We start from the raw sequence: 72,089 nt of genomic DNA, 5'->3' as shown, positions 1-72,089 counted from the left end.
TGAATTGACATAACAGAGAGTGAACATTTCTTCACTAGCCTTCTTGGCTCAGCCAGAAGGAACTACATCTTTTCTTCCTATCAAGTCAGTCTGAAAAGCCCAGGGGGGAACACTTAACTGACCAGGCAGAAAAAAGGTATCAGAAACAATTGGATTCCTTGTCACACTGGGTTCTTTGTGTTTGGTGCTCTTTTCAGAAGATATTTTTGGAGGAAGCAGGGAAAGTGATTTTTCAAAAAAAATTACATTTTATTTTTCCTTACTTGAAACTTAAAAATACCAAATAAAAAGAGCATTTCCATATACATTGTGAAACAGAAGAGGACTGTAAATGAAACCATCAATCTACATTATAGACAGCTTGCTATTCTTTTTAAGTACATAATAAATTCAAAATGTAACTTTCAAACTTACTTGTCGATGATTCCTTCTGACCCTCCTTCTGTTCTCTTCTCATGGGTGGTAAAGGAGTAGGGGGAAGAGATCCTTAACCCTAAACCCCCTCTCCCTCCCACACTTGAATTGAAAAACAAAACAAGACCCTAGTAACAAATATGCATGGTCAAAACAAATTCCCACAATACTATGTCTCATTCTACATCTTGAAAAGGAACACAGTTCTTTAAGGGACCACTGCTGTAAATTATTCTAGCTGTAAATTATACGATCCCAAACAATGAAAATAAACAAAAATCCAATTGAGTAATTTTTCAGTGACTCTTCCTATGCTTCAATATTTCCAAATCTAACTAACAAACAACTGAACATTTTTTAATGAGGGTGAGGAAAAAAGAGAATCTAGAAAGAGCAGAAGAAGAGTTATGATTTACTACAGTGGGTCCAGGTCTGTATCAAGAGATTTATAACCACAGGACACTGGGAACATTGGATGCTGAAAGGACTTTGCTATTGCCGTTTGAAAGATATAGGACTACGGGGAAGCGCAAGACATAACTCTAGGAAGAAAAACCTCACTTCTGACCATCTCCACAAATCTGATCTGTACATTTTATTACCACCATAGACACCGGCCAAAGCACTGTGAGCAGATACTGGTGTTGAACAAGAAAAATCAGACCATACCACAAAACATATTCCTTCTATCAACTAGTATGTTGCTACATCTGGGCCATCTCCAGTTGTCCTAGTGAATATCTGCTCACTGGACCCAGATGGCTCTGGAGGATAAAGTGAGGCTGGTGACCTTACAGAGCCCTCCACCACTGCAAGTCATGTCATCATTTCCCTGATGGCACGGTCTGCTTCAAGAAGGAAGGACAAACACAACCTGTGAGTAGCCTCTCCTCTCCTCGCACATTTCGATGGCTGAAGGCGGCCTCCTTAACGTTGGGTTTACTGGCTAGATTTTTTTTTCTCAAAAATCAAGTCTTAAACCCACCTCACTCTGGAGTTCATAGATGGAACACTAGGTCCCTGCCCTCCTAGCACAGAGTGAATGTAAATACTAAATAGTAACTATTTCTCTTTTGGCCACGAACCCTGAGGGTCTTCCCCTCCCAGTTTGATTTTTGTTTTTTAAGTTTTTGATTAAAGGGGCCATCCCTTCATTAACTTCTTAAAGAGGCCTATTCACTGAATGGGCATCACTTCACTCACAGTCATCACCTGAAAAGATCTTAGCCTAAAAGGGCCAGGGTCCCTCAGTGCATCCTGGGCCATCTCCAGTCATCCTGGTAAATATCTGGTCACTGGATCTAGATGGCTCTGGAGGAGAAAGTGAAACTGGTGACCTTACACAGCCCTCCCTTACTCAAATCAAAGTCAAATGCAAGCCATGTCATCATTTCCCTGATGTCTTGGTCCTCTTCCACAACAAAGGACAAACACAACAACAACCTTGCTACATAGTTGCACTGGGGGTGGAAGAAGCCAGATACAGCAGGTATTGTTGACTATGTGTAATTAAGTTGGCTCTTAGGAAAGTGAACTAATCAGTTTTGGGGGTTCTATCATCATCGTCGTCTTCATCATCATCGCTGTCATTTATCTAGTGCTTTAAGTTTTGCAAAGTGCTTTTCATGTTACCTCGTTTTATCCTCACAACTCTGAGAGGTGGGTGCTACTGTCCCCATTTTATGGATGGAAAACTGAGGCAGAGAGGTTACATGACCTGCCCAGGGTCAAACACATCATAAGTATATGAGGCTAGCTTTGCTGATTCCAATATATTGCTCTATGCACTATCCATACTATCTATCTACTTCAGTCTTTGTCTTTGTATTGGGCAGGGTTAAGAGTTCTGGGCTTGGAGTTAAGAGAAATCTCTGAGACCTGGAAGCACATCACCTAACTTCTCAGAGCCTCAGTTTCCTTATCTCGAAAATGAGATTAAAACAGGAGTTCTTAATCTGGGGTCTGTGAACTTACTTTTTAAAATATCTTGATAATTGTATTTCAGTATAATTTGTTTTCTGTGTAATAGTCTATATTTTATTTCATATATTTAGAAACATGATTCCAAGAAAGGGTCCAGAGGCTTCACCAGACTGCCAAAGGCATCCATGACACAAAAAAGGTTAACAGCCCTGGGTTAGTACTACCTTAGTAGGGCTGCTGTGAGTCACCGGTGAGAAAACATATGAAACATACTTTGCAAACCATCAAGCTCTATAGAAATGTCAGAGTAAAGACTTGTTAAAAATGTATGAAGTAAACCAATAGCTAAAGCCCCCTTCCCAGCATCTCTAAAAAATGAACTTCTATAATTGTGATTCTGACCAAACAAATGTGCTATTGAGTACTCACCTGAAGGTAAAATTCCAGAGGAAAGGCCAGCTACATCTTCTTGGTTCTCTGGCATTCCTTCAGCAGCTCAAACAGCTCCCATCCCCTGCGAAGGCTCACTCAGGCAGCCTTTTTGGGGAAGGGGTCTGCTTACTTCTGGATGGATGTTTCTCTGGGACTGTCCCCTGTAGATCATCTCAAGTTGAAGGCTCCTTTGGCTCTTGGATCTTTCATTTAGTGGCTCACAGGAAAAAAGGGACCTGAAACAAAGTGAGCCAAGTCATGTTAAGGCAAAGCCATTCTCCTGGCTTCCTTTCTAGACACATTATATTAATGAGATGCAGTTAAGTGGTTTCTGAATGCAAATTATAGATAACACAATAGCAAACAGCTAGGCTTTTAAGAAAAATTTTAAAATTGACTTAGGCAGCATTCAAGGTTAGTTCAGGGAAAGTGCCAGAGTGGGGCATATTGAAAATGATTTTTAAAACACTGTAGAGCTGAATATAACATAAATGCTAAGTCCTTAGAGGATCTAGCTGAAAGAAAACTGCCCAGTAGAAACCCAGGAAACCCTTGTTTACTCATGACGGGCTTATTCAGTTTATTTAATTATCACATCCTGTTACTGCCTCTCCTCCCAGACATGCACCCTTTGTATACTCCGGTCCTCCCCTTAACCCCCAACAAAAGAGAGGGAGGGAATGGTAAACAAGGTGAAATGCAAACACATCTTGCTCCACCTGGCCAAGAGTTGGGTTAAAAATAATGCTTAAAGGGATCAGCAATGAATTTCAACTTTCCCCAATTATTGCAGATACCAGAACCATCCATATTCTGGACTTTAATTTCACTGATGCATTTTTTTTGTTCTGTTATCTGAAGGATAAAGTACAAAATCAACTTCTAATTAAAGCAGCAGATTCTATCTAATTCAACAAGTCATTAGAGCTTAATGATAGGACACTTTTGCTGAGGTTGATATTATCAAAGTAGCATATACATACACATACTAGCTGTTTATTTGTTGAAGGTAAGATCCTTAAGGACAGGTGCTGTTGAATATTTTGACTTTGTATCCCCCAGGACCACACAGAGAGGCAGCACTTACTACAGCCTTGTTGGTTAGATTGGTTGATATGACAATAGGATATAAATACTGGATTGAGGTAGAGACAAAAAATCCCTTACTTCACCAAGTAGTTCTTTGTACAACTTAGTACATTAGGAAAATTAAGGCAGATCCTTGAAAGCACACAAACCAATGATATCTCATATAGGCTATTTGTGTGGAGAGGCAACATGGCATAGTAGTAAGAACTGCTGAACCTGAAGTCAGGAGGCATGGGATTCAGTTGTCTTCTGGCACTTCCTAGCTGTGTGACCATGGAGAAGTCACTTAACCTTTCTGCGTCTATTTCCTAAATTCGTAAAACAAGGAGGATGGACTCTAAGGTCTTCCAGCTCTAAATATAAAACATTATACTGACCTTTGAAAAAGTTAATTTAATATTAACAAAGAATAAATTATTTAAACACAATGGTTCGGAGTGAAGGGATGTTTGGTAATTTGTAGAGTTTGGTTTCATTCTACGGCACTCCTAACTTGAACGGAGGTCTTCCTGGCTCCAAGGCCAGCTTTTTATAGACTAGGCCTCTCAAGTTTGTGATTAAAAAAAGAAAAATTAATTTAAAAATAATAACCCTGTTAGTGTGAGTAAACCAAAATTCAAAAAGAAAAGTGTTTTTTTTTTCCTGCCAAACTTAGTACTACACATAAAATAAACAGACCAATGGAATAAATTGGATATATGAAGCTTCTTAACAAATAGACTAGCTGAGTGTCTGACAAAACTTTAGAAAAAAAATAAAAGCTAATGAAAGTATTTGTAATTTAACAAATACACTTGGGAAAACTGGTTGGCAATTTGGCAAGAAATCGCTCTAGATCCACATCTTAAACCACATGCCCCAGTGAATGCTACCAGTATAAGAGATTTAAATATAAAAATCTAGAAAAGCCAGAAGAATACCTAGAGAAAGAATGAAAAAGCAGTAATGAAAGGAGTTTGTCATTACCAGATGTCAAACTATATTACAAAACAGTAATCAAAGCCACCTGGTGATATATTAAAAAATGGGACAGAATAGATAAACAGTATTTCAAAGCAAACATATAGCAATCTAGTCTTTGATGTACCTAAGAAAACAACACTGGGAAAAGAACTCTATTAAAAAAAATAAACTGCTGAAGGTCATATGAACCTAACAAATGTGGAAAAGCCTCCAAGCATAGTTTGTCGCCTCTCAGATACCAGAGGCATTATACTGGGAAGTAATCTATAGAAGGTAATAAATGCAGGGCAACATGAACTCCCCAGTAAAATGGCAGATCCTTGAGAACAGTGGCTGTTGGTTTTTATCTTCATCTCTACTGTATATGGTAGTGCCAAACTTACCTAGAGCGCCTATAGAATGCTCGTAGAATTTAACCAATCAATTAGTCAATGGAAGCCTTTATTTATGCTTACCCTTAGCTATGTTTTTTTTACCATACCACCTGGCCACTGCTACTGCTGCACTTTTCTAAACTGGACCTCCAAATACCATGACCTAGAGGAGTTAAACCCATCACCAGGGCCATGTTGGGGGGGGGGCGTTAATTGAGTTGTTGTTAAGTAATTTTCCAGTCGTGTGGAACTCTTTGTGACCCCATTTGGAGTTTTCTTGGCAAATATACTGGAATGGTTTACCATTCCAATCTCTAGCTCATTTTATAGTTGAGGAAACTGAGGTAAACAAGGTTAAGTGATTTGCCCACTAAGTGCTTGAGGCCAGATTTTAACTCAGGAAGATGAATCTCCTTGACTCCAGGCCCACGACTCTGTCCACTGCACCACCTAGTTGCCCCAAACTGCTGAGTATGTGAGCATAAATTCACAGAGTACACTATACCTGCAACTATCTTCCCGCAATTCTGCCCTGATAATGTTCTCCCTCCATCCACCAAACCAGACCTCCAGAGACTGTGCTCTGGAATAGATGAAGTAATTAAAATCAGTAATAATCAGAGAAGTTAAAATAAAAACATTTATACTGATCAAAGTGGGAAAGATGGGAAAATGACATGCAAAATGACAAACTATTCACTCACTCTTCAATCCTAAAAAATAAAGTGCAGAGAGGATTCTGGGAAGATGGTGGAGTAGGTCAGAAAATTCCAAGCTTTCAAGATTTTCCCCCACAAAAGAGTTAAAATAGCCCCTTAGGGCAAACAAAGTGTGAGTGGAGACAAAGAAAAATAGGGGCACAACCAGATAGTTTGAGAAGATCCGAAGAAAAACCCCAGGACTAGGTTTGGTCCCAGGGAGGAGTAAACACCTCCAGGTTAGGTTCCATTTAAACAACCAGCGGCAAGCCGCGGGGTTAGTTGGTCTGAGAGGCTGCCTCACCCCCAACCACTGCACTTTTCACCCCAGGATAGTGAGGGGAGTTGTGGTTTGAGCCCAGGAAAACTGTGGAAACCTCTGCTGACGAGGAATGCCAGACTCAGCTGTGTTGCAAGGAGTGGTGGGGGCGAGGAGGAACCAGCACATGCCCTGTGAGAAAGCCCCTGGCTGTGGGCACTTACAGAAGGTTGGAGGTTTGGCTTTGGTTCCAGGCTAGAGGAGAGAACTAAAGATCTGGGGCAAAAGGCACCAGTTACCATACCCAAGGGCTAGAGGTATTGCTACCAAAAAAAATGCACAGGCAAAGGAGAAAGAATCCAACCATAGAAACCTATTATGGGAATGGAGATGACCCTGGTTCATCTTCAGAGGAGGATACTGAAGTAAAGAAACCCCCAAAGAGCAACGTCAAATGGTCACTTGCCCAAAAAGAATTTATAGATCTTAAAGAAGACGTTATAAATCAAATGACAGAGATGGAGGAAAAACTAAAACTAAAAATAATCCAAGAAAAAACAAGAAGGTTATGAAAGGAAAATCAACCAATTAGAAAAGGAGATCCAGAATCTCAAGGAGGAAAATGACACCTCAAAAATTAGAATTGGGAAAGTGAAGCCAGTGAAATTATAAGAGATAAAGAAATAATTAAACAAAACATGAATAATGAAAAAAATAGAAGAGAAAGTGAAACATCTTATAAGAAAAACAACAGATTGGAGAATAGATCAAGAAGAAAAAATATAAAAATAATTGGAGTTACTGAAAGTCATGATCAAAAAAAGAATCTTGATACAATAATACAAGAAATAATTAAAGAAAATTGTCCTGCAGCATTAGAACAAGGCAGGGAAGTAGAAATAGAAAAAAAAAAAAACATCACACACCACTTAAAAGAGATCCTATGACGAAAACTCATAGGAATATCATAGTCAAATTCTGGAACCTCCAGCTCAAGGATAAAATATTAAAAGCATCAAGATTAAAACAATTTAAATATGATGGCACCACAATTAGAATTACAGAAGACCTAGCAGCAGAGGACCAAAATATAGCAAAGAGCAAAAGACCTGGGGCTCCGGCTGAAAATATCATACCCTTCAAATTTCAGTATTATCTTGAAGGAAAAAAATGGACATTTGACAAATCCTCAGACTTTCAAGACTTTGTTTAAAAAATCCTCAACTTAATAGAAGATTCAACATACAAGAACCAAGAGAAACATAAGGTACACACCAAAGACTGACTATAAGGGATTCATAAGAACAGACTGCTTACTTTTTATATAACATAAAACGTAAAATGTATGTCTAACATTCTTATTAATAATTGTTGAGCTCATAAGAAAGAGGGGGATAAACCTGACTATGATATGAATTTAAAAAGTAAAACCATTTAGAAACAACTAAAAACAATAATTATTTCATACAAAAGAGGGGCAAGAAGAAGAAAGGATACAGAGGATTTAGATGGGGGAGGAGGGCTGGTAGTTCTGGTAACCTACTTTCATCGGGAATGGGTTTAAGAGGGAACAATACATATATATTTAGAAGAGTATAAAAGTCTTCTAAATTTAGAAGAAATAAAATGGTAGGGGTTTAGTGTGGGGGGAGAGGACAAGGGAGGGATTTTTACAGGGGAGAATGAGGGAACAGGTAATGGGTATTTAGATTAATGGGAATGGGAGGATGGGGGAGGGATCCTTGGAGGGGGGAAGGCAAGTAATAGGAGGGCAGGGTGGTTGGTGGAGGAGGGGGGTAGGCAAGTAATAGGAAGGTGATGTAGCGGGTAGAATAAAGTAGAGGCGACAGGAAGAATAAGAAACAAAAGATATGTACAAACATAAAAACAAAGATCAGGAGTAGAGTATGTGTGGGAAAGTATATGTCTATATACACGTGTATATATGTATAAGTGTATGTATATATCTGCATGTGTATGTATATATCGAGAAACATATCTAAACTATATTGTAGCCTTCTGGGGGGTGGGGGAAGGGAAAAAAGAACAAAGTTTAAAAAGTACACAACAGAGAACAAAAGAAAACACAAGGAAGCAAAGAAGGATGGATAATTCTCAACACAAGGTGTATTATTTATCATACAGGCTTTCTTGAAATAAAAATTTATAGTTACATATTTTGAATCCTCTCCTATGTTCAACTATGCACATGTCATGCTTTTTTTTCTTTCTTACTTTATATTTAAGTTCAATATTTAAGTTTATGATATGTTTTGTTTCTTTTCTCTATTTTGTATATACCAAATGTACAGCAATTACTACTTACTCCACAGGAAAAAGAAAAGAAAATACCAAATATGATAAAATCCTTATGAATTAACAATGGAGAATGTAATCCTTAAAGCACTCATTCAGTATCCCTTTCCATCTCCATGTTCAAAGCAGGGACACAAACTACCTCATAGGCTTATGCCTGGGGTCCACTGAGGGACTCCCTCCCCTGCCCCACCCCATACATAGACTTTGCTGGCATCCCAAACTCCTTTCCTTCCCATAATAAGCATCAAACACTGACTCTGCCCAGGTGTAAGAGAATGTTAAAAAAATTTCTGAAACAAACATTACTGAATAGAAATAGAAAATTACTGAACAACAAACACAACTCAACTAAACCCCCCAACACAGCGCCAGTTGATGGGTTTAACTCCTCTAGGTCATGGTATTTGGAAGTCCAGTTTAGTAAGGTACAGCAGTAGCAATATTAAGAGAAAGTGGGGGCTGAAAACTTGTTTCTTTTTTACTGGAGCTTGGTCAGAAAGCTACACAGATTCCGCCTGAAAAACCCTTCCTACTTTACCTCCACCATGAAAAAAGTGGCAGATACTGATTCGGCCTAGTTACAAAAAGAAAGGAGGGTGAAAGGAGAGCAAAAGTAGAAGGGTCAACATGTGTGACAATACTGGGCCAGAAGTAAAGGGAGCTGAAAAACAGCTGGGCCAATTCTGTGCTCCCACAGAGTTCTGAGGGGAAAATACAGGCTGGAAAACTCTCTCTATATTCCAGCAGGCAAAGTGGTTGAGGCAGTCTTGCAACACAGCCTCAGGGTTGTAGCAACATGTAAAGGCCGGTCACAAAAAGTGGCTGAGGGGGGAATTTTTTAAAAAAAGGCTAAACCACTCAAAATTCAAGAGAAAAAGCCCTCAATAAAAGCCCAGGCACACAGAGATAAGTCAATGGAGAGGAACCTAAAAATAGAAGGAAGTTGTATAATAAGTCTTCAGAAAGAATATGAAGCTCCCAAAAATAAGACAAAGGAAACTAAAGCAATAACTGATGATGTTTTGAATAATGGAGACTCTAAAGACCATATGGAACAAGAAGAAAAAACAGCAGACTGGTTCAAAAGATGAATGAAATTCATAAAAGAAGGTATTAGGAAACATGCCAGAATTTATAGCCATGAATGGAGAATTTTAATATCCAATTTGATTAGGAAAAAAAGTGAATCCACAATGGAGAGTCTCTGTAAGGAAGTAAAAAAAAAAAGTAATAGATATGGAACACAAAAATACTGATGTAGAAGAAAATCTGGCAGAAGAGAAACAAAAGAAAGAAGAGGTGATTTTAACACAAGCCAAAGTGACTGAACTTAAATAAAGAATATACAGACATAATTTTAGTACCAGTGGTCTACAAAAATATGACAAAACAAAAACATTAAATATCATATTGCAAGAAATAATACAAGAAATGTTCCCCAAAGTTCTAAAAATAAACAAAAACAAACTCTTGATGTTCAAATTCTAAGAAACAGAGTAGTTAAATTGAACTATTTTAATGACAATCAACAAAATCTGTAAGCAACCAAGAGAAAAACTTTCATATATAAAGAAAAGGAAACTTGAATACCACCAGATTATTCTGTAATAACCATATATCCTTTTGTAAAGCAAAAGTCATCCAAAATGCAAGCCCAAATGACATCCTGAAAGCTAGATCTTAATCATAAAATTTAAAACTGGGCATTCAACCAAAGATTGGCATGAAGCATTTCTCAAAAAAATTGTGACCAGTAAAATGTTAAATAAAATATTCACAAGTTCTTAAGTAGTGGAGATGAAATTCAGACCCAACTCCTATGACTCCATGTCCAACATTTTTTCCTCACTGGAGTTAATGTAAGTATAGGGATAGGTATTGAACCATTGATTTCATTGATAAACAAAACTCCAAGACTAGCAAACTCCCTTGACTCACTGAGGTCTGCAATGTATAATTTCAGAGAGTGGCTTAGAACACTGAGAGATTAAATATATTTTTTTTACATGCTGATCAGGTTCCTTCTGTCAGTGCTCTTATGGAATTAACTGAACAGTTTCTATTTTTAATTTATTTTTTTTATTTAATATTTTTAGTTTTCAACATTGATTTCCACGAGATTTTAAGTTACAAATTTTCTCCCCATTCATGCCCTTCCCCCCTCCCCAAGATGGCATATATTCTGATTGCCCCTTTCCCCAGTCTGCCCTCCCTTCTGTTATCCCACTCCCCCCCACCTTATCCCCTTACTTTCTTGTAGAGCAAGATAGATTTCTATACCCCATTGCCTGTATATCTTATTTCCCAGTTGCATGTAAAAACAACTTTTTTGAACATCTGTTTTTAGAACTTTGAGTTCCAAATTCTCTCCCTTGTTCCCTCACCCACCCTCCTTGAGAAGGCAAGCAATTCATCATATGCCACATATGTATCATTATGCAAAACATTTCCATAACAGTCATGTTGTGAAAGACTAACTATATTTCCCTGCATCCTATCCTGTCCCCCTTTATTCAGTTTTCTCCCTTGATCCTGCCCTTTTCAAAAGTGTTTGAGTGTGATTACCTCCGCCCCTATCTACCTTCCCTTCTATCATCCCCCCTCTCTTATATCCCCTTAATGTGGAAGCTGCTAGATCTTGTACTATCCTGATTGTGTTTCCACAATACTCAAATTGTTTCTTTCTGGCTGCTTGCAATATTTTCTCCTTGACCTGGGAACTCTGGGATTTGGTGACAATATTCCTAGGAGTTTTCTTTTTGGAATGTTTTTAAAGAGGCTATTGGTGGATTATTTGAATTTCTATTTTACCATCTGGCTCTAGAATATCAGGGCAGTTCTCCTTGATAATTTCTTGAAAGAGGATGTCTAGGCTCTATTTTTGATCATGGCTTTCAGGTAGTCCAATAATTTTTAAATTATCTCTCCTGGATCTATTCTCCAGGTCAGTGGTTTTTCCAATGAGATATTTCACATTGTCTTCCATTTTTTCATTCTTCTGGTGCTATTTTATAATTTCCTGATTTCTCATAACGTCCCTAGCTTCCACTTGCTATAGTCTAATTTTTAAAGTAGTATTTTCTTCAGTGGTCTTTTGGACCTCCTTTTCCATTTGGCTAATTCTGCCTTTTAAGGCATTATTTTCCTCACTGGCTTTTTGGAGCTCTTTTGCCATTTGGGTTAGTCTATTTTTTAAGGTGTTATTTTTTTCAGTATTTTTTGGGTCTCCTTTAGCAAGTCACTGACTTGTTTTTCATGATTTTCTTGCATCACTCTCTTTTCTCTTTCCAATTTTTCCTCTACTTCTCTTACTTGCTTTTCCAAATCCTTTTTGAGATCTTCCATGGCCTGAGACCAATTCATAGTTTTCTTGGAGGCTTTTGATGTAGGCTCTTTGACTTTGTTGACTTCTTCTGCCTGTATGTTTTGATCTTCTTTGTCACCAAAAATGCTTGTATAGTCTGAGTCTGAGCCATTTTACACTGCTTTCTCATCTTCCCAGACAGTTACTTGACCCTTGAGCTTTTGTCAGGGTGTGACTGCCTTTTGTCCAAAGCTTCAGGGGTTTTGTGCTGCTGTTTCCAGAGCTACTTCTATTCTGTGGGGGTATGATACTCCTCTCCTGGCCTGTGCTCTGGTCTGTGAGTGCGAGTACTCCTTTCTGCCCTGTAACTACCCAGAGGACTCCCTCTCCACAGTCACCACAAGCTGTGCCACACCAGCGCTCCTCCTCCCCCAAGAACCGCCAACCAGGACTGTGACCCAGATCCAAGCAGGGCAAAGCAAAAGAACCTTGCCTCAGTGCCAGCAAAGCTCTCCCTGCACTCCTGCTCTGATCAGCCGCTTGATTCCTCCTCGAGAGATTAGATATTTTAACCAGGATCATAGAGCTAGTATGTGTCAGTGGTGGGATTTAAACCCTAGTCTTCAGGGTTTCAAAGGGAACCCTCTATCCACCATACCATGATATTAGTGATTATTAGTGATTTTTTTCCTCTTCATTGATCCCTATACAATATAGGCATTAGTTCTTCCTAAGGAACATAGGTACACTATATTTTCCATTAATTACATACTACCTTGTGCCATTAAGAGAGCCACTCAGAAAAGTTACTATTATTTCTCATAGGACTCATTAAAATAAAATTAACTAATTTTAAGAAGGCAGATCAATAATTGAATTAGGAAAATGAGCCGTATAATTTATAAACCATGGTTGAAGAAATGAAGTGCTAGAAGAAAAAAAATCAAAAACTTTCAGTGTTCAAATACCCAGAAAAGCCAATTAGCTTGAGCTGATATTCTGATATGAATATATCTTATTGGCTCTTTGCTGCCAATGAAAAATATATCTCAACATAATTATTTTGTAATTGATTTAAGAATACTGAAAGAAAAATAATGAAAAGTACCTAACACGGCCATCATACTGTTTACTTTTAAATTTGCTATCAGTTATTCTTAATTTTATAGACTGAAAAAAATTCATAGATGTGCTCTTTGCAAAATACTAATGTTCTTCATTTATAAAGAGTGAAAGGGCAGAGGGGATGATCTGCATGGAAAGGGGAGTCTAGGAAGTGAAGTTCAAGTTACCCCTAATTCTGAGGATGGGCTGATAGTGCAAACTGAAGGACTATGAATCAGCTATAACTACAGTACCTTAAATTTGTATCACGTCTTCCAAGCTGATTCATATTCTTAGACATACGAGTCTATAACTTTGTCATTCTGGCTATTCCCTTCCCTGGTGCCTTCTGTCTCACTCTATGTGATTCTTATCCATGTCTTTTGATGAATCCTCCATAGTAGATATAGCAAATGTACCAGAGGACCTTCCTGCATTTTGTTTTCTTTTAACATTTTGTACATACTAGTCACTGCAACACTTGGGTTTATCAAATTAATTCAATTTAGCAAACACTTATTAAGCACCTACTATGTGCAAAGCACTGTAGTAGGTGCTATGGATATATAGACAAAAAGGAAAAGAAGTTTTGTTTTCTTTTCTTTACAGTTCCTCCAGAAGCTCACATTCCATTGCACTTTTTTATTCCACACTCTTGCTATATATAACTGAATCATGTCTTTTTGTGGTCAAACATATTTTCAATGGTGCTACTTTCTCACAGTCAAGTAATTATTGGTAATATGCTTTAGACTATTTCCATACACCAACAGTCTTTCCATTGCCCTGTGGGTCACCTCAAATTCTTATTGTTACTAAAGAGATGAATGTTTACAGTATTCTTGTAGCTCTGGAGTGTGTTTTGAGAGGGAATTGAGCATGAGGGTAGTTTTAGTGGCTGTACATGGAAATCTGAGAGTGAGGGTGTACTTCAGGGCAAGTGAGGAGACTGGAAGTCCATTCATTCAACAAGCATTTACTAAGTGTCTATCACATGGTAGGTACTATGCTAGGTACTGGAGAAACAAAGGACAAAAACAAACTATTTCCTTTTCTCAAGAAGCTTAGAGTCTGTATGAAGGGTACAAGAGAGAAACAGATAAATCAATAGAAATAGGGACCAGATCTGGGATTTCATGGGATATAAGCAAGCCCTGGGTAAGGGAACTCCTAATAATGCAGGTCACCAACTCTATGGAATTACAGTCTCAGAAACTTGCTTGGAGCATTGCTAAGTTAAATGACTTGCTAAGGGTCACATAGCCAGGATGGGTCAGAGGCAAGACTTGAATCCAAGTCTTTCTTATTTCAAAGACAACTCTCTACAAACAATGCTGAGCTGCCTCTCCAGACAGAAAATATAGGCCAAGTGAATAGAAAGTCCCCAAGGCATAGGGGACTACCAGCCAGTGGTGGAGACGGTTGATCAGAACAGGCTTCAGAATGAACGTGGCATCGGACCTAAGCCTCCAAAGAATTGAACAATTCTATGGGGAGATAAGGAGAAAGCACACTCTAGGCACGGGGCTACAAAGGCAGGGAGGAGGGAGATGGAATGTCCTCTGTGGAAACAGCAAACAGGCATCTGGCTAGAATGCAGGGTATGCAAAGATATGCAATAAGCCTGGAAAGGGAAGCTGGAATCAGACTGCAAAGGGCTTTAAATGCCATACACAAGAGGCTGAATTTGATCATAGAGGCTCCCTCTTTGAGTGACTTGCGTGAGGGAGCTACTCAGGCAGACCCGGGATTTATAAATATAAACGTGGAAGTTGTCTAGAAGATGAATGCAAGAGGAGGAGAAGTGGGAAGAACAATTAAGGAACTGCTGTAATAGTCCATGCAAGAGGTGATGGGGCTTGAACCAGAGTAGAGACACAGGGACAGATGAGAGAGAAGTCATAAAGGTAGAAATCAACAAAATGTGGAAATTCATTGGATCATAGATTTTAGAGTTTGAAGCTCTTTTAGAGGCCACTGAGTCTAACCCTCTCCTTTTACAGATAAAGTAACTGAGACTGAGAGAGCTTAAGTGGCCTGCATAAGGTCACAAAGTTAGTTAAGTGTCGGAGGCAGGATTTGAACTCAGGATGACTCTGAAGTTGCCATCTGTTTACTGGGACTTGGTGACAAAAAGCCAAAGTCTGAGAAACAGAGCTATGCTGCTAATGATCCCTACCCACCCCTTCCGTAGCATATACTGAGCAAGATGTGAATAATAAAAAAGGGTTATAAGAGCAGGTTCTGTCCCACAAGGATCGTATGAATGATTGACTTCTGTGCTCCTCTTGGTTTATGTGAAGGTTGGCAGCAGGCACAGGATGACTTGGGGAAGAGTCACACAACAACTGGAAGCTGGGGAGTAAGGGAGCAGGGAAAGAGAAGGTAGACACAGAACTGTGACATAAAAACAAACTTCTAGAGTCTGCCGTTCATACTATAACATACATAATGGCCTAAATCATCTACACTGACTCATTAGAAACAGGAGAAGAACCTCTATAACATCTGCCTTTTATCTTATCAGTACATCATAAAGGGGCAAAACAATTTTTAAGTCATTCATTTTGGAAAATATTTATCACCTCCTTTCTCTCAACTGACCTTTTGTAATTAATTTTAAAATATTCTTTTCCAATTCACCTTTAATAGTGAGCAATGAGTTATTCAGTTGAAGATAATTCTTTTTAATTTCATATTCTATTAGAATAATGAAAGTAATTATACAACCCTCTTCATCTATCTAGCAGTTCTCAGCTAAATTGGAGAAAAGCAAACCCATTTCTGCTCAAAAATGATGTTTCTGATTAAATGAACTCTGCAACAAACTCTCACAAGAATTTTGAACAAGCCACAGATACGTGAATCAGTGATATTTTGGCATTACATGTGTGATGTGAGATTTGGAAATGGGTTATAAAAAGGTAGCATCCTGTTAAATTAGGAGAGAAAGTCATTTTTCCTGTCCTTCCAAACCACCTCCAAGATAGCTGTAATTTTAATTTATTGAGGAAAATTGGTATTATAAAGTCACTGACCTGTCTTTCAAGTAGAAGATTAATACGATTACATCAAAGCTTCATGTATGTCTATAATTTGAAAACTATGGGCTTTAAAAATGCCTCTTCCTTAAGTCCATAGAAGTCCATCTTTATTTGGTGGGGGAGGGGGTGGGGCTTCTGCCAGGTCATTTATTAGTATATACCAATACTAACAAACTTTTTAAAATAACTCTGTGATTTCATCAGCCTTATTTGGCAGAAGTCATGAATTAATTACATTTCTTTCACATTTTATGGTATATAACAGGGCAGGCATTTGTCAAAGGAAATACATTGATTTTCATACATAAATATATAAAATACAAATGGCGGAGCTTGATAAAGTAAAAACAACTGTGTGTCATTTACATATAACCATAACCAAGTGGTTCAGTACAAAATGCCCTTAAAAGGAATACAACATAAATGTGCTTTGGTCTCTAATCCAAATCTAACCTGACTTTCAATTAATCTGGTCCTCTCTAATTGGCTAGCTTAATAATGAAGTTACTAAATTCAGAAAATCAAAGTGTTTTAGTTCTCTTTGCTCAATTGCTTTCAAATTGATTTTTACAATCTTGGAACATTTTGACAATGTTTAGATATTTCGTTTTAAAAATAGTGATAAGGTAAAGAACATTTTAAAAGATTGTGACATCAAATCATTGGAAACATGAAGCATATAGTATTTCAGTTTGTGAAATTTATTAACATTGTAGGGATATAAGCAACAGATACAGATTTTGAGTTACAATTTTCACGTATATGTGTGTAAATGTGTGTGTGTAGGTATATGTATGTAGTGGAAATGGAAGGTAATTCCAGAGGGAAGGCATTAGCAGCATGGGAGACTGGTAAAAGCATCCTAAAGAAGATGAAATATGAGCTCAGTATTGAAGGAAGCCAGGGGGGCCTTATCCAAACTCTCAGGATCACTGACACGTCAGGTACCCTAGAGTAAGGTTAACTATGTTGTCCTGTCAAGGTTCTAGAGGTACCTTAAAAGGTTTTTGAGGTACCCTTCTCTAATACTAAGAGCTTGAGCCCCCATTCTGGTGTGTTCTCCTCCAATGTAGCCAGCTATAGTTAGTACCTTATATGATTGTTACCCTCTAGTGATTTGCACTGCAATTTCCTTTACCCAATTAACATAATTAGCTTTTCCCAGGAGATGTTTATTGAAGTTACAAAACATGTCTCTGCACGCTCTCCCCTATATCACCTTAGACCCTGGGGAAACTGGGAGCAACCTTAAAGCAATCTTTAATACAACACTTGCCTCACCAAGTTCAGTTGTGACAGATGAGTCACTCCGTCTTATATTGGCATCTTATATCCCTGGCATATTGTCCGTAGGGTCAATCCACTTCTGGGCTGAGTTCTGATCACACCTTGAGGCTGTGCGGCCAGACTAAACTCAGTTGTTCACAAACTCCATCATGGACTCCCATCATTGGCCCTCTGCCAGTTTACTCCCCCCCACCCTTTGAAGCTCACAAGGCTGAAGCCTAGTTATTCCATCTCCAATACTTCTATACTTCAGGTAGGAAAAAAGAGATATTATACAACAGGAACAGACCCATGGGTAGGGCCACGTGTTCATGACTTCATGTCAACCTATGTTCAGAGAGCAGAGCACTGGTGCTACACCCTGGCAGGAAAAAGAGAGAGGCTCACTGACTGGTCAATGCCTTTCAGATGCACACCCTGTTCAGGTTCAGCAGCCAAACAAAAGGGTTTTTTTCCATCACTATGTAAGGAGCAGATTAGAAACTGTTATAGAATGACTGCACATGCGTTGAAGCCTACGCAGGGATTGCATTGGTGGAATGTACTGCACATACTTTTAAGGGGTAAGCGTGGCCAGGCCCCCTTTCCACACAGCGTTGGGAGATCAGCTCCCTTTTGCACACCGACTGTTGCAAGGAAAGCAGTATAGCTGAATTGTAGAGTATGATGAGGGGATTAAAGCATAAGAAGACTGAAAAATTAGGAAGGGGTGAGGTTGTAAAGGGCTTTAAATGCCAAACTGAGAATTTTATATTTTACCCTGGAGTTAACAGAGAGTTAAGGGGGGTGGTGCATTAAAACTATCGGAAAATCATTTTGGCAGCTGAGTGGAAGATGGATTTCAGTAAGGAGAGCCTTGATGAACAGAAACCAATTAGAAGGCTATTACAGTAGTCTAGACAACAGGTGAAGAAGACCTATATATACCACAATGGTGGCTATGTCATGGCAGTGAGTATCTCTACATGAAGGCTCCACCATGGCTTCCTTCCCCACGAACTCCATCACTGAGAAATCTCATTACCCTCTCCCAGGGTGACTCTGCCTGTTCCTCACATTTCCTCTGACAAGAGGGCAGGGCCACAGGGTCTTGGGCCTCTATTTAAGGAGGGGCTCAGTACATTTTCCCCCCTTTTCCACCACCTCTACTGCTTTTGGACTTCTTTGGATCTCTCTATCATGCCCTTGCAACAAGTACCTTCTTCTCTCACCCCTCCTCATTTTTCTGCTTCCTTTTGTGTGTTGTCTTCTCTCATTAGATTGTAAACTACTGTCTTTATTTTTGTTTATATGTGTGCCCTCTGTGCTTAGCGCAATACCTGGCACATAGTAGGTGCTTTATAAATGTTTTTGACTAACCAACTGATCTTTGAATTCACCAGTGATATTCCTGAAGCACAAATGTAACCATGTCACTCACCTACTCAATAAACTCCTGTGGCTATCTATTACCTTTCTGATAAAATAAAAACTCCTGTTTGACATTTAAAATCTCTTATTATATGGCTCCAACCTGTATTTCCAGCCTGATTATATATTATTTCCCTTCATATACTCTTTTTCCAGTCAAAATTGCCCTTTTGCTGTTCTTCTCAGAATACTTACCTTTATCTCCTGTTTCCCAGCCTTCACATAAGCTGTCCCCCATGCCAGGAATGCACTCTATCCTCAAATACACAACTTAGAATCCCAGGTTCCCTTCAAAGCTCAACCTAAAGATGACTGTTGTTTGATTCCTGCCCACCCCAAGTTGCTGTCCCCTTAAAATGACCTTGTATTTATTTTATATAGACTTAGGCTGTCCTCACCTATGGAATAGAAGCTTCTTGAGGGAAGAGACTATTGCCTTTTTGTCCTTATCCCCAAATACCTAAGAGCACAGCACCTAACACCTAATACAGGCTTAATAAATGTCTTGTGAATGACTGATACAGTAGAGGTTTGAGATCTAAGGTTTAGGAACTCCAAAAACTGGACTGGGGTTTCACTTTCTTCTTCTAGAAATCAAGAAGTGGGGCAAGGCTGAGGCTCTCTCACGTCCCTTCCACATCCAACAGTCTATGATTCTATTAGAGAGGGAGAATGTTCATCAGTAGGGCCACCCAACTTTTGCACCATCATTGCCAAGCAATAACTTCTACTGGCTTAATTCTGCAGTCACAATAAAAATTATGAATTGCAATTGTCTGCAGAAAGTTCTTCTGGGAATATTTCATAATTAAACCTTGGCCAGAAGGCATTTCATACTTAATCTTCTTCTTGGGAGAAAAAAGAGTATTTTTTTAAGGTAGCTCACCCAGCAACATAAAACAACTTGGTTCAATATAGGCCTGGAAGAGAATAGCTTAAAATGGTGTCAACAAATTTGCCCATAAAAGCATATACTAATAAAGAGGTTAAAATTGCTAAAGAAGTTAACAATGTGATTACAATGATTAAGATGCATCTAGCACTGCCTCTTAGGCTACAGAAGCCATTCTCCCTGTCAGCGTATAGTCTGACAGCAAGAATGCCAAAAACCAGCTGTGAAGCAAAGGGAATGATCCAGAGTCAGGTCAGGTAGGCAGGTGGTGGTTAGAAGCACCTCAATTAAGATCTTGAGCAAAACAGCAGTAATGAAGAACAAGTGAGGTCAGGACCAGAGGAGGGCAAAATCGTATTAAGAAACCAAAGGCAGGGATCCACAAGAGCGGGAAACCCTAGGATTCAGGCTCAGAAATAGGGCAATGTCAGAAAGGCAGATAGATAGACAGCAGAGAACACTGTCAAGATCTGCCTATACCTGCTGATATCTCCCTGTGCCTGACACCTTACTTACAAACACAGCTCTTCACTCCCAAACTACCAATTGTCCCCTTAGGTTAACATGGACAATATAACCATTTACAATACCATTTAGCTCATTATTATACATAGAGTACTGCAGATGTCAGAAAAACTTGTATCTGCTACTCACTGATCAGGACACAAAAATCAATTAGAATCATTAAGCACCTACTATGTGCCAGGGCCTATGCTAAGCCTGGGGGATATGAGTACAAAGAATGAAACAAACCACACCTAAAAGGATTTGACATTCTAATGAGGGAGTCAGCAACCACATATAAAATCTACATCCTGCATCAATATAAAATAAATGAATGACAACTTCTACAAAATAGTTAAATCAAAGGTAGTTTGGGAGGGACTGGGATTAGAGAAGGCTTCTGGCAGAAGATGCTGCTTGAGAAGATAGAGTAGGGCCCTATGAGGAAGAAGTGAGGAGAGGGCGTATTGCTGGCATGTGGGATATACTGTGAAAAGCAGAGCCAAGAGGTAGAGCGCTATGAATGAGGAGCAGAAAGGAGGCCAGCTGGGCTGGATCACAGAGTATAGGAAGGAGAGTAATGTCCAATGAAGTGGGAAAGATAGGTTGGGGCCAGGCTGTACAAAGGTATAAAGTCTAAAAAGAAGAATTTATATTTTATCCTAGATGTAACAGGGAACCACTGTAGTTGATCAAATTAGGGGAGTGACTTGGTCAGATCTGTACTTAAAGAAAATGATGTTGGAAGCAGTGTGGAGGATGGAGTGGAGTGGGGAAAGACAAGGTGCAGGAGACCAATTAGAGGACAATGAAATAATATAAAATGTTGCTTGTGCAAAACCTTTATAATTTAATATAATCCAAATTATCTATTTTACATCTCGTAATGTTATCTCTGGTTCGGTCATAAATTCTTCCCTTATCCTGAGAGCTGAGAGGTAAAATATTCCATGCTTCCATCATTTGCCCATGGTATCACTTTTATGTCTAAATCATGTACCCATTTGACTTCATCTTGGTATATAGTGGGAGATGTTGGTTCATACTTAGTTTCTGCCTTACTGTTTTCCAGTTTTCCCAGCAGTTTTTGTTAAATAGTGAGTTCTTGTTCCAAAGGCGTGGGACAAAATCTTTGTGTTGATCAAACACTAGATTACTATGATCATTTACTATTGTGTACTTAATCCATTTCATTGATCAACCACTTTATTTCTTAGCCAGTACCAGGCTGTTTTGATGATTACCACTTTATAATGCAGTTTGAGATCTGGTATGGCTAGGCCACCTTCCTTCACATTCTTTTCATGAATTCACTTGAAATCCTTGACTTTTTAGTCTTTCAGATGAACTTTGTCATGTTTTCTAGCTCTATAAAAAGTCAGTTTATAGTTGGTATTTGTCAATATTCTTCCTTATATTTCCATCAATGGAGGAAACCCCTCTTAACAAATGCATTTCTTTGGCAACAAATAGACACCTCTAAAGGAAGCAATAAAAATGCTCTTCACTTAACACTTCTCTGAAGTCGCTGATAGTAAAGACTGTATGATTAGCCTATTCCCACTGTTCTCCATTATACAAGAAGTGCCACCTGGTGAAAGGTGACAAGCTAACATTAAGAGCTAAAGTTCAAGCTCTGTTTGGGAGTAAGGAGACCTAGCCTGTCTCTAGTCCCAGCCTGAATAGGTTAGTGCCCCTCTATGGCTCTCAGTTTCCACCTCTGTAAAACGATTCAGTTGCTTAGGTGATCTCAAAGTTCCTTTCCAGCTCTAATGTTCTATGGCTCTACCTGATGAGTGTCTCATTCCCACCCCGTGCCTCCAGCACTTTCCCCATCTCCCCACAGACACAAAAAGGTGCTTAAGTTTAATCAGGCATTAAGGTTTGAGTCCCCTCTCAAATAAAAGACATAGTTTAACCAACGTCACTGCATCTGTCTCCCTGGCCCAACTCCTTTCCCCCTGCTTTCCTGTCTCCTTTTGTATATCCTCTCCCCACCCTTCCACTAGATTGTGAGCTCCTTGAGGGCAGGGACTGTCTTTCTTTTTATTATTGAAACTTCAGTGCTTAGTACAATGCATGGCACACAGTAGGAGCTTAATAAATGTTTACTGGACTGGATAGGTGTAATAGTAATTAAGGTGGGACTTTTTTGCTGTTTTCCTCTTCAGTGCCTTTAATGATTCTGGCCTTTGTTTGAATGGGTCAGATAAAGTGGGATCTTTTTGTCTTGGAGTATTTTTCACCACTGAGACAACTGGGAGTCATTGATTTGTATATGATGTGATACTGGGGATGGGGAACTTTCCCACACCCAGCCTGGAGGAGGTCAGAGCCCTGAGGGCTCTGAACAGGATATAACTGAGGAGAGTTTGGCATTTGACTTTTGGGGCACACTCATGGAAGGAGTGTTGAGACTCTGGGCAAGCTGCAAACTGCCCCCCAGCTTCGCAACCCAGAAGTTGGCACTGGTAACTATGTACTGTGATTTTAATCAGACAAGGTCTGTCTGTTGATGTTTGTTATTTCTGTCTGTATCTATGTTGAAGTTCAGGGGGCTGATTTTTTTCCCCCTGAACTGTGAATGATATTTGTATGTTTGATTAAACTGAGATTGTTAACCCCTTAAAGTTACTTTCCTTAGTAAAGCAGATCAAAGAACCTGTGTTGGCAGCTTTCTGGGTGCTGGTTGTTGGTGGATCTTACACCCCCACAGCAGCTGCTAGCAAGATTGTTACTACAATAGGCTACTATGGAGGGGATCATGAATATGGCAAATACAGAGCACCATATAATCCACTTTAGATTTCCTTAATGAGGTACTTAGAGAAGTGAGCCGTCAGTTAGGTAAACTTGGATTCCAAGAGAGTACCATTAGGGATATGCAGTCTCCTTTTGCTGCTACCATGTGGGTGTACATGTTCTTTAGTGTTCAGTGATTAATCAATCAACAAGTATTTATCAAGTGCCTACTCCATGGCCTGGTGCTAGGCCCTGAGCAGTAGTAAACTCTTCCCAATGCCTTCCTTTGTCTATTCCAGAACCTGGACTTTCTGGCTCACTCCACTCTGTATCTGTTTCAATTCCATGGAACAAGATGCCTCCCACCACACCCCCATCCCCTGCCCCCTGTTTTCCTCCCTCCTTTTGTGTGTCCTCCTCCACCCCTCCACTAGATTGTAAGCTCCTTGAGCACAGGGATTGTCTTTCTTAGCACTTAGCCTGATAAACGTTTGAATTGGATTCCTTTCCAGAGCAATGCTCTGCATATTAAATATGTCTGTCTTTCCTACAAATCTGTTGTCTATGCTTTATGAAATTTCATTTGAATTGCAAATATTTTATTACTCATGTAACCTGATAAGTGTAATAAGAATTTTAAAACTAGAGATTTAATTTTTTTTTTAAAAAATTGGATTTGAAGAATTAGTAACATGTTAAATGTATCCCAGTTAGTGTATCATGATAAAAATGTCACTCATTTGAATATAATTTTCAGGTAACATATTAGTCCTAGCCTTCCTTGAAAAGAACACATTATTTATGCTTTATACAAATAGAAAAAAGTAGTTTGGTTTTGTTAAAGTCCTAGACTCTGAACAGGAGAAAGAAATGTAAGCGTTTTTCATTTGTAGTTGACTACTTTCTGAAAGCCCAGATCTTCCCTAATAAGCCTGTCTCCCACAGTTCACCTCCCCAGAGCCTGGCTATGGAGAAAACATGTGTCCGTTCATTTACCACATCAGTACCCTCCTATCACCGCCTTGTGCCTAGGTTACTGCAGCAGCCTCTCAGTTGGGTCTCCCTGTCTCAAATACCTCTCTGCTCTAGTCCATCACAGACACTATTGACAGTCTTTTTAAGTCCAGATCTAACCTTCTCACTCCCCACCTAAGTCAGCTCAAGCATAAAGCGCTTCCTGATCCTCTAGCTGCTAGTATTTTCTCTCCCAGACTAACAGGTATTTAACTAATATACACATACAGATATACTGTTGTATATAATTACATATGTACTTGTCTCCTCCATTAAAATGTAAGCTGATTGCAAACAGGGATTGTTTCCTTCTTTGTCCCTATATCCTCAGGGTCTAGTGAAGGGCACAGAGTAGGCACTTACTAAACACTTGGTGATTAAGTACTGAACACTAGTGATCACAGACACCCAGATCCCAGGGGCAAAAGGAGACTGCATTCCTCCCCAGTGGTATTGGGTCTTGGAATCCAAGTTTACCTAACTGATAGCTCTCACTGCTCTGAGTACTTCATCTAGGAAGTCTAAAGTGGATTATCTGTTGCTCTGCATTCACCACACTCATGATCCCTCCGACATTATCCAGTCCAATCTAGTAAACATTTATTAAGCTCCTACTGTGTTCCAGGCACTGTGCGAAACATAGGGCTTTTATTAATTAACAACATAGTTCCTGCCTTCGAGGAGCTTGCAATCTTAAGGGGGAGGCAGGACAGAGAGGTAGAGATCACAAGGGGGTACCCACTTATGGGGGCATCTTGTTTCTTGGAGTTGAAACCAGAAAGGGCAGCAGATGCAAAGTGGAGTGGGCTGAGAAGCAAGTTTCCACCCTCCATAAAGGAAGACATTGAGAGGAGCTTGGCACTCTGTCCTCCAACCCTCCAGTCAGAGGATAGAGGAGGCTGGGGGAGGTGGTATCAATCAAAGCTTGAGCTAGCAGCATGGCAGTGAGTTTAGAAGTGATGAGCTTATCCTAGAAGGAGACTCTTGTGCTGTGGACCTGAAACCAGGCAACATAGCAGATGCCAAATGGAAAAACAATTGGCAAATTAGAAATTAGAAAAATTAGAAATTAGAAAATCTGCTGCAAGAAAATAATCATCAAGAACTTGCCTCCAAAATGGTTTATACTACTTAACTATTTTATAAGGTATTCTATTTGTAATGACTTCTTGCTGTTGAGTCATTTTCAGTCCTGTCTGACTCTCTGTGACCCCGTTTGAGGTTTTCATGGCAAAGATCCTACAGTGGTTTGCCATTTCCTTCTCCAGCTCACTTTACAGTTGAGGAAAATGAGGCAGACAGGATTAAGTGACTTGGACAGGGTCACATGGCCAGCGTCTGAAGTCACATTTGTACTCAGGTTTTCCTGACTTCAGGCCAGGTGTTCTATGCACTATGGTGCCACCCAGCTGCCCCTGTGGTGGAATACCCTTGCTCAATAAGCCAATTATCTGTTCTCTACACGAAACTTCCCATTGTGCCCATCTCTGCAGTCATGCTATATTTATAGAGGGCCTATCATCCTAAAAGATTCAATAATGCTTTCCATGTTACAGACCCTGGCCCTGCTGACCCCTCCCTGCGTCTGAAATCTATCCATCTGCAAAGCTGGCTGTAGCACTTAATTAACAGCCAAGATCAATACTACCCAGCACTTTAAGGCAAAAAGTGAAGAACAGTATAAATAATTTGACTGAAGCTACAGGGAGTAGAGAGGGAAGCAGAATGCAGTGACAAAATGACAGATTGTGATGTGACTGCTGGGTCCCTCTATCTATGCCATATTTTTCAATCTGTGGCCCACATTAGGTCAGATAACCCTAATTTAGACCTAAGGAATCTGCCAGATATTCACATGTTCGAAAATCCTTTCTAGGAAATGGAAATGCATACTTGGATACACGCACAAATATGTTGTAGTTTAATAAATATTGCTTATAAAATATACTTTAACATATATAAAATACATTTATATAATATATAAAAATAATATAATAACTGCTCTAAGTTGTGCATTTTTAGTTTTCTCTAGATTTGATCTGAGGACAGGCACCTGTTGGTAGGTGTTTAGAAAGAGAGAAATAGGCCATCAGTCTGAAACAACTCTAACTGGGAACTAGGTGGTTAATTTCAATTATTTATTTTTAATGACAGATCTGGGTTGCCATGCAACTGCTTCTAAAAACTACTAATGTGGCAAAGAAACCAAACAGCAATCCTTGGCACACATTGGAACCTATGTGAAAGTGCACCTTGCTGATCACTGAACATGCACGTCACATTGAGAATTTAGAATGCCAATTGAGTAATTGTTTGCAGATGCTTTATTCCTCCTAAAGTTACTGTCAGCACCAGGGCAGAAGCAGAAGGGGACTACCGAATACTGACGACAATTCTGTTTCTTTATTTCAGAGATTGCCATGGCCAAAGAATTCATCAACTGATGGCGGCCAGTCGTAGGAAAGCACAGGCAGCCCGTTGCTAGACCTGTAGTCGAAGCCCTTCCAACATGGTAAAACCTGCTAGAGCTTAAGTTCTGCTGGCATAGAATACATCACCTAGCGGCCAGCCTAATAGTGATAAAAAAGATATGATGTGAAATCCAATTAACCAAGAAACAACAAGTCTCTGAGTAGGAAAAAAAAAGACAAAATAATTTTCTGTTTCTTTGATAATTAGAAAAAGCACTGTCTTATCACTCCACCACTGTAAACTGCAAACCTCCCAACGATTTGTGAGTTACTGAAGCAAAGAAATTCAATCATCAGATGTCTATGAAGCTGACTCAGCATTTAAATCAATTGCTACTTCCATACTGGCCTGTATGTCTGCTGCTGGGCTCCAAACCTTTCTAGCTTGCCTCTACTGGCATTAGCCTTTGAAAACCCCAGGATCACTGCTGTGTCATACTGAGGAATCAGAGTAGAAATGCAGCAAAATGCGAAAGGCTTTCATATTTGTTTAGCTTCACTGGCTTTTTTCCTGTGGTGGAGGTAAAGAAAGTTCATTTACTCCAAAATCTAGAGTAAGAAAAAACCACAGTGGCCATTGAGAACTGGAAGGGACTACAGAGGCCTCCTAGTCCAACCAGCCGATTTTTACAGATGAGGCAAACTTATAAATGACTTGGCTGACATCATACTGGTACTAGGCATCAGAGATGAGATGGAGCCTAGGGCATCTGGCTCTAGGGCCAATGCTCTTTTCACTTTACCACACTGCCACAGAGAGGAAGGAAGCAGATGGAGAGAAAGCAGATATTCTGAAGAATGGGGAAGGATTATCTAACTTTAAAAACCCTACTAATTTAGTCATGTCAGAGGGGAAAAACATGAAGCAGAAGTAAACCAGCTAAGCAAAATTGTATAGCACAGTGAGCAGGCTTTAAAAGTCTGCCTCTTAAATTTAAAAACTGGGATTGCTCTTTTGCTCAAATCCATAGAGCCCTAGATCTCAAACAATGTCTAGAAAGCTGTAGGTTGGGGCAGGAGGTGGCTATCCATGTTAGGTTGCCTTTATAACTCAGTTATACAGAAATTTGGGGGTCCACAGGTGTAAAGCACTTTTATTATGGTATAGTGCTATCACAGAAATGCTTTCAAATGGTTCCCACTGAATAGAAAATGGGTATACATACTGAATAGTCTCAGATCATCACATTTGTGGGCAGATCTCAGATCTCCATGATTATTTCCTAATGTAGTATTCAAAGGGAGACTACAACGAAGGAGCCATTGGTGTCACCTTCTTCCAATTACTCATTAGTCAGACTAAAATTTAGATTAGATTAGCCAAAATCAGGCAGCTAGGTTGTGCAGTGAGTAAAGTAAGTGCCAGGCCTGGAGTCAGGAAAATTTGAGTTCAAATCTGGCCTCAGACACTTCCTAGCTGTTTGACCCTGAGCAAGTCACTTAACCTTGTCTGCCTCAGTTTCCTCATTTATAAAACAGGCAGGAGAAGGAAATGACAAACCACTCCAGTATCTTTGTCAAGAAAACCCCAAATGGGGTCACGAAGAGTTGGACGCAACTGAAACAACTGAACAACTAAAAGCCAAAATCACCATGCCTTTTTAATTTTGCTTATGTTTATCTAAGGACCATTTTTAAAAAAAGCTTCTATATCATTCTATGATTATCTCTTCATCATATTATCCCTTCTTTTTGTTACCTTATATTATCATATTATCCCTTCTTATTGTTACCTCAGACAGGCACTTACACGTATGAAACAACTACGTTCAGGGCTGGTTTCTGGTAAGTAACAAGTTATAAAGTTAACAAGAGTGCACCTGCACTGATGTGCACATCCCTGATCGCTTTAAGTTCACCTTCACAATCTATATAAAAGGCACACATGTATATATAGCATATTGCTTAAAGGTGTGTGACATAGGGGACTGAGTACTAGATCAGGAAGTCATTAAGATCTAGGTTCCAAGTTTGCCTCTAATGAATTCACCGCTCACATGATATGATCACGTTTTAAGTGCTAGGCACTGGTCTTTCTGGGGCATGCACTGAGGAAGGGAAAATTCAAAGCTGACCTAGGTGCTCTCAATGTTAAAAGAGAGACCATAGTTATGGTAAGAGCACGGAGGAAGAGGGAGGAGCTTAGAAGGAGCTGGAAAGCTGGGGAGCTTGCCTTACATATCCTTCCTATCTCTGGTCGTCATAGTATATAAAGAGTGAGTGGACCAGGGTAGGGCTCAGGGCCTGATTTTTAGTACTTTCCTACACAGTGTCAAAAACCATAAGAGCTTCAAGAGCAGACTGTTTCAGTACAGCTTATCTGAACTGTGGGGGCAACGGAGTAGGTAAGCAGGGTTTTTTGTTTCCTCAGGGAGAACAGCTGCAATCCCAGAAGACCCAAGATTGCAGGTGCTTCAAGGAGGAATGGAATGGCACATGGTAGGGCTAAGGAGGCTACAGCATATTACCAAAGGTGATGTTTTAGAGAAATGACATGTATGACCAAAAAAAAATACCTAGATGGATTATTTGTTGAGGGTGAAGGTTCAAAGATGGGCAGCCTAAGTATTTTGTGACTGCTATCCCTGAAACATTAAAAGAACCAGAAGAATGTCTCTAATACATTGAGTGGATAATCTATGGAAAGATAGGAACATGAGTCAAGAAGGCAAAAATGGGTTTCCATCTTCACTGGTGGAGAGAATATTCATACCAGTTAAAGATACTTAGATGACTTCACAATAAAGCAGACATAAAGTTGTTTCAGGAATATAAAGCTGTGATAACCTATTAACTAAAAATGTGTTAGAGATACGTTTTGGAAAATGTGATTACAATTAACGTTCATTTAAAGGTAATTTTATTGGTACAACATTATATTATACTTCCTACCTCCATGGAAGAAGGTTATAGAATAAAGAGCAGGAAAAGAGAGATGAACTTTACCAAAACGAAGAGAAGGAAATTATGCTGGTGACTTAGTAAACGGAGTGAAAGAGTTTGGACTAATGAAGTAGGTCAGGGGTTGAATATCACAAGGTGAATTTGGCAAAATTGTTGTTTAGTCGTTTTCAGTTGTGTCTGACTCATGACCCCATTTGGGTTTTTTTTTTTACTGGAGTGCTTTGCTATTTCCTTCTCCAGCTCATTTTACAGATGAAGAACTGAGGCAAACTGAGTTGCCTCAAGGTCACACAGATAGTGTCTGAGGCCATATTTAAATTCATAAGGGTGAGTCTTCCTGACTTCAGGCTTGGCATTCTATCCTCTGTGCCACCTAGCTACTCCTTGGCAAAATTAGGTAGAAATTAACATACGATTTGGAGAACTATCTTATACTGGTCCAGATTCTATTTGAGAGCCATAAGAGAAGCAGAATCAAGGAAAATTAATGACTATATAAAATATTAAGGAGGACTAAGAAGCAGAATACAAAGAGAGAGATTCCAGAAGGATAAGAATGTAGTTGGCAGGACAAGGTAAGCAGGAAAAGGTAAATGGAACAGAGATAAATAAATGGGTAAGGTGAATGGGTGGAGCAAATTGGTTATAAAAAGTTTTAACTCATTAAAATTAATTACTGGTTGTAGGGTCAATTACAGCACAGATGTTGGAGAGCTAGACTCAAAGCCAAGAAAATCTTGGTTCAAGCCCTGTCTCGCACAAATACGGACGGTAGGACCCTGGACAAGTCACTTAATCTCTCAGGGTTCTGAGAGGGGCAGATAATGTACCATTCTCCATCAGTAGAAGGAGTTTCCTCAGCTAGGAATTCCCTGTATCAGTAAGAAAACAGATCCAGTCTCTATTTCTATTCCTAATTGGCTATAAAAAGTTTTAACCAGGTGCTCATGCTTCATAAGTAGTTTCAAAAAGCAAGGCTGATAATCTCAACCTAAGCATGACGGGGAATTGCGCCGTAACTTACATATTGTATACAATGTTTTTATTTCTGCCATACCTAAGTAACATTTATATTCCAAGAATAGACTGATCTCCATTACGGAAGATATAAAGAGACTCAAAGAAAGCATCTCTACACACCAGGTTGTCAGGGAAGATAAAAAGTTTGTAAAAGAAAGAGAAGCAAGGCTTCAATGAGAAAAAGATGTGAAGTAGATGAGAGGATGTCAGGATGGCAGAGAATGAAAGAGCATTACACAGAGGAAACAGGTAAGGGAAATGCAGATATACAATTAGAACCTAAAAAAAACAGATTTGAGCCTGTTCCTAAAAGGGAAGGAGCTGGATGCTCTCATGAAGAAGATGTTGCTTGTCCTTATCTTAGGAGAAGCAGAGAAATAGTAGATCCAGGAAAAGTAAGAAATCATCTAGTAAGGGTCAGAGCAAGAAGAGAGGAAGAGGAGGAGGAAGAATGGGAAGAGCAGGAGAAAGAAGGGGAAGAGGAGGTGATACCACATTCAGAAGTACTAAGGCAACTATCTGTTGTCTTCCTCAGGCTGGGATATAACAGACAACTTCTCAAGACTTATCGAAATGGATGAGAGCTACCTTCTTTGGGTTACTGATCTAGGTACACTTTCAGAAGGCGCCTACGAAGTCTTGCCAGTGATTATGAAGTCTTGGGGAAGAGACTGAAGATCCCAGGGACAGAGTCTGCTTTCCTCACTGATATACAGTGAAAACAAGGAATGCAAAAGAGAAAAAAGTAATTAGGGAAGTGAAGAACTGGCTAAGAAGGTGGTGTCTGAAAAAGGGAATTGACTTTAGGAATCCAGGTTGATAAACTATAAAGTTTATAGATTGTTGGCCAAAGATGGGATATATCTAACAAAGACTGGTAAGAAGGTATTTTCAAATCTACTTAATGGGTTTTAAGCTAAAAAAAGGATTGGAAAGAAAAGATGATCTTTGTACATCTCCAAAGAGTAGCCACAAGAAAAGAATAATGGCAGTTGGGATATATCTAGAAATTCACAGGAAATGGCATCTAATAAAGAAAGTCATTAGCAAAACCCATGACCTCACATGTCTATACAGAAATGCCCAAATTTTAGGTTTTTTAAAAAGCAAATATACTAAAGAAAGGGAGCAAACTGGACCTTAAAAGTAGGAAAGCTGCTAATATGCTCTTCGCTTGCCTTAGTTATAATTTATCTTTAAAAAGCTGGTAGAACCAACAAGGAGAAATTCTATTTCAGATTTGATCCTCAGTAACACGGAGGAAATGGTTGCTGGAGTGGAAATGATGGTTACTGTGGCAGAGAAGTTACTACTCTATCCTACAGTCTTGATATAAAAGGAGACAAAATCTGGGCATAGCACTATAGATTTGTATTTTTAAGAGGCAGCTAGGTGACTCAGTAGATAGAGCACTGGGCCTTGAGGCAGGAAGACCAGAGTTCGAATTTGGCCTCAGACACTTACTAGCTATGTGACCTGGGCAAGTAAGTCACTTAACTTCTGTTTTCCCTAATACACTAGTATACTACTTCAGCATCTTTACCAGGAAAACCCCATGGACAATATTGGTGCACTACTGTCCGTGGAGTCACAAAGAGTCAGACGTGACTGAACAACAACAAATCAAAAAAAGAAAACGACAGACTATTATCATCAATAAATAGTGATTAAAAATTTTAAATAAAATTCTAGGGAAAGCTCAAAAAGAAAAGATTCACTATGATCAAATTGGAGCAGTAGAAGTCACCCAGGGCGTGTCAGAGAAGTCCTAAAGTAGTGTCGCCAGGTAAGAAATGATATATACAGTATACCAAAAAAATATTTATAGCAGTACTTTTTTTTAGTAGCAAAGAACTGGATACAAAGGAGATGCTCATAAATTGGGGAATGGTTAAACAAGTTACCGTAATGGAATATAATATGCTATAAGCAATGGTTGAATATAATAAATATTTGAGGACAAGAAGACTTATATGAACTGATTTAAAATGAAGTAAGCAAAACTAAGAAAACAATACATATAATGATTATAACAATGTAAACTGAAAAGACAACAGTTAAACAAGTGAACCAGAATGCTAAGAAATAGCGATGACTAAACTCGGCTCCAAAGAAGATATGGGAAGGTACCTCCTCCATTTCTTTGCAGATGTGGGGGACTATGGGTGTGGAACACTGCTTATAATTGTTTTTTAATTGATTTATTTTTAGTTTTCAACAGTCACTTCCATAAGACTTTGAGTTCTAAATTTTCTCCCCTCTCCCTCCCCAAGACAGCATGTAATCTAATATATCTGATAATCTGATATATTAAACATATTTCCACATTAGTCATATTGTGAAAGAAGAATCAGAACAAAAGGGAAAAATCATGAAAAAGGAAAAAAACAAACAAAAAAGAGAAAATAGTATGTTGCGATCTGCATTCAGACTCCATAGTTCTTTTACTGGACATGGAGAGCATTTTCCATCATGAGTTTTGGAACTGTCTTAGATCACTGCCTGGCTGAGAAGAGCTAAGTTTATCAAAGTTGGTCATCACACAGTGTTGCTGTTACTGTGTACAGTGTTCTCCTGTTTCTGCTCATTTCACTCAGCATCAGTTCATGTAAGTCTTTCTAGGTTTTTCTGAAATCCACCTGCTCATCATTTCTTATGGAACAATACTATACCATTACATTCATTCATTTAGCCATTCCCCGATTGATGGCTATCCCCTCAATTTCTAATTCTTGGCCACCACAAAAAGAGCTGCTAGAAATATTTTTGTACATGTGGGTCTTTTTCCCATTTGTATGATCTCTTTGGGATATAGACCTAGTAGTGCTATTGCTGGATCCAAAGGGTATGCACATTTTTTTGGAAGAGGGAGGGCAGGGCATTTGAGGTTAACTTACTTGCCCAAGGTCACACAGCTAGTGTGTCAAGTGTCTGAAGCTGGATTTGAACTCAGGTCCTCCTGACTCCAGGGCCGGTGCCCTACTCACTGCACCAACTAGCTGCCCCCGGGTATGCACATTTTTATAGCTCTTTGGGCATAGTTCCAAATTGCTGTCCAGAGTGTTTGGACCAGCTCACAACTCCACAAACAATTCATTAGTGTTCCAATTTTCCCACATCTTCTCCAATATTTATCATTTTTCTGTCTTGTCTGTTAGCCAAGAACACTGTTTACAATGTCAAAATTTTTTTATTAGTTTTTTTTCAATTTAATATTGTTTTCCACAAATTTCATGTAAAAACATTTTTTTAATATTCATTTAAAATTTTTTGAGTTCCAAATTCTCTCCTTCCCTCCCCTCTCATCATGAAGGCAAGAAATTTTATATACACTATTGTTGCAACGATTCGGCTAGCAGCTGCTGTAGAGGTGAAAAACCAACACAAGCCCAACAACAAGAACGTTGCCAGCACAGGTTCTTTTGATCTGCTTTACTAAGGAAAGTATCGTTAAGGGGTTAACAATTTTATTTCAAACCAACATACAAATATCATTCACTTAGTCCAGGGGAAAAAGCCAGCACCCTGAACTTCAGAGCAAATACAAACAAATTACAAACGTACATTATAAACGGACCAAATACAATTCATAGTTACCAAGAAACCAACATCTGAGTTCAGGAGCCAGGGAGCTCATAACAACGGCTGGCCCAGAGACACGCGCCACTCCTCCTGTGGCTCAGAGCCCCAGCAAATAGCTCTGTTCTCTCTTTTTATACACTCTTTAGTCATCATCAAACATCATCTGAGCGACCAGAACTTAGGTGCCTACCATTGGCTCTGGTCTTAGCAACTCCCCTTAGGACCCTGAGGGCTTTATGCCCACATAGGTTTAGCACCTAGTAGACAGGAGTTTGGGCCTGGGGCTTCGCACCTAGTACGGGTCAATCAAAGACACTTAATTTATCATTCTAAAACAGTAAGAAAGTCCCACCTTAGTTACCAATGCAACTATACATGTACAGTCATGGACATGCAGAACATATCTCCATTTTAGTCATGTTGTGAAAGTAAACAGATTAAAAAAACAGGAAAAATAAAGAAAGTAAAGAAAAACTATGCTTAGATCTCCATTCATACTCCATGACTTCCTTCTCTGGAGAGGGATAGCATTTTTCATCACAAGTCCTTCAGAACTGTCTTAGATCATTCTATTGGTGAGGATAGCCAAGTTATTCAAACCTGATCACTGTAACATTGCTGTTATCATGTACAATGTTCTCCTTGTCCTGCTCACTTTACTCCACATGAGTTCATGTAACTTTTTCTAGGTTTTTTTGACAGCATTCTGCTGATCGTTTCTTATAGCAGAATAATATTCCATCACAATCATATATAACAACTTGTTCAGCCATTCTCCAATTAATGGCTGCCTCCTCAATTTCCGATTTTTTGCCACCACATAAAGAGCTACTATAAATGCTTCTATACATATGGGTCCTCTTCTTTTTTTTAATCTCTTTGGGATACAGACCTAGTACTGGTATTGCTTGGCCAAAGAGTATGCAATCACCATGTGACTTTTGACTAACTTCTTTTTCCCCTTTCAAAATTTATATTGTCAGGGAAGGCTCTTTCAAAGGAAGAATGTAGGTGATGTAGAAACCAAAGATATCAATTTGTTTAAAAAAGTTTGCTATCAAATCTCAAATTGGCACTCAACCTTGTGTGTGAAATCCTTTTACTCTTCTTTCATTGACTATCACCTACCCACAATGTCTGCTGAAACTTTCTCTTGTCAAGCTACCTGTACCATTCCATCTCCTTCCTTCCCAGAAGAAGCCTGTCACATCTTGAAAAAATTACAGCCACCCACTATGACCTACTTCTTCAAACCAAATCTATACATTAAATATCTACAACCCTGAACATCATCCCCCATTTTCTCCTTCTTTGCCTTTCTGATAATGCCTCTACTCCTGACCTTAATACCACCCTCTACTTTGCTAATGTACCATGTAAACTCCTTAAGGACATTATCAGCACCTACCATACTACCTGCCATATAGGAGGCACTTAATGCTTGTTGAACTGAATCAATCTTTTCTTCATCCTATCTTTTAAAAATTTCTCTTTAGGAGCAAGCTCAATTCAATCATTCACATTCATATTCTCTCTCTCCTTCACTGTAAGCCTAAATGTGTGTGTCTGCATGTATATGGGTGGATATACACATAAAGGGGTGTGTGTGGGTGTGTGTGTGTGTGGGTGTGTATTTCTGTCTCTGTGATTTAATCAGTTTCCTTGCCTTCAAATATTATCTCTTCCAAATGATTCCCAAATCAATAGATACTCCTCACTGCTCTCCTTAGGTCCAGTACTACATTATCAACTGCCTAATAAACAGTGACTCATGGGCATCTCAAACTCAACCAGTCAGAAACAGAATTCATTATCTTTCCTCCTAAACCCACCCCTCCTCTTAACTTCCCTATTTCTGTTAAGGGTACCACCATCTTTCCTACCACACAACTGGAAAGGATGAAGTCATCATCCACTCTTCTGACTACCTTGGTCTCCACTGAATAACTGATCAAGTAATCCCTTGCCAAGTCTTGCCTATTTCATTCCCACAGCATTTCTTTCATGCACCCTGTTCTCTCTTCTCAGACATCTACCTCCATAGTACTAGCCCTCATCATTTCTCATCTGTACTATTTCAATAACCTATTAGGCAGTCTCCCCTTTACAGTACATCTTCAAAATTGCTGCCAAATTGATGTTACTAAAACACAGATAAAGCTCCTCTCAATCTAGTTCAAGACCATCCTTCCAGGCTGCTCACCCATTACTCCCCTTCTTACACAGTGTGTTCCAGTCAAACTGGCCTGCTAAGTATTCCTTGTACATAATATCCAATCTCCTGCTTCCATATCTGAAAAGTTGTCCTTCTTAATATCTATTTCTTGATAATCTTTTATATTTCTTGGTATCAAGGCTCAGCCCCAAGTACTATCCCTTATAGGAGGCTACTCCTGACTCACCCAGTTTTCAGTATTCCCACTGCCAGCTACTTGAACTATGTTGTATTTATTTTAAATTTACTTATCTGTGGACATCTTGTTTCCTGACACTCCTCCTGCTGCCCACCCCTACCCCACTGCCCATGAAAACTCTGTGTTTTGTTTCTTTTTTTGTATTCCCGGTGCCTAGTACAGAACCTGCCACTTATTAGGCACTTTATAGATACCTGTTGTCACTGAAATTTTTCTCTTTGGTTCTTCAGAATGTCATTCTTGAAAGCTTCCCAATCCATCCTGCGCTGATTTTTCTTGCAGAATTTAAGGCCTGTCACTTTGGCTCCTTCCTTGATTCAGCTTTGAACAATGGTTTTGAGGGAACACCTATCTCAACCAAGCTTCCAGGACAAATGTCAACTTAATCACTTCTAGTAAAGAAAGATGGTAGTGATCCAAAGAGGTGTCAATTGTAAAATAGAAAGAAACAAGCAGCAAACTGTTTCAGTTGTTTCCTGAAGGTGGCAGACAGAAATATTGAAATATCTGATACTGTGTACAGGAAATGAGATAAGGAAGGAGAAACATTTAACCTGAGTAGTATTCATTTCCACTTGACACAACTTAGAGTAACTATCCTCCGGATGCAAAAAAGTAATGAAATACGCAAGTCTTTCCTTCTTTGACTGGCACCCCAAGGGCATGAGAATTGTTTCCTTTAAAGAAGATACAAACAAAGGATCTAATGTGTGGTAACTTGGTTTTATACTTTATCATCTGTGATGTTATGTTCTAGTCAATTAGTGTATAAGGAATATTCCTGGGAAGAAATAAAATTGGGGTGTTGGCTGCTAGCCCAGAGCAACAAAATGTTCAGTCATATTTAGCCATCAATTAGCACTTTAGATAATTTGTGACAGTGCTTTATACAGCAAGATTAACATACCTAGGGGGCCCTAAAAATTTGTTAAAGAAATTCCTTTTGTGAAAAGGAATAATTAAAGTTTTTATTTTACAGATGTTTTTTCACTGTTCCAAGCAGTATTATATCATTCATTCTTAAGGTATATATTCCATAGTTTTCATTTAGAGTGATAGTCCTTCACAGCACTCCATGGATTCTTTAACATTTAAAATGTGGCAAAGTGGGGGGCAGAACCAAGATGGCAGCTAGAAAGCAGGGACTTGCCTAAAGCTCTCTACCAGGACCCTCCAAACACCTATAAAAAAAGGCTCTGAACAAATTCTGAAGAACCCACGAAATAGCAGAGGGAAGCAGGGCTCCAGCCCAGAACAGCCTGGATGGTTGCTGGGTAACGTCTATCACACCATGCTGGGAGTAGAGCAGAGCCCAGAGTGGGCCTTGCCCAGACCAACCAGACTGGGAGCCAGGTGGAACAGGCCTTAGCGCCCTGAATCATTGAGCTGTGGCAGTTACCAGATTTTTGAACCCACAAACACTAAAGACAACAGAGAAGATTAGTGGAAAAAACTGTGGGGATGGAGTGAAAGGAGTTCGTGGTTCAGTCACTGCCCTGGGGGCAGCAGGGTGGTAAAGAACTACAGCTGCAGTTGCTTCTGGCCCCAGGCCCACCTGCTGGGAGGAATTAAGTGGCAGATCACAGCAGCAGTGCAGAGCCTGCTTAAGATCTGAGTGGTGGTCCGGGCTGGCTGTTCTTGGGGGAGGAGGAATGCTGGTGTGGCAGAGCTTGCTGTGTAGAAATAGCTCTGGAAACAACAGCGCAGCCCCTTAAGCTTGGGACAAAGTACTCTCTACTCTACGAGCAGTCATACCCTGACAAAAAGCTCAAGGGTCAAGTAGTTGGCTGGGAACATGAATAGGCAGTGAAAACAGTCTCAGATTCAGACTTTGGAAATTTTCTTTAGTGACAAAGAAGACCAGAACATACAGTCAGAAGAAGTCAACAAAGTCCAAGAGCCTACATCAAAAGTCTCCAAGAAAAACATGAACTGGTCTCAGGCCATGGAAGAGATCAAAAGGGATTTGGAAAAGCTAGTTAGAGAAGTAAGGGAAAAATTGGGAAAAGAAATGAGAGTGATGTGAGAAAACCATGAAAAACAAGTGAATGACTGTCTAAAGGAGACCCAAAAAATACTGAAGAAAATAACACCATAAAAAATAGACTAACTCAAATGGCAAAAAAGCTCCAAAAAGCAAATGAGGAGAAGAATGTCTTGAAAGGCAGAATTAGCCAAATGGAAAAGGAGGTCCAAAAGACCACTGAAGAAAATACCACCTGAAAAATTAGATTGGAGCAAGTGGAAGCTAGTGACTTTATGAGAAATCAAGATATTATAAAACAGAACCAAAGGAATGAAAAAATGGAAGACAATGTGAACTATCTCATTGGAAAAACCACTGACCTGCAAAATAGATCCAGGAGAGATAATTTAAAAAATTATTGGACTACCTGAAAGCCATGATCAAAAAAAGATCCAAGATATCATCTTTCAAGAAATTATCAAGGAGAATTACCCTGATATTCTAGAACCAGAAGGTAAAACAGAAATTGAAAGAATCCACCGATTGACTCCTGAAAAAGATCCCAAAAAGAAAACTCCTAGGAATATTGTTGCCAAATTCCAGAGCTCCCAGATCAAGGAGAAAATACTACAAGCAGCCAGAAAGAAACAATTTGAGTAGCAGCTTCTACATTAAGGGATTGAAGGGCTTGGAATATGATATTCTGGAGGTCAGTGGAGCTAGGATTGAAACCAAGAATCACCTACCCAGCAAAACTGAGTATCATGCTCCAAGACAAAATATGGATTTTCAATAAAATAGAGGACTTTCAAGCTTTCTCAGTGAAAAGACCAGAGCTGAATAGAAAATTTGACTTTCAAACACAAGAATCAAGAGAAGCATGAAAAGGTAAACAAGAAAGAGAAATCATAAGGAACTTACTAAAGCTGAAATGTTTTGTTTACATTCCTACATGGAAAGATGATGTATGTAATTCATGAGACCTCAGTATTAGGGTAGCTGAAAGAAATATACATATACATATATACATACATATATACACACACACACACACACACACACACACATATATAGACAGAGGGCACAGGGTGAGTTGAATATGAAGGGATGGTATCTAAAAAAAATAAAATCAAATTAAGGGATGAGAGAGGAATATATTGAGAGAGGGAGAAAGGGAGAGATAGAATGGCATAAATTATCTTGCATAAAAGTTGCAAGAAAAAGCAGTTTGCTGGAAGAGAAGATGGAGCAGGTGAGGGGTTAATGAGTGAATCTTGCTCTCAATAGAATTGACCTGAGGAGGGAATAACATACACACTCAATTGAGTATCTTACCCCACAGGAAAGAAGGAGGAAGGAGATAAAAAAGGGGGGACAACAGAAGGGAGGGAAGATAGGGGGAGGAGGTAATCAAAAGCAAACACTTTCGAAAAGGGACAGGGTCAAGGGAGACAATTTAATAAAGGGAGACAGGATAGGCTGGAATGAAATATACTTAGTCTTTCATAACATGAGTATTGTGGAAGGGTTTTGCATAATGATACACATGTGGTCTATGCTGAATTGCTTGACTTCTTAGGGAGGGTGGGTGGGAAGGGAAGAGGGGAGAGAATTTGGAACTCAAAGTTTTAAAAGCAGATGTTCAAAAAAAGTTTTTACATGCAACTAGGAAATAAGATATACAGGCAATGGGGCATAGAAATCTATCTTGCCCTACAAGAAAATAAGGGAAAAGGAGATGGGGGGGGCGAGTGGGGTGACAGAAGGGAGGGTTGACTGGGGAACGGGGCAATCAGAATATATGCCATCTTGTAGTTGGGGGGGGAGGGTAGAAACGGGGAGAAAATTTGTAATTCAAACTCTTGTGGAAATCAATGCTGAAAATTAAAAATATTAAATAAATAATAATTAAAAACAAGTGGTAAACAAAAAAAAGAATAAAAGATTATAGAGCCATAAAAAATGTGGCAAAGCATGAAATACAGAAATGATTTAATCAAGTTTATACATGTGTGGAGTGAAGATTTCCTGTATTCTATATATCAAAGTTTCTATTTCCTTATGCTTCTAGGATATTTTATACTTAATGCTGACTATCCACATATGTATGCTTTTTCAGTTAGCCCTAGACATAGTCTTTCCTGGGATGAGCATAGTCTTTTATATTTCTGTTTAGAAATCCTAATACTATTGAAGAGATTATGTTTTTGAATACCTAGACCTGCACTGAATTTAAATGTTGTTTTATCAATCAACCAAAAAGAATTACTGTCTGTTACACGCCAGGCACTGTGCTATGTGATATGAATACAAAAATAAAAGTAAAATAAATACAAATAAAATAAAAATATAAACAATATAAAAACAATATAAACAAAATAAATATTAATATAAATAACAGCAAAACAAATATAAAAGTAACCTCTCCAGGAGTTTACACTGTACTGGAGAATACAAAATGATAATAATCCACAGCACTTCGCACAGTGCCTGGTACACAGTAGATGCTTAATAAATGTTTATATGTGGCAGGCACTGTGCTAAGTGTTTTATACTTATTATCTCATTGAATCCTCAGAACAATCCTGGGAGGTAGGTGCTCTTATCATTCCCGTTTTATAGATGAAGAAACCGAGACAGATGGAGATTAAGTGACGTGCACACAGCTGGTGTCTGAAGTGAGATTGGAATTTGGGGCTCCCTGACTCCGAGTCCAGTGCTGTATCTACTGTGCCACCTTCATGCCCAATAAATATATTATTAAATAGATAAATGTAGGATATAGTGATAAGGACTAGACCTGTGATTTTGAAACATAAAATAATGATCAGCAGTAGCACTTATTAGGGTACAAAGCAAGCATAGTAATCATGAGCTCAAAGTGCAAGCTAAAAAAGATTTAATCAAAAGGAAAACAGGGAAACTACATCCCGTGTCAGCCATATTAATATTGTTTTAGACTATTTAAAATAACTAGACAATATAAGATTGGAATATTGCTGTGGTGTGGGAAATGATGAGTTGGTGGACTTAGAAAAATATGGAAAGACTTGGACTTTTGAAGGAAGAGGTTATCCACCCTCAGAGAAACAGAGGACAAACAAGTATAGTACAGTTTTACATAGAGGCATATGAATGTATATGTCTGTCTATGAGTATGATTATAGATATGTAAGCATATGTATGTGTATATATGCATGTGTTTGTGTGTATATATGTATGTGTATACACACACGCATCTGCACTTAATTGTAGCCTTCTTATGGGAGAGAGGAGGAAGGGGAAAAAAGAACACAGTAAAAAGGGCACGGCAGAGATCTAAAGAAAACTTACAAGGAAGCAAAGAAAAGATGGACAGTCCTAAACACAATGTGTAACATTCATTATATAGGCTTTCTGGAAACGGAAATTTACTGCTTTATATTTTGAATCCTCTCTTATGTCCTGCTGTGCACATGGCAATGCTTTTTTTTTCCTTTTCTTATTTCGTATTTATGTTTAAAATCCATTAATTAAAAACAAAATAAATTTTCTTGATCATTTTTTATATTACCAGAATTTCTCCCCCAACTTGTCCCATAACTATCCCATATAACATAATGTGTTTTAAGAAGAAAAATATGAAAAATAAGGGGAAAAAACAAGATGGAGGGGGTATGACAAGCTCACAAGAGGATATAGGCAAGAGACGCATAGCATGTCTTGTACCTCATATGTCAAATGCTTTGCAACCCTTAAAGCATTATATGAAGGTTAACTGTTATAATTACCTATACCTCCCGAGGTTGTTGGGAGGCTCAAATGAGATAAAGCATATAAAGTATTTTGCAAACCTTATATATAAATGTCTGGAAATGGGAGAGATATGTTCATTTGTATTTGATCCATTTGGTGAGTGAAATTTACATAAATTTTCAAATGTGGGAGGAGTGTTATTCAGTAGAATTTGTTACCAAGAATGCTAGCCTCTGAATAATAATACTTTCCCTTAAAAGCTTCTGGATTATTGCTATTGCACTGAACTTCCCTTCCTTGCAATCGACATAATTTTATTGTGATGTATAAATTAACTCGTTAATGATTGTCAACTTTCACTCTCATTTTTTAGAACACGGAGAAAATGTACTCTGCGCAGCATAATGCCTCCAAAACGAAGATAGAAGCAGCAGCCTTTTTTAGTTTTTCTCAGACTGAGAGATCTATAGACTAAGATGGAAGCTTCTGGAGAGTCTGAACAAGCTGCTAGAAGGCCCTCGGGCTACACACGCTGACTGTGACTCAGGCGTCAATCACGCTGAAGGATGTTCTTCCACCACTTAAATTTCAGAGGGAAACACAACTGAAGAGGGAGTTATTTACTTTGGTTCTCTTTCTTTCACCAATTTCGAGACTCAACTAAAGTCCTAATTTAATACATAGTTGTTGACCTCAATTATTTATTATCCTCATATAGGACTGAGCCATACCTAAAATCTGAGAATAACATATAATTAAATTCAGCAATCACCTATTAAGCACCCACTAAGTTCATGGCACTAAGCCAGATTGTGCAAATGTGTATTATACCGTTTCAAAGTATACACAGGGCTTTCTCCACAACAATCCTCTGAAGTGGGTCATGCCAGTTCTATAATCCCCTTTTTACAAATGAAGGAACTGAGTCCCAGAGAAGTTAGGTATTAAGAGTAGGAGCCAGAATTCAAACAAAATCTTCAGAATCCAAGACTCACATTACTATCATCATAGGAACAGCAAATATGCCTAGAACAATATACTTAAGAGTAGTCCTTCTAAAAGGGATGAAAAACACTAGAAAAGAAATCAATTGAGGAAAATAAACCTAATCACCCAAACTTTAAATATGACTGGATTAAGCAGTACAGCAAGCGGAGCCCAGAAGTCAGCAGAATGCTTTTGAATTGTAATGACACCAAGATTGGGCCTAAGAAGAGAAAAAAAACCCAAAATATTGCATCTACTGTCAGCTTCAAATGATTCATTAGTAGGTTTGCCTGAATTATCATTCCCTGTCACCCTCATCCCAGTTTTTAAAAATTCTGTGTTATAAGAGACAATTTGTAGAGTAGAAGAGGGAGGAAGCATATATTTGGAAATAAAGGTGATGTTACAATAAAAGAAATCAATGCAAATTGTAAACAATTTTGAAAGAGTAATTCCTCTAAAATGTTATTAGCTCATTTACTTCACAGAAGCAAAAATACTAACCCTGGCATAAATAGCGGTTAAGGGGTATAGACTACAAAACTGAATAATGTCAAAGAAACCTGGAAAAGATTGATTTCTGAAAGAGAAAGAAGATCTCTCTAAGGTCCTCTCTCTCCTGTGTAGCAAATAAGTTATACCAAGAACTGGGATAATTTATGTTCCAATATTGATATCAATTAAGCTATTTTCATACACAGGAATAGGAGTCAACCATGTGGTATGCTAAAAAATACTCCCTTTTGACTAAATCGCACTTTTTATTCAAGACCATGATTATGAACCAGGGAAAACTGACTTTTTTAAGCCCTTGAGAGGCTGGGAGGGAGAAAGAATTTCCAGAAATTAAAAAGTACTCAGTCAGGTATGTTAGACCACCCAAAAAACCTACTCTATCCACTTCAGTGGCATGACTACTGCTACTGCACTACCAGTGATCAATAAAATATGATGAAGGATTTAGCTCCTATTATTCACATCATGGCTAGTTCCTGCATAGAATATCTGACTTCTTTCAAGGCTCAGCTCAAACATCACCTTCTGCCTGAGGTCTTTCTTGGTACCACTTAGGTTCTTTAGCTTTTCCTCCAATGTTACCTTTAGTTACTGAAAATTGTAAGTAAAATTCTGTGTTTCTTCTTCTAGAAAATATACTGATTTATTTCAAATTCTATCCCATCACCAGAAGAGTTTTAATTTTTGTGCCCTCTGTCTTATCATTTGGTGGGTAAAGGTAGTTTATCTTACACATAATACCTCACACTCTTGCTCTAGAGATCAAGAAAAAAATTGTTTTTAATTTGGTACCTATTAAGCATCAATTTGTACCTTACTAGCAGAAGAGGGAAGGAATTGGGACTGAAGCAATTAGGCAAGGAATAGAAACAAAATTTTCAATTTCGATTTTCAGTAACTTAAGGAGGCCCCAGAAACTATAAATTGGCATCCAAAGATGGGACTTTCCCTACATATTTAATAGAAGGTATAATATGCTAAAATAGTGATGTGTGTATATCGCTCATGTTGCACTCGAGTCAAGATTCACGTGAACTACTGATTTCAATGTAGGGTACTTAGAAAGCTAAATAGACCTTTACTGGGTTGAACCCATATCTCAATTCAGCTAGAAGAAGCATCAAAACTCAATTGGATTCTTAGTAATGCAAGGATCTAAGACAACTCCAAAAGACTTATGATGGAAAATGCTGTCCACATACAGAAAAAGAACTATGGCATCTGAATGCAGATCGAAGCATATTATTTGTGCTCGCTCTTTCTTTCTCTCTCTCTCTGTTTCTTCTTTCTCATGGCCTCTCCCATTGGTTCTAATCCTCCTTTACAATATGACGAATGTGAAAATAGGTTTAATATGAATGTATATGTAGAACCTATATCAAATTACATGCTGTCTTGGGGTGGCAGGGGAAGGGAGAGATGGGGAGAAAATTTGGAACTCAAAATCTTAATGGAAGTGAATGCTGAAAACTAAAAATAAATAAATTAATTTAATTTACAAAAATAAAGAAAAAAACTCAATGTGTACCTTACTAGCAGAAGAGGGAAGAAACTGGGACTGAAGCAATTAGGCAAGGAATAGAAACAAAAAAATTCTTGGCAGACACACCCCTGGGATGAGGAGTTCATCCTCAAGTTAATAATGAAGAAATCTGGGAACTAATCTCTGGAAAGAATAGTCCAGCCAGCCAGCCATCAATCATTTATCAAGTATTTATTTACTATGTGCCAGGCACTGGGGATACGAAGAAAAAGAGAAATAGTGCAGGCCCTCAAGGAGTTTATGTTCTAATAGAGGAGAAACCATATATGTATAGGTACATAGAAAACACATAGAAGGTAACATTGGAGGAAAAGCTAAAGAGACGAAGTAGTACCAAGAAAGACCTCAGGCAGAAGGTGATGTTGGAGCTGAGCCTTGAAAGAAGTCAGATATTCTATGCAGCTGATGAGAAGAACAGTCCTGGAATAGAGGGCAGCTTGTGGAAAGGCACAAAGAAAGTAAATGGAGTGTTGTAAGGTTGATGGGTGAGAAGAGTGCAAAGTTAGGATAAGCCCTTGTTATGAACAGCTTTAAACGACAAACAGAAGAGCATATATGTCATCTGAAGGTAATAAGGAGCCACTGAAGTATATTGAGTAGGGGGGTGACATGGTCAGATCATTTTACCAGCAGAGTAGAAGATGGACTGGAGTAGAGAAAGAGCTCAGGTGAAAGGTGATGAGGATAAGAACTAAGATAATGGTTGTACAAGTAGAAAGAGAGGGAAAGATGCAAGAGGTATCTGCAGAGGTATTAACAATAAGATCTGGCAACTGACTGTGTATGTGGAGTAAGGGGGGGAGGGAACAAACATTTATCAAGCCAGATACCGCAGGCACTATGTTTACTACTTTAGAAATCTCATTTGATTCTCATAATAGCTCTTGGAAGCGGTACATTTATGATCCCCACTTTACAGATGAGGAAATGGATGCAGACAGAGCTTAAGTGACTTGCCCAGAGTCACACTACTGGTAACTGCCTGAGGCTCATTTTGAACTCAGGTCTTCCTGACTCCAGGCACAAGGCTCTACGTACTGCCACCACTTAGCTGAGGTTATGAACCTGAGTGACTGGAAAGATGGCAATATTCAATAGAAAGAAGTTAGAAAGAAGGGTGTTTGGTGGGGAGAGAGGAAGGAGTGAGAGCATCTTCAGAGCTGAATTCTAATAGCCACCAGGATGTGGATTCAATCAATCAGCAAGCATTTATTAAGCCCGTACTAAAAGTCAAATCCTATGTTAGGTGCTGAAGATATAAAAACCAAAATCAAACAGTGCCTGCCCTGAAGAAGTTTCCACTGTATTGGTGGAGACTACATGTAAATAAATAGATATATACAAAATAAGTAAAATGTAAACTATTTAAAGGGAGAGGACAGTACCCTTTAGGGGATGAGGACAAGTTTCAAATAGGATGTGCTGCGTAAACAGAGTTTTAAAGGAAACGAGATCTCGGCCCTTCCATTCTGTAAAAATGGGGGGAAATGAGAAAATGGTTACACAGAAATGGCAACTATACCTCTAATTATTTGACTCAACAACAGATCCAAGAGGTGTGGGTGACATGGGAGTGCATTCCAGGCATAGGGGACAATCACTGCAAAGGCCTGGAAAAGGACATGGAGGATTGTGAATGAGATAAGGTAGAACATTCATAGAATGAACCTCAAAGAAGGAAAGTTTTCTGAGGGTTGCACAGTACAGTGAGAACTTGGAAGTGAAAATGGGAAGCAATGAGCATTCTGGGCCCAGTCAGTCAGGAGGTGCAAGAGAACGTTCAGCTAGTACTTTAGAAGATGCCAGGGACGTGGCATCACCTGAGGGGAGCCGGCTCTCAGTGAATGCCAGAAGACAGAAGGAACAGAAGGGGAAGAGATCTAAAATGAAGGGAAATTTGTTAAAGAGCCATGTACTGAGGTTGAGAGGACAAGGCAAAGTTTGCCACAACTGAGCTGATGGGAGTGTCCGGAATATGTCAATCTTCCTAGGTGTCTAGACTAACACTACTAGCTTCTTGCTGTATCATTTGCTGTCTTCTCTAGTCCAGAAATCTCCTTGCCCCCAATTAAGGGAAATGCAGTCCTAAGAATGAGCAATTGCCTCATAGGGGATGCCATGAGATGGACATGCCACTGTTACTCTGTCATACATAAATATCTAGACAGATATACACACTGCATATGCATATGTATATATGTACAAAAAGTTATATTCTTTTCAATATAGAAGGGATTCATATTTATAACTGACATCACTATTGCAAGTTGGAATGATCTAATAGTATTTAATGTGCATGTAAAGAAACTGCCATACCGAGATTCAGTTTTAAGCAACAAGTACTATAAACGAATAAAACTTGTAAGAGACTAAAAAAAGGCAGTTGACATTTTGGGTGGAAGTCAGTATTTTTTTGTGACAAAACTATAAACACTTTACTAATTTGATCAGAAATGCCAAGTGTGGCAAATGTTTCCTCCTTTATTATGAGAGATTTAAGGATGGAGCTTTATTAACCCCAGTTCTTCTTCACCACCTATCATATATTTTTGATACATGAATGACAGAGGAGGCATCAACTCTGACATTACTGTTGTCAGAATAACAACAGGGGAAGGAACCACGACGAAATCATGTTTAAAATTATAAATACTCCCTACTACATGTTTGACAATAAATTGTCCTCTATGGAGAACAAGATTATTTGAAGTGTGGCGGTATCATTTCCAGTTATGTTGATATTTTACCAAAATTCATTATAACTGCTTATTTGTTGGGAAGAGTTTTATTTGTCAGCTGAAACCAGGGTTAGGAGGAAAAGCATAGATAATATTAAATGGCAACATACAAGCCAGGAATGCAAAAAATAACAAATATTAAAAAGTGTAAAAATCATCTCCCAAGGACCAATTCTCTAAAAATTCTAGATTCACTTCTGTAAGAACTTGGGAAAATGAGAAAAAAAACCACACAGAATCCACACAGTAACAAGAGGAAATGAAGTGACAAAAAATGCTCAATCATTAAGGAATGGATTATTCTGTTTCTTGATTACCTTGGATCAGAATTTTAAAAATTAATTCAACACTCAGCATTTCCATTAGAAAGGAGAAATTCACAACAATCAAATGTATTACTACTTAACATGCCTGATTTTTTAAAAAGAAAAAAAAATAATTTTGCTGACGAAGAGGCTGAAAAGAGTCAAGGTTAGGTTATCCAGATTATTTATAGATTTTTGGCATTCCTTCTGTCTCCCCTAATCAAGATTTCTTTTGTTTTGCTGCTGATTTATCAGGCTGATGATGCATAGTGATCTAATTCAATGTTATACCATTCTGTGGTAGAGATCACTCTTTCCTCAAGATACAAAGAGTAACAGAATGTTAGGGGCACTCATCTGAATCTAACATCTTTAAGTCCCTTCTATTGAAATATTTAAATCAGCTAAAAATTACTATAAATACTGTCTGTTTTGGACTACACACAAAGGTCATAAACCGAAAACCTCTAAGTGGAGAGAGGGCTAGACTTCAAATCAGGAAGATGACTCTAAATTCTACCCTGGGCAAGTTGCTTAAACTCTCAGCATCAGTCTCCTCATCTGTAAAATGGGCATGATAATAGTATGTATGTCACAGGTTTGCTGTGAGGAACAAAGAAGGTAGAGCATGTGCAGTGCTTTGACGACCTGAAATTGATAGTTAACATTATTAGAACCAGTGCGCTGAGATATTCAGTGAAGAATACAACTTTAGATAAACGTATTTTTCATTTCAGATTTCTTAATATGTAAGAAACACCATTTTGATAGGGCCAACAAGATGAAGAATTAGACATTTTCTCCAGTTTTTACTATCTCTCAGAAGCTCTCCCACAGGTCGAGGCACCAAGAAGCTTAATAAGACAACAGTAGTATGTGTGCCTTGCTCGGTTTTGACTCCACCAACATCTTCATGCCCCCTTCTGGCTGTACCTTTGCCCATTTCATCTTCCTTCTGCATATCGTCTTCTCCCATTGTAATTGTAAGCTCCAGTCCTCTTAATCTATATCTTGCCTAAATGTCTCTAGAGGAGAGTGAGGCTGGTGACTTTTCATAGCCCTGCCTCACTTAAATCCAACTCACTTGCAAGTCCTGATGTCATTGGTCCCCTTCCAGAACAAAGGAGAAACATAGAAATTAACAGCAGAGACATCTAATCCTTAAAGTGCTGACTCAGCACGCCTTCCCTCCCATTAGAGTCCCATTCTGGCAGAGTATACAACCAGGATTGGATGTGTCAAAGGAATGCAGGAATGTGTTCTGTTTGGAGCAACAACACTGAGCTAGAGAAATAAAGAACATAAGGAAATGAGGCAGGGTACCAGCAGGCATGTTGGGCTGTACTAGGACTGAAATAAATAGGCCTGCCATCTAACTAGGTCCAATAGCCCTCTAGAAAGCACTGGAGACAGAGATTGAAGCTGGTGAAATGCAAACTCCTCAAGCTGAGAGAAGACTGAGTCACCTTTGAGGGCCAACCTCAGGGATCCCTACTGCCTATGAAGAAGGAGTCAAAAATTGAGTGATAGGGGAATTTAAAGGAAGAAAAGACTCTATCAAAGATATTAGGAGAAAGAAAACTTAGTTAAAAATCCAGAACACAAATCAACATAAAAGATATAAAACCAGAAGGGGATACGGATACTAAAATATCTTGTTGCTGTTGTTCAGTTATTTCAGTCATTTCTGACTCTTTTTGATCCCATTTGGTGTTTTCTTGGCAGAGATACAGGAGTGATTTGCCATTTCCCTCTTCAGCTCACTTTACAGATGAGGAAACTGAGGCAAACAGGGTTTAAATGACTTGCCCACAGTCACACAGCTAGTAAGCGTAAGTGTGTGAGGCTGGACTGGAATGCTGGTGCTCCTGGCACTCCTAGCCTAAGACATCTAAATGTATATAAATGTCTCTAAATAAATAAATATTTCAAGACAAAGAAAAATGAATCAACACTTAACAAAATAACTTTGTGGATTCCCTCAAAGACTTTGCACAAAGTATCTATGAATGGTTTGTGAGAGAAATCAGAATCTTGAAATTAAAATGGAACAAATGGCAGAATTTATCAACTACACAGCATAAATAATTAGCAAAGTAGAAAAAAATCCAAGGTGTTAAGTCTCTCCAAAAAAGCAAAAGAGGGAATAACTGATTAGAAAGACAGGTTGAAATGAACAACCTCGAAAAAGCAAAGCAACAAGAAATAATGTTAAAACACACATTATCTATACAAGCAAAACACATTGATTTCAAAGACAGGATGAACAAAGACAGCTTTAGGGTCATAGTTCTCCCAGAAAAACATGTATGCTATAAAAAACTCTGAACATCACACTGAAATAAATAATATAAGAAAAGTACCCAGAACTCCTGAATACAAGAAGCAAAGAACCAATCAAAAGAATGCCTTAAAACCCCCAATGCTTCAAACTTTAAGCCACATAGTGGTAAAATTTAACAATTTTAACAAGAAATTCTGCAAGCAACCAGGGAAAAAATACCTTCAAATATAAAGGAAATTCAAATATCACATGACTCTTCTTCATCAACCAGAAATCAGAGAAGGTAATAGAATAATATATTCTGAAGAATACATACAGATACAACCCAAAATGACATATCTTGTAAACCTGAGCCTAATCATCATTCAAGGAAAACACCAGTAATGAAATAAATTAACTAACTCAAGAGATTAAAAGGGGAAAAACTGGAAAGAGACACTGATAGGGTTACAAAAAAAGAAATAATAGCACAGGCACCATTAAGATATTTCTTTCTAGATGTATACAAGAGGTTAAAGATGAAAGCAGAACTTAAGGAAGCAAAATAAATGAGAGTGAAGGGAACGACCTGAAAAATTATGATCTGTACTTCACAATCTTCCTCTATAAGTGAATCATTGACTTTCATGTGACTAAAGTACAGAATGGGAGGGTGAATGAAATTTTAAAAGGAGATGGGAGTTAGATAAAGGGGAATGTGTGACATACCCTAATCAAGTCATGTTAAATAATAAAAGATTAATAACTGTGGTAGTCTCTCAGTAAGAAGAGAGGCTAAGGGAAAATGGGAGAGATGGTAAAGGGAGGATCAAAACAGGGGGATAAGACAGTAAAAGGGGGTCACAATGAAGATACTCCCACAGTGGGAGAGATGTTCTGTAATGGTATCATCATCAAGGATTTGGAGCAGAGGACTGTGGCTCCATGGACAACAGAGCTTATGGGTCCTACTGGCATCCAGAAGAATGGGAAAGTCATATAACCAGAAAAAAGATTCCATAGCAAATGAGAAAGAAAGTTCTCATGGCGAGAGCAGGAGAGTAGATGTGAACTGCAAGATCAAGAGAAGCTTCTATTGCAGGTCAATTCTTACATCCTCATGACCTAGCAAAAGAGGTGAAGAACAACAGAAAAGAGGAGATCTACAAGGTAATGACAGAAAATAGAAGAGAGAACTCAAAATTAGTAGTAACACTATTACCATCAGGATCAATTACAAAATCTCCTGCTTAGGATTCAAAGCTCTTCATAAGGAGTCCCCTCCTCCACCTTTACAATCTTCTTACATCCTATACCTTTACCATTTTTTTTGATCCAGCGAAACTGGCCTCCTTGCTGTTCCCCAAACAATAAACCGTTTTAGGAAAAAAGAACAGAAAAGAAAAACAAAAATTGTAGTTAGGGAGATGAGGGGAGGGGGATGGTGTTAAATTAACTACTTAACTGAGGGGGAAAAGGGAGAAAAAAAGGGGAATACATAAAAAGCTAAATATAAAAGAAAAAAGGACAATTTAATCAGTAAGGTAAGTAAAACTCCAAAACCAGGGAAAGGTATGACAAACTGGAGTGGAGGAAGGGATTGAGGTAAGGGGAAGGAAGTCTGTGGGAAAAGATCTGTTTTAAGGCAGACTGAGCAAAAGCAACTGTAGGGACAAAGAGATAAAGAGGGACAAAAATAAATCCTACTTCTGGAAAGAAAAGCAATACTACACACACACACACACACACACACACACACACAGACACACACACAGGAAATCATAAACCTAATTCTCATAACTTTAAATATGAATGGATTAAATAATCCAATAAAAAGTTGAAAAGTGACAAAATGTATGAGAAAACAAGACCCCACAAATTTCTGCTTACAAGAAACATAAAAAAGCAAAAACAGAGAAGAAAAATGAAGAGGAGGAACACAATTTACTATCCATCAGGTGAATTTTTTAAAAAGGAGTTAAAATCATGCCATGAGAGAAGGCAAAAACAAAAAGGCACAGTAGAAAAAGAAATAAACAAGGAAATTACATTATGCTGAAAGGAAGCATAAACAAACCACTATTAATATTAACCTGATATGCTCCAAATGCATTAGCATCCAAATTCTAAAAGGAAAAATTAGCTGAATCACAATAAGATTTAGATAGTTACGCAGTAATATTTACAGACTTATACAACCTCCTCTCAGATCTGTACAGGCCTAACAGAAAGATGAACAAACCACAAACAAAATCATAGAATTGGACAAATTGCTACATAAACTAAGGCTGAAAGACTTAGGGTGTCCTCTTTTAATTTTTTTTTGTAAATAGTATTTTATTTTTTCCAATTACATGTAAAGATAGTTTTCAACATTCATCTTTTATAAGATTTTGAGTTCCAAATTCTTTTCCCTCCACCGTCTCGAAGACAGCAAGCAATTTGCTGTAAGTTACACACGTGCAATCACGTTAAACATTTCCCCATTAGACACATTGTGAAAGAAGAATCAGAACATGGGAAAAATCGCGAGAAAGAAAAAAAAAGTGAAAATAATATGTTTCAATATGGTGTCTTTTAAATTGGCGCGGGTGTGCGTATGCGTATACACACACACACACACACACATACACGACCACCAAGAATTTCTTAGCACTACACGGAAATTTTAGAAAAAAGTGACCACGTGTCAGGGAACAAGTATATTACAAAGAATGTAAAAAAGCAAAAATAGTAAATACTTCCTTTGCAGATCACAATGCAATAAAAATAGTAATTATTTCAGGTACCACAAACAAAAAACATGCCCAAATGGAAATTTGAAACTGAAATTTTAAATAAGTCAAAGAATAAATCATTAAAACAATTAATAATTATGTGAAAGATAATGATAATGATGAAATAGCAAGTCACAATTTCTGGGATGAAGCCAAAGCAGTCCTGAGGGGGAAATCATATCACTAAAAATATACATTAACAAAATAGAAAAGGGACAATTAATGAATATGCATCTAAAATTAGAAATGCTCAAAATAATCAAACTCCAAATAAGCACAAAAAAGGATATTGAAACTTACAGGAGAAATATATAAAGTAGATACTAAAAAAAAACCCTATGTTCTTCAATCATGTCTGACTCTTCATGAACCCTTTTGGAGTTTTCTTAGCAAAGATACTGGTGAGGTTTACTATTTCCTTCTCTAGATTATTATAAAGATGAGGAAACTGAGGCAAATAGTGTTAAGTGACTTGCCCAGGGTCACAGCTAGTAAGTGTCTGAGGCCAGATTTGAACTCATGAAGATAAGTCTTCCTGACTCCAGGCTCGGCAGTCTAATCACCATGCTACTTTGCTGCCTACGTGCCGTTGTGTCCCCCTTCCTCCCAAAAAAGACTATAGAAATTATAAAATTAAAAGCTAGTTCTTTGAAAAGGCTAAAAAATTGATAAACTTTTAGCAATTTGATTAATAAGATATATATGTCTTATGACATATATAATGTCTGTGTCATATGACATATACCACGTAAAATAGCAGAAAATCAATAGAGAATGAATACGGCAAAATCACAGCAAAAGGAGAAATAAAAAGATTATCAAAATCTACAGTGCAAAGTTACATACTAGCAAAATTGATAACACAAAAGAAATAGATTACATTTAAAAATATAAAATACCTAAATTAACAGAAAACTAGAGATGGTAAATGGAAATAGAAATAGCTATAGCTCTAACATAACAACCAGAGACAACTCTCCCAGTCCGTGATATCAATACAATACAAATTATTTTCAAAAACCTCAAAGAAAAAATACACTCTCAAACTTCTTATACTGAAACCATGGAAGGACACAGCACAGAAAAACTACAGTCCAATATGTTATGACAATTTAAATTTATAAATAAAATGCAGCCAGACTATAGCAATTCATCCAGCAAATCATTCAACAAGGCTGGGTTATTTTATATCAGAGAAGAAATAATTATTCAACATTAGAAAAATAATCAGCATTATTAGCCATAACAAAAATTGGTGCAACAAACGCCAAAAAACTTTGACAAAGTACATTACCCATTCATTTTAAAAAGCAAACAAGAAAGCAAAGCAGAATTTCAGTCTCTGCTTTGCTGAATTTATCTGATGCATGTTAAGTTTTGTTCAAGCCCTTCATTTTAATTCTCTGTATGCCTTTGCATTTAAGATGTATTTCCTTTAAAAAGACATTGTGTAGAGTATGGTTTTCTTATCCAGTTTATTATTTGATTTTTTTTATTTCATCGGATTGTTTAACCCATTCAAATTTAAAGTTATGAGAGTTAGCTTTATATTTTCCTCTCAATTTGTGTTTCTACTGTTACTTTTTTCTGAATTAGGATTTTTGTGTTCTTCCTTTTAAAGACAGTACTCTGTCCTTATGCCTACAGAACGGCGGCATTGTATTTAATATCATAAAAAGAATCTATATAAAACCAAAAACAAATATCATATGGTAAGCAGATGAATTAGCAGTTTTCCCAATAAATACGGGAGTAAAGCAAGTATATTTATTCTTCCTCTATTCTTTTATACACTTCTAGAAATTCTGGCAATGTAAATCAGACAAGAGAAAGAAAGGAAAGGTACAAAGACAGGCCAAGAGTAGATGAAACTATCAATATTTGATGATACAATATTTTACTAAGAAAATACTAGACAATCAGCAAAGATGCTAATTGAGACAACTAATGGCTTCAGCAAATTTTCAGGTGACAAAATCAACCCACAAAATCAACAGCATTCCCAAGACGCAGTAACATAAAGAAAAATCTCCCTCAAAACAACAAAAAAAGGAAAACAAAAGAAATATGTGGAATCCAATCTACCAAAGCATGTGAAATACTTGTATAGATTCAATTACAAAGTGTTCCTCAATGACATAAACAACAAATTAAATAGCTGGAGGAAAGTTCAATTCAGTCCGTGTGGCCAGGCTTGGCCATTAAAATAAAAATAACAATACGACTGAAGATAATTTACACTTTAAATTCTCTACTAATCAAACTATCCAAAGGGACACTCTAAAGAATAAGGTAAAATAAGAAAACACATTCAGATTTAAAAAATGATCTTGAACATGGAAAGCAATAAGTTTAAAAATGTACAAATGAAGGAGAAACAGCTCCTCTGGACCTCAGGAACAACTTGGTGTTGTTTTAAAAAAAAAAGAGAGCACTAGGGTTGGAGTCAGGAAGACTCATCTCCCTGAGTTCAAATCCGGCCTCAGACATTTACTAGTTTTGTGACCCTGGGCAAGTCACTGTACCCTGTTTGCCTCTGTTTCCTGATCTTTAGTCCACAGCTATGCATATGACCAAAAGGAATCACTGATAAGAAGAAAGTCCCTATATACACTAAAATATTTATAGCAGCACTCTTAGTGGTAGCAAAGACCCGGAAACAGAGTAGATGCGTATCAATGGGGCAAATGGTGGTATATGAAAGTAATGCTGTGAGAAATGGTAAATGTGTTGAATACTGAGAAGCTTGGAAAAATGTAAATGAACTAATATAGAGTGAAATATGGGCCGCTAAGTTGTGCAGTGGATAGAGTACTGGCCCTATAATGAAGACTCATCTTCATGAGTTTAAATCTGACTTCAGACCCCTTATAGCTGTGTGACCCTGACTGAGCAAGTCATTTAAACCCTGTTTGCCTCAGTTTCCTCATCTTTAGAAGGAGAAGCTGGAGAAGGTGATGGCAAACCACTCTAGCACCTTTGCCAAGAAAACCCCACATGGAGTCACAAAGAGTCTGACACAACTAAAACAACTGAACAACAAAAGAATGAAGTTATGTGAAGCTGAGACAACAATACATATAATAATTAACAAAACAAAGGAAAGTGAATGTTGCAAAAATACAAAGGGCAAACAAGGCTCCAAAGAAAGGATACATGAAGAGACCTCCATTCACTCCTCTGCAGAGAAGAGAGCACCACGGATGTAGAACAATTCATATATTTTCCAGTGTTTCTGATTATACTATTTCAAAAATTTTTCCTCTTCTTTTTTATTAAAAATATTCTTTGTTATATGGCATTGCTCTCTGGGGAAAAGGCAGGGAAAGAGATACAGGGGGAAACTGGGCTGATATAAAAACAAAAGACATCAAAAATTATTGTAAAAAAATAAATACTTTTAAAAACAAAGTGCTAGTATACCTTGGCTCACGTTCCTAACTTTTCAAAGTAAACGAAAGGCTGCTGAATTCTAAGTTTGAACACTTTTGGGAAAAGACTGCACCAGAGAAAGAAAAGAGGACTGGCATGAAGAGAGAGAGAACTGTGAAGGAGATCTGGAGGAGGCTGGTAATTGGGAAGAAAGCAAAGGATTGAATTGGTGAAGGGGAAATACTGTTGGACTTGAGAAAGTGAAAGACAAGAAGGATGAAAGCTAAAGAAGGGCCGGAGGAGGAGGGGCAAGAAGATGAAGACTTGAGCGAAAGAAACTAGAGAGGACAAGGCAAGTGGTCAGGGAGACTAGAGAAGCTCAATTTTCTGTGGCAGTCAAGGTTCAAACAAAGTGAGGAAAGTGCCAACTGTAGAAGTGAAGACCCCCCCCCCCGAAAAACAGTTCTACAGGACTGAGAACTTCAATTCCACCAAACATGGAAAACAGGGAAAATTCTGCATCAATCTGCAAAGTGAACGAGGTTTCTCATTTCTGCAGTGGCCAAGTAACTGCTGTCTATGCTCAAAGCACAAGTTCACCCCTTTTACAGAAGGGAAGGGAAAGAGAATATAGGACCAACTCTCCACTCTCCAGTTCATCATGGAAAATGAAGCATTCCTTACACACACACACACACACACACACACACACAGATTTATTAAGCATAAACAAAGAAAGAAGAGGATCTGAGGAGACAAAGGATAATCTTAATCTGTGTCAGGATGTTGAAGAACAGATGAGGAGAAAGGTAAGGATTAGGGAACACTTGGAGCTAAGCAAGAGATGCGAGATTTTTCTCAATCCAGGTGTGGATCAAAAAGTATTTTGAGGTGAGAGATCATTGAGTAACGATCAGGAAAATAAAAGAAGAGTTGTGGTACTCGAAGACTTTCTGTTGGGTATTATTCAGCCATTCATTTCCCCATTTGATAGAAACCGACTAGAGAGGTGCTGTCTTAGTGAGGCATAACAATAAGGATATGACGAAGAGCTTCCAAAGAACCTGTCAAACCAGATGACTACTACTTATTTCTGATGGGCACAGATCATACTGCCAGAAAGAATCTAGGAAGCATCCCTAAAAGACAGGAAAACTGGTACGGTGCAAAAAGCCACACATTTGGAGTTGGAATTCCTGGGTTCAATTCCCTGGCTGAGCCATTTACTCTGAGTGTGCAACACTGGGCAAATTCCCTAACTTCTCTGAGCACTATTTTTCTCTTCTGTAAAATGAAGGTATGACATGCAGTGGACTTGTAGAATCCCTTTTGGACCTAAAGCTATGATCTTAAATCCCTAGGTACAGTCACTTGTAAAGTTAAAAACTTTGGAAAATATGTGAATTGTGGATGGCAGTTCTTTAAAAATTACCTCCTATTATTCTATCTGTTAGATTTGATTTTCATAAGAAAACCTTGCATCATGCTAAACATATTTAAAATGAAACTGTCTTAAAAATAATTAGGCTGATTTTATAGTCACTTTTCTTTGGAGCTGGGGGAAATGGGGGGGTTGAATGTATTTTTTGATCTAATGTTAGAAAATGGATCATTTTAGCTATAGGAAAAGTTAGCTCCTACAACCTGTAGTTAAGTGACCTAGTGGGAAGTAGTGGAATTTGGTTGGTCATAACCATTATAAAATCCTTATTTCAAAGGAATGATAACCCCATGGAAAGAGCTTTGGTTTACAAGTGTTTATCTAAAGCTTTCCCATTAGCTACTTTCATTTCCTTAGGGTACAATGATAGTGAGGAATGGAGAAAAATAGTTCAAATTTTACAGTTAATCAAGACCTTTCCTCTGAGCAACTCTGTGAAATGGGTAATATAAGTATTATTACTTCTATTTTATAGATAATGAAACTGAGGAAAAAAGAGATTGGATGACTTTTCACAGGGCCAATAAGGCTTGGCCAAAATGTAGAAATTCCTCTTTATAATAGAAAAAGAGAAGTTACCATATGGAGTTTTAGCATTTCTTTGATAACACTTCTGATTCTAATATCATTCCTCACAAAATGACAAACAGCAGGCTTACAAACAAAGCAAACATCCCTTCAAACATTTAAACTAGAAAAAAATGACTGGGTCTAATAGGAAAAAGGACTCCCAAGGACTTAGGGTAGCGAGGAGACTACATAGACAGGGAGCACAGAGCAAGTCAATTATGTTGGGATAATCTCAAAAAACGGGGAGAAACAGGGGAATTCATTGGAGTAGAGGGAGTGGAAGAATGAGGAAAATTATCTCACATAAAAGAGGTATGCAAGGAAGAACTTTTATAGAAGAGGAGAAAATGGGAGGGGTAGCAGACAACACTTTAACTTTACTCAGCAGAATTGATTCAAAAAGGGAAGAATATATTTGTACATTAAATTGGGTATAAAGATCTATCTTACGCAACAAGGAAGTAGAAGGGGAAGGAGAAAATAGGAAGGTGGGATGATAAAAGAAAAGGGCAGATTAAGGAAAGCAGTGCTCAGAAGCAAAACAGACTTTTGAAGAAGGATGGGAGAGAGAAAGAGAGAGAGAGAGAGAGAGAGAGAGAGAGAGAGAGAGAGAGAGAGAGAGAGAGAGAATAAACAGAAGAAAACAGGATGAGGTAAGTATACTGTTAGTAATCATAACTGAGAAAGTGAACAGGATGAGTTCACCCACAAAACAGAAGAGGATAGCAGAAAGGATTAGAAACCAGAAAGAAACAACATTCTGCTTACGATAGATACACTTGAAACAAAAAGACACACACACGAAGTTAAAATAAGAGACTGCAGCAGAACCTGTTATGCTTTGGCTGAGGTTAAAAAAAGGCAGAGGTATATGAATGTGATGAAATATAATTGTGTTATAAGAAATGATGAGCAGGATGATTTCAGAAAAACTTGAGAAGATGTATAAATTGATGCAGAGTGAAATGAGCAGAAGGCGGAAATGATTGCATACATTAACATCAATATGATATGATGATTAACTGTGAAAGACTTAGCTATTCTGACCAATACAATACTCCCAAGACAATTCTGAAAGACTCATGATGAAAAATGCTATCCATTTCTGAAGTTTTCCTTCATAATTTCTTGAAATATGATGCCAATGCTGGATTTTTTAATCATGGCTTTCAGGTAGTCCAATAATTCTTAAATTATCTCTCAGTCTCTTTTCTATGTTAGGTTTTTTTTCCCCAATTAGATATTTCACATTTTCTATTTTTTTCATCCTTTTGACTTTGTTTCTTTATGGAGTCATCACTTTCCTCTCGACCAATTCTAATTTTAAGGAGTTATTTTCTTCAGCATTTTATGCCTCTTTTACCAAGCTGTTCTCTTTTCAAAATTTTCTTGTACTGCTCTCACTTCTTTCCAAATTTTTCTTCTACCAATCTTATTTGAATTTTTAAATAAACTTTTTTCGCTCTTTTAAAAAAAATTTTCTTTGCCTGCTGAAATTTCATATTCTAAACCCTCTAGCTAAATCTTGCCTGATCCTCACCGTGATTCCACCTCCTGGGATTAGCTCCCCACCAAGATCTTTCTGCTTCAGGTCTTGAGGGCCCTGTTTCAAGACAGAGTGCTAGAAATCTCAGGGGCCTGTGCTTCTGTGCTGTCATAGTCTGAGTGCTGCCACTGCTATCTGTTGCTACACACACTGACCTGGTTGCTGTTTTCTAAGGCTTCCAAGGACCCCAACCTATCACCTTCAGATGATCCCAGGGCTTTCTTATCTACCCCTCCTACCTCCCAGGTATTAGGTATTTCTAACCCTTGCCAATTCTAGACAAAGAGTCTTGCGGGCCTATACCTTCGCTGTTTGCCTATGCCGTCACTGGCTTTGCTGGCTGCCCCTTTCCTATTGTTGGTAGACTTCTAGCTAATTTTTTTTGTGTAGTTGTGGGGCAATAAAATGGCACTTAATGTAGTTGCTCATTGGCTTTATCCTTATTTGGTGTGTTGTGAATTTCATGTTTTTGTTAGAGCAGGTATGTGGGATCTGGGCAGTCAGCATTCTCTTCAAACAGCTAGGTTGGCCAGAAGTTGCAACAATGTTTTAACTCATCTGCCATGCAGCTGCTGAAGTGATTTCTCTGAAGTGGAGGGTTGACCCTGTTGTACTCCTTTCCCCTGGGTCAATGAATTTTACTGGTTCCCTTTTTCTCCCAGGATGTTTGTTTCACACTTAAAGCTCTTCATGACCTGGCTCTTTCCTACCTTTCCAATTTTCTGACACCTTACTCCTCTACATTCACTCTATGATGTAGCTCTATTGGCCCAACTCTATGTCCCAAGTCCAAATGTCTTTGCAATGACTTTCTGTCTCACCTCTGTTTCTGTTTTCCTAATTTCCTTTATGATTCAGCCTTTCCTGGTTGCCCAGTTGCTAATGTCTTCCCCTATCAGATCACTTTCCACCCATTCCGTAGACATCTTTTATGTAAATGATTATTTACCTGTTGTCTCCCCCATTAGAATGTGAGCTCCTTGAGAGAAGGGAACTTTTTTTAACCTTTTATTGTATCCTCAGAGCTTCACACAATGCCTAACATAGAGAAAATTCTTAATGACTGTTTAATGAGTGACTAACAACTAACTTATGTGTATTTTTATGCCAGGAGATAATCACATTTAACAAGGCCCTAAAATGACCTAGCAAAGGTGATTTTAAGATCCTAGACCAGAAGATGTGGAAAAATTGGAACACTAATGCGTTATTGGTGCAGTTGTGAACTTACCCAACCATTCTGGAGAGGAATTTGGAACTATGCCCAAAGGGCTGTAAAACTGCATATACCCTTTGATCCAGCATACCACTACTAGGTCTGTATCCCAAAGAGATCATAAAAATGGGAAAAGGACCCAAATGCACAAAAATCTTTATAGTAGCTCTTTTTGTGTTAGCAAAGAATTGGAAATTGAGGGGATGTCCATGGTTTGGGGAATGACTGAACAGGTTGAGGTATATGAATGTAATGGAATACTCTTGTTCCATAAGAAATGATGAGCAGGAGGATTTCAGAAAAACCTGGAAAGACTTACATGAATTGAGGTGGGGTGAAGTAAGCAGAACCAGGAGAACATTGTACACAGTAACAGCAATATTGTGAAATGACCAGCTTTGATAGACTTAGCCCTTCTCAGCAATTCAATGATCTAAAACAATTCCAAGGCTAAAGATGGAAAATGCTACCCACATCCAAAGAAAGAACTATGGAGTCTGAATGCAGATCGAAGCATAGCTTTTCTCTTTTTTATGTTTGTTTTTTTTTTCTTTCTTATGGTTTTTCCCTTTGGTTCTGATTCTTCTGTACAATATGACTAATGTGAAAATATGCATGCCATCTTGGCACGGAAGGAGGGAAAATTTGGAACTCAAAATCTTATAAAAGTGAATGTTGCAAACTAAAAATAATTAAATAAATTTTAAAAACTAAACCAAATTTAAAAATTAAATTATATTTTAAAAATGTAAAGTATATATTCTAGACCAGGGGTGGGGAACCTGTGGCCTCAAGGCCACATGTGGTCCTCTAGGTCCTCAAATGTGGCCCTTTGACTGAATCCAAACTTCACAGAACAAAGACCCTTAATAAAAGGATTTGTTTTGTAAAACTTGGACTCAGTCAAAAGACTGCATCTCTGGGCCTAGAAAGCCACATGTGACCTTGAGGCCACAGGTTCCCCATCTCTGTGACAAAGGAACACCTGCAGGATTTGTGAGCTATTCTTTCAAGTCTTTAATGGTGCAATCTACCTCATTTATGAAATGCAAATTAGTCAAAAACTCAGAGTCATAGGATTTTTAAGTGCTAGACCTAGAATGAAATTGAGAGATCATTTAGTTAAATTCCATTACTTTATATTTAAAAATTGAGGACTAGAAAGAAAGAGAAAGCATGTTGAATCAAATCACCTTGCAGAGCTAGAACCAGAAGCTGGCTGAATTTCCTGATTTTTAGAACAACATTTTTTCCCCAAATTATATCACATTGTCTTTAGGAAAGGAAGAGAAATTAGTGGTACTAATTTTTTTATACACTAGAAAAGAAAATCCAGAATTTAAAACTACAATTCCTCAGGAAGAATCAAAGGCTTCTTAACCAAACATTTAACAGTGCCTCACTCACTCTCCTCTTCATTCCACTCCACAACCCAAAGAGATAACAAATATATCGGATCACAGTTTTGGGCTTGAGAGGACCTTGGAATCTACCTAGTCCAAACCTTTCATTTTACTGATGAGGAAGCTGAGGCCTGGAGGCAGGAGGTGGTCACTTTTCAAATGCAGACCCTCTGATTGCAAATCCAGCACTCATTCTACCATAGCATACTCCCTCCACAATTAGGATTCTGCATTACTAAGTTAATATAAATTACAAGGTTAGCCTTTGGGTCTAAAATATTGAAGACTTCTGCAATAATGAATTTCACTCATATCCTAGATGGACCATTGCTACAGGAAACACAATGCCAGCAGGTCCGAAATGGTGTATTTTTTATAATTTAACCTCTGCCATGTACATGTATCATCTTTTCAAAGGAACAATGATACCAACAAGTGAAAATTCATCTCCCTTACCCACTCCTTGAATCAGTTATTTCACCAGTAGAGCTGCTGCCTTCCAGTGACACAGATCACCACCCTGCCCTATAATTCTGCAGAATGTACTCAAGAGGTACTTGGGAATTAGTGATCCTGGGGGTCAACCAAATAGACTCTTCAACTTATTAGGTTGGTTCTCCCGTTATAGACTATTGGCTATTGCTCACCTTGGCGGGACCTGACAGTGCTGTTGTCATAACCAGGAACCAAAGGTTACCTCCATACTATAGTGAGGCACTGAAAGACAATGTCTGTGGAGTATCAATCATATTATGATGGCTTAATCATTTATAAATAAATGCTTATACTAAAAGTGGAGTATGCAGTGGAGAGGAATAAGGTAAGGAAAGCTGTGTGATTAAGATATTTATACAACTTAATCATTCAAAGATATACAACGACATTTAAGTGACTTCACTTTCTCCTGTGGTACACATTTGAATATCGAATTTTGTGGCTTAATAGTTTTTCAGTCGTGTCCTACTCTTTCTGACCCCTTTTGGGGTTTTCTTGGCAAAGATACTGAAGTGGTTTGCCATTTCCTTCTCCAGTTCATTTTAAAAGTGAGTAAACTGAGGCGAACAGAGTTAAGTGACCTACCTAGGGTCAGACAGCTAGTAAGTATCTGAGGCTGAATTTGAATTCAGGTTTTTCTGACTCCAAGCCCAGTGCTCTATCCATTCTGCCACTTGTTATTTTAATACCCAGAACTTTTATCATCTCTACTCTTAATAAAATGGAAGCCCAGAGGTTTCTATAATCCCACTCCCACACAAGAAATTAGATCTTCTCTTGTTCAATTTTCTAATGAATTAAGGAGTAGCTTGAAATCAAGGGTGCACAAATTGGTCGCTGAAAATAGAATCCCTAATTCAACTCTTTCTTATGACTACAAGCATGTTCCTTGGTATGAAGTATGAGCTTCTTTATATAATTCATTATGCTACTTGTCTTGTATTATTTTTAAATGATGGTATTTATCTCAATGGAACAAAAAGCTAAAGTTTCATGCCTTCCTGGTATAAATGTAAGATTATTCTTGTTAATATAAATTTTCTTGATGTGGCAATATCAGACCATATTAGAAAGAGAATAAAGTAGTTATTTGAAAATGATCGTTTATTTAGAATATGAAAATAAATCTTGCTACATGATCAATCTAATTGCCTACAAGAAGGTTTGAATAATTAGACAAAGGACTTTTTTTTCTTTTTACTTTTTGACCAAACTGTTCCAAAAGCAATTCATTCTATGAGGATCATCCAGGCAGAAAACTAATTAAACCAGACACTAAGGTACCTTCCAACTGTATGTAGACACCTCCCTCTTTTGTTATCTATATGAAGATAAGGAAACGAGAGAATGATATAAATATTATAAGGAAGAAAAAGAAGAGTATAGAACTAAGAAGCATGGGTATCTAAAATCTCTGTCATTAAGCCAATTCATTGGCCAGATTGAACATAACAGTGAGACAAACAGCTTTAGAAAACCTGTAGTCATTGGTTAAAGTAGAATACCATGAACAGACTTCCTAGGGAAACAATTTCATTCTTTTATAGAAAACTTTCAAAAAATATTCATGAATTTTATAATTCAGGGGAAAAAAAAGAACTTTCCTAGGTCTTCCTGTTTGAAAATATCTATCATCATAATAATCACAAGAAACAAGGGGGATAGGTGTCTACAATGGCATGATTTTATCAAAAACAAGGGAGAGAAAATAAAGTCCATACAGCAAGTCTGAAGCAAAACTTCGAGAAATGGAACTCAGGTTTCCTTATTAGTAGCCAGGCAGTGGTCTGTCACCGAATCCTACTGACTTAATACATTTTCCCATTACTGTTTCATTACACTGGGAAAATTGTTAGTAGGTAGCAATGAAGTGGTCCCTGTCATCCTTTATGAAGTTTATTTGTTGGTAGCATAATGATGACACTTTATTAATTAATTCCATTCAGGGAAAAGGGTATATGGGAAGGTGGGGTGGAGAGCAAGATGTGAATGAAATAATGTAGGTCTATATTATTAATAATTACTTGCCATGTAGTTGGGGTGGGGGAAAGTTTATGTCCCTTACAACACAAGCCATAGTGTGACACACTACCTTAGCACATATGCTTAGAAAGTAGCAAGGAAGGGCAGTGGAACCCACAAAGCGTGTGCAACAACTAAATTTTCCACATCCTTTTAAGGTTTGTGAGGCATTTCACATCAATTTTTTCATTTGAGCCCAAAAGCAAGCTTCTGAAGAAAGTTTTACAGGTATTCATAGCCTGAATTTACACAAGGAAACTGAGTCTCTGAGGTCAAACTGTCACCCTGGTTGGGGAATGTACCTCTCCTGCGGTGGGGATGAGGGCGGGCTGTGGCAGCAGAAAGATGGGTTAAAAGGGAGGTCACAGCTACCTGACAAGCAGTCAGCTGTCTGGATTTCTTTGCTAGTGAATAGGGCACTGGATCTGGAGTCAGGAAGACCCAGGTTCACCTCAGTGGGTGGCTTTCAATGTCCTTTCCAGTTCTACATTTATAATTGAAAGGGAACAGATATGTCAAAGACACTCTCATCTAGAGCTACTTAAATGCTGTGAAAGGGGCCTTAAGGAATGGATGGAATACAGGTAGACAAATGGTGACTCTGCCCTTTAGCTTCCTTACTACCTCTAACCACCAGTTAATTGCACTCTTCGTATGCTAGGAGTTGTAAATCTAAAGTTAGCCACTTGCACAGCCAAGGGTAATTGACAGGCCAAAGCCAGTGCTATTATGCTAAATGGCTTCCCAGCGAGGTTCTGCTTAGTCTGGAGTAAAGGCAGAAAGTCAAAGTGAGGTGGAGGCACTTTTGCTACTCATCCTATTGTTCTTAGTCCCAGCCAGTTCATGAATGGCTTTGGACCATATGTTCTTTGCATGGGATTCCCTAATAAGGTCAGTAAACTTGTTCCAAAGGGACAGCCCGAAATCTAGTGTAGCCTAGGTCACTTTTATACGTAAGACAAAAGAGCACCACGTATTCTGAGGGGTTCAGACACAGAGGTTAGGGCTTGATAAGGTCTTGGCATCAATACCTTCTGTAATAACTCTCTAATTTGAAAAACATTCCTAAAAAAAAAAAGGGAAATCACACGGAAGGAAAACAACATAAAAAAACCCAAGTTCAGGAAATATATTTTGCAGGGTCTATGCTTTTTTCAGACATCAGAGTCTGGATAAAAGAGAAACTTTAGATTTGGGACTGAGAGAATATTTTGTCAGATACAACCAGGAGGTGTCAAGAGAAGGGCCTGGAGTCCAAGTGCCATGATCACTTGCAGGACCTGGGGATACCTGGCTTGGGCAGGATTTTCTAAAGGTAGCCTATCAAGGATTTCTGTGAGGTGGCCGGCTAGCCTTGCTTTGTTTGGCCCAGAGGCCAGGTCTACGTACAAGAGGTGGAAGCCAGAGGCATACTTACATTGCACCGTGGGCGGCACAGTGCCCAGTATTCGGGAGATGCCAGCGACCTCGGTCGCTGTTCATGCCACTGTACATGCGAGTATTGTGTCTAACTGGGGGGGGGGGATCACTAGTGGGCGTGACGCTCGCTAGTCTAGGGTGAGGCCAGAAGGGCGATCACGCCACAGGAAGTTCTCCTGAGAGAAGTGGGGTCAATGACCTTGGAAGTAAACGCCCGAAACTTGGGGCGTCGACAAGTTCTCGAGTCCGGCAGCGTGCAGAGGCCAGCGTGAGGTCGCCAATGACCAATCGCTGCCAGGGAGGGCTTGACGCAAGCTTGGCGTCCACCTCCTCAGCCTCTTAAGCGCCGGCCTCGACAGCCCCTGGACCCCCTCAGCCCAGGCAGCAGCAGAGTTCGCAGCTCCTGAGCTTTGGGACCGGAGCCCGAAGGCCTGCAGCCATCGAGGCTTTGCCATGGACCTCAACCCTCCGAATTGCAAGATAGTGGGGGTGAGGAGATGGCAGGAGGCTGACCGTGAGTTTGCCATAGCCTTCGCAAGGCGGCTCGAGGAGGCCGTAAACAGGGAGCGGGCATTGAGAAGCCGCCCAAACTGGGCTGGCCAGGAGGAGGAGGTGGAGGAGGAGGCGGAGGAGGTGGAGGTCGAGGCTTTGGCCTTGGCCAGGGCCTCGGGCAGCCCCAGTGAGGCAGAGGAGCAGAGTGAGCTCGGGGCTCAGGCAGCAGCAGCACAAGGAGAAGCAGCAGCAGCCGAGGCAGCAGCAGTAGCAGCAGCCGAGGAAGAAGCAGCAGAGGCCGAGGCTGAGGCTGAGGCTGAGGCGGCGGCCTTGGCCAACAACAGCGCCCTGGAGGACGACCAGATGGAGCTGGAGGATGAAGGCGACGCCATGGAGGAGGAGGAGGCCGGCGACGCCGCCGCCGCAGCCTTTTCCTCAGACCGCGGGCCCCAGACCGTAGTCGACGACCAGGGTTTCCAGGAGGGGGAGGAGGAGATCGGCCTTGAGGAGGAAGGCGAGCGAGTGGCCGCGGCGGCAGCCTCGGCTTTAACCCCTTTCCCCCAGCAGCTGCCCTTGGAGGGGGCGTTTGGAGGGGGTGGGAGCGCCTGCAGAAACGGAGGCGGAGGAGATGGCGGCTGTGGCCCCGGCCCCAGCCCCTTGCTGTTCGCTGCCGGGGCCCCTCCTCTCGGGGGGGCGGCAGCCTGGCTAGCCCACGGGCGGGTGGGGTCCCCCTACACCGGGCCCCGGGGGGCCCACTGGAAGCGAGGTGTCAAGAGGCCTCGTGAGGAGCAGAGCCGGGGCTTCGCCAACGGCTTGGAAGGCAACCAGTTTGAGCCAGCGCAGGCTGCCCCGCCGCCTCAGCAGGCGCCCCAGGTCCCCGCGCTGCCCCCGCCAGCCCTGGCACCCGAGGAGCCGCCCCTGGAGCCCTCCGCTTTCGGTCTGGGGAGGAGAATGCGCCTGGTGCTGCTGGGCAACCGGGGCCCCAACTAGGAGCAACAGAGGAAGAGAATACCGATCGGGATTCCAGGTGAGGCAAAACTTGCCCCGCGGGGGTACCCCATCGCCGGTGAGCCGACCAAAGGTGGGGTGGACCGGGGGCAGGGGATGGTCGGGGGGTGGGGGGGTGCCCCGAGGTGGGGTGGGGGAGGGGAAATGGCTAGTGGGGGGGTGTCGGGGACAGGAACGGGAGGGGGGGAATTAAAAATGAGAAGGGATGGGGGAGGGAGAGAGAGGGAAGCAGTGAGGGAAGGGATTGAGAGAAGGGAGAAAGGAGGGGAGCGGAGGGAGGGTAAAGGGAAAAGGGAACATGAAAGGAGATAAAGCAGAGAGGGGAGAGGTAAGGTACCCCCCCACTGGAGGGCTTCAAGTAGAAGGTGTTTCAAAACTGCTCAATACAGACCCTTGAGAATCATAAATTTTGATTTGCATTGGACATTAGAGCATCTAGCCCAACTCCCTCATTTACGAGGGAAAAACCAAAAAAAAAAAACAAAAAACCCCAAACCTCTCCGACCCAGGAAAGGGGAGAGGCAGTCTATTCCCATAGCTGGCTGGTTGAGTGAAGATTAAAAATCCTCTAATTTTAATCCAACACTCTTTAATATTGCCCACTACCCACTTCCCATGGCTGGTGGAAGAGAGTGTTTTGCAAAATAAATAAATAAATAAATAAAAATAATGTAAGCTTTTATTGTTCATTATGCCTCTCTGCAAATGAATAACCACTGCTTAAAAATGTTGTACAGGTAATTCCTGCTTACAGGGGAGGGGCTGGATTCCTCTGAGGTCCCTTCCAGCTCTGAGATTTTAGAGCTCTATGATATTCATTTAAAGGACCTCCCAAATTCTATGGTGCCATTCTATGCCTCTAAGTATAAATCTGACCTTTCTGTTTTTAATAGACTCTTTGAGTGGCTATTATTGTGGCATAGCAAATTCAAATATAAAAGGATAGACTATGTACTCTATGTATATCTATTTTAATAATCTTTTTTTCTCTGCAAATTACAAAAAATATGTGCATCATTTGAATAAATATGCAATTATTTAATTCAGATCTATGCACACTAGAAATATTTGTATGTTCAGAGAATACCTAGAAACATAGTTCTTCCCTTAAAAGTCTGAACAGTTGACTATTTTCTCTACAATTCAGGTATTTTTAGGAACAATATGGATTAATGATCTTGATTTTTCTCTGTGAATTTCTGAATTTTAGAGTATGAGGTCTTTTATCATTAAAATCACTATAAACATAGTTTGCTCATGTGAGATTTTGACCAGGTGCATGAATGCAGAATTTAACAATTTGATATTTTTACACAGATAACATGTGAAGAAAGATGACAGCAGAAAGGTTTCAAAAGAAGATCTTCTTCCAAGGCCCTGCCATACTATACTGTTGCTTACTTTAAAAGAATATTCGAAAAAGAAATAAAATTTAAAGTCAAAATACTGATTCAGTCTGTTATTTGCAAAAACAAATAGAGAATATCAGAGTAAGCATTATCTTGCAAACATTTCAGCACCTGTGCTGAAATGTATGAATATATGTGTATATATATATATATATATATATGTATATGTGTGTGATTAATAGGTAATACAAGAAATTGTTGTTTCTCTAGAACCAAGCTGAAACCAAATCGTAATAAAATGAAGGAAAAAGGATGTGGTACATATTCTAGCAGAAATGATGTCAAAGGTTTCTTGGAGTTCAAGCTCCAAATAGTAATTTGACATAAAGAACATCAATAGATGGTGAGAGATTGTTAAGAAGAATTAGTAATGCTTTACCAAGTGAGTAACTTGTCTCTCCCGTTGTCATTAAGATTTAAATTTATTCCCAGCCACGAAATACAAGATTTTAGTAATAAATAGCTTCCCTTTAGCACCAAGTTGCAATTAACTGTTTCACTTGCACAGTACCTATACAATGCTCCTCTTTAGATCATCTAGACCCTGGAAAACTGTAGCCCATTCTATTTCTGAACCACAATTGTTGGAAGATTTGCTTTATATTTAGGCAAAATCTGCCATTCCGAACCTGCTACCAATTGCTTCTAGTTCTGCTCTCTAGAACCTATTGTGACAAAGAACATTCTTTTCTTTTAAGGAACTACTTTAATCCTCAATGACAGTTACAATGTCCCTTCTCTAAAGTCTGATCTCCAGGCTGAATATGCCCAATTCCTTCAACCCAAATTAAATTTGCCACAATTTCAAGGCCCTTTACTATGATAATCTTCGTTCTCTGAATATATTCCGTTTGTCCACATATTTAAAATTAAATACCTAGAATAACACCTTGTATTCCAGATTCAGAACTATCATCTCCATAACTCAACAGTATGCTTCCATCAACGCAGCCTATTAAATAACATAAATAACAAAATCTATTAGTCTACTTTGGGGCTGCTATGTCACAGTCCATTTACATTACACTCTACATCTTTTTACACACACACTGTTGTCCGGCTTTCAGATTTAGCAACAGAGATCACTGGTAACTCCAAAGAGAGCAGTGCAGTTGAGTGATAAGGTCAAAGGCCAGACTGCAAAGGATTGAAGGGTGGTGAGTGAGAGAAAGTGAAGGCAGTATGTGTGGATGGTTCTTTGCAAGGAGTTCGAGAAAGAGGTGAGATTTAGGACAACAGTTTGAGGAGTTGGAAGAACTTAATGATTTTTTTAAGGATGGGGGAGACTAGGGCTTTGAAGGCAGTAGGAAAAGAACCAGTTAGTAGGGAAAGATTTAAGAGAGGGAAGATGATTGTGGATATAGTCTACTGAAAAAGAGGGGGTAATGAGATCAAGTACACATGTAGAGGAGCTGACCTTGGCAAGAAGGGCCACCTCATTGTTAAAGACAGAGAAGAAAATGGGGGATTTCAAGGAGTTTTTAGTTTAAAAGAACAGAAGAGGGATCCCATGTAGAATGGCCTCAATGTGAGCTTATCTAGCCCAACCCCTTTATTTTATAAAGGAGGAAACTGCACCTGAGAGAAGTTACTTTTCTGAGATCGGTTGGGCAACAAGTGGTTAGTATTCAAACCGAGGTCCTTTGACTCTAGATCCTATCTTATCCTGCTATCACTTTCATTTGCACTATTCCACACAACCTTGAAGGGGCTGTGCAGTTTTCAAAATGCAATCTAGTCCATTCTCTTCTATTTAATGATGGGAATAGGCCGCTGTTCATCTATCGTACCCACATTTATTGTAACTTGGTTAGGGTCATCTGCTTTTTAGTGCCTTATAGACCTCACTGAGGCTATGCCTTCTTTCATAATCAGATAAGTATGCCAAAGCAATTACATGAAGGTACTCCAAAAGGAAGATACACAGAGCAGGCTCTATGTCTGAGTCTGTGGACACTAAGTAATGACTACTGAAGAGCAGTCTAAGAATTTTCTTTGTCTTTAATATTAGAGATGTAAACTGAACCAACAACAGCTTGCACCAAATTTAAACAAGGTCCCAAGAATTGCAAAGTGGCTTTCTGTTCCAGGATTTCAGTCTCTACATTTTTTGTATGTCTCTTGAAATGCACAAATAGACACATACTAAAGGATGTATGTTTATTCATAAATCAGGAAATTAGTCAATGAGAAAATGTCTAAGACCTGAAAATGAAAGTCTTATATATATATACCTGAGATTTGGAACTCTGATCTCTAATTTTGGATAATTTCAGAAGTAACTAAAGAAGGATATTATTTTCTCATTATGAACAAAATTATAGAAGGGGGATTAAAGGTTTTAGAATTCAGAATATGATTGTGTCTCAGTTTATTTTTCATAGAAAAATTTTTTACAGTTTGACTTGCTGAAAACCATGAAACATGAAAACATTTCAACAGTTGTTTCACTATAATTAGTTGCTAAGTTATTAAATTAGGCTAGGAATGCTATACTGACAAAATGTCTATGAAATTCCACTTAACTGATTCTCTCATCCCAGTATCTTCCTGCTTCCCATTCGCCTTTTAATATTTCTTAATCTACAATAAATCCCTTGAATGAAGCTTTCTAATTAACCATTAAAAGCATGTGCCTAGAACTGCAAGGTGGTAGTATTCACCAATTCTTAGGGAGATAAATTAATGGCTTACTTATTGATA

Source organism: Trichosurus vulpecula, chromosome X (genome assembly GCF_011100635.1).
Source record: "Trichosurus vulpecula isolate mTriVul1 chromosome X, mTriVul1.pri, whole genome shotgun sequence".
Classification (NCBI taxonomy): domain Eukaryota; kingdom Metazoa; phylum Chordata; class Mammalia; order Diprotodontia; family Phalangeridae; genus Trichosurus; species Trichosurus vulpecula.
The sequence above is the reverse complement of the archived record's forward strand: the minus strand, read 5'-3'. Positions refer to the sequence as shown.